At 36.8% G+C, this 72,089-nt stretch overlaps 1 protein-coding gene across 3 annotated transcripts; it reads right to left on the reverse strand.

Annotated features, from left to right (window-relative positions):
- Positions 1 to 11,055: 11,055 nt before the first annotated feature.
- Positions 11,056 to 38,317, reverse strand: CYCJ18 (cyclin J18). Of its 3 annotated transcripts, none has more exons than XM_039037360.2 (9): positions 38,160 to 38,317; positions 37,894 to 37,970; positions 36,729 to 36,831; positions 36,552 to 36,650; positions 36,451 to 36,468; positions 36,305 to 36,375; positions 36,067 to 36,193; positions 35,933 to 35,993; positions 11,056 to 11,391 (listed from the first exon to the last, which is right to left on the reverse strand). In XM_039037360.2, the coding sequence occupies exons 1-9, from the start codon at positions 38,223 to 38,225 to the stop codon at positions 11,318 to 11,320; spliced, it is 696 nt and encodes a 231-aa protein (XP_038893288.1). In that variant the 5' UTR covers positions 38,226 to 38,317; the 3' UTR covers positions 11,056 to 11,317. The 3 variants fall into 3 exon arrangements, with proteins under 3 accessions (XP_038893288.1, XP_038893287.1, XP_038893289.1); XM_039037359.2 differs by having other exon boundaries at positions 11,056 to 11,396; XM_039037361.2 differs by lacking the exon at positions 11,056 to 11,391 and adding an exon at positions 24,647 to 25,072.
- Positions 38,318 to 72,089: the final 33,772 nt, after the last annotated feature.

The following is a 72,089-nucleotide window of genomic DNA, read 5'->3' on the forward strand; positions in this document are numbered from 1 at the left end:
ATGTGATCTTGAATCGTTTATATAAAGATATGTGAGTGGGGGCATCCTATGCAATGAGTTTGCATAAGACTGAAACATGAAATAGTCACTTTTTACATTCTAAATGCCATTTTATGTATAAAATTGACTATTTTGTTAATTGATGACCTAGGTAACTTAATCTTAATCTTGAGCTAACTATGAACTCCTGTTCACTCGGAATTATCCTTAGATCTGCATAGGTGAGAGCAGCTCATCATCGCTGGCCCAATAAGCCTCCCATTTCAAGGGTAAGATCAGGTGGATAGCTGGGAACATAGGGTGCAAGATGAAATTCACTCCTACCCGTTATATGGATAGTAGATAGGTTGTTCCCTTTAGTACTGAATCCAGGTCTTGAAAAAGGGGCCCCACCCTCTCCTTGGCTCGAGAGGGGTTCGGTTTATAGTTTGGATCTTAAACCAATTGTTCATTAGAGGATCAGTGGAACTTAAGGAACAAGATGTAGTCTTGGGGGTAAAACGGTTTTTATGACCCAGCCGAGATTACGAACAACCTGTGAAGGATTAGCTTACTAATTATGGTTATATCAGATGGACAGAAATATATCTACAATGAGGGGAGTGCAACTACGGAACTTTAGTGGAATGACTCGTTAGTTAACAAATGTTGATTAATTAGGTTAAAGAGTTTTACCGGTTAATCTCGATTGTTGGAGCCCATGATCTGTAGGTCTATTAGGTTCCCTACTAGCTTATATGGAATAAACTTAGAATAGTATGATAGAATAATTCGAATTGTTCGAATTAGGTGAAGAGAGAGAAACCGACAAGTATATGTGATATAGTAGTCGATTTTCAGTTTAGAGATACAGCTTTAATATTTAAATGTGATTTAAATATCAAGAATATGAATACGCTTATATTCGAAAGCTCAGAAATAATGAAAATGGTCAAAGATGTAAAAAGTCAAAGAGTTGACTTTTGACTTTGAAAAGTAAAACTTTGACCAACCTTATATTCAAATGTGATTTGAATTTCAAGAAAATGAATGCGGATTCATGTTTGGGAGGTCAAAATTAGTCAACACAAAAAAAATCATAAAAAGTCAAAATGTTGACTTTTTGGTCAAAGTTTGACTTTGACCAAATAACTATTTTGTCCTTTGACTAAAGTTAGTGGGAAAATCCAAATTTTTATTGGATAATTCCACTAACAAAATAGTGGGCTAGGTGTTGGCTAATAGTGGAAACATTAAGCCCACTTAGATAGTGGATTCTAGGTGTTGGGTTTTTATGGATTTGTTTCATGCAAATGTTGCATGGTTTTTTTCTATAAAATAAGCTTTCAATTATGGATTAAAGACTTTTGCCATTTTTTTGCAAAATATTAGTTTTCAAAATTGGGCTGAAAAATTAAAAACCCAACCCAAAAAATCTCCATCTTTTTTTCATCTCTTTCTCTCTCTCGGTTTTCTTCATTCATCAGGTTCCACAACCCGGTTTTGAGTCTAGAGGATAGTAGGTCAACTCTACTGGTGGTCCGAAAGAGTTTGGGTCGAGATTTAGCGAGGAAATGTGATTTTCGAGAGCTTCAAAGGTAAGTTAATTTACTGTTTCTCCTTCAAATTGCATGCTAATTTCCTTTTAATTGAAAGCAATTAGAGTGTAATTAGGTCATTTTTTCGCTGCATATGTCTCATGTTCCATCATATGAGTAGAATATCATCAACATATAGAATCAGAAAAGCAACAGTTTTGTTGATAATATTTTTGTAAACACAAGGTTCCTCAACATTCTGTTTAAAACCATAAGATTTGATCGCAGTGTCAAATGTCATATTCCAGAATCGAGATGCTTGTTTTAACCTATAAACTGATCTATTAAGCTTGCAAACTTTTTGCTCATAATTATAAAAGACAACAATGGACAAGAGTATTCTAATAGACTTGATCATAGCAACTGAAGAGAAGGTTTCTTCATAGCCTACCCCCTCTCTTTGTTGGGGTTGATGCCCTAAATCTCGTAGGATCCAGTAGTTTGTAAACATGTATATGAACAAATATTTGTGATGAAATAATATGAGATATTTTCTTCACTACAGTCTTTGATATATGAGATATTTTGTTGCATTAACCACAAACAAAAAAACTAAGATCCCTGGTTATCATTGTAATTTAAGCATGTATGTGATGACATACATGTGGATCGTGCTTTAAGTGATAACCTAAATGGTCTGTAGTATATGGATAAAGGAGGGAAACCTTATCTTGTTGATGCCACGAGTGTGGCCCACTTTGTAGATATTACAAGTATTGTAAAGTGCTACAAATAGTATGATCCTGACCATTCATGTATTAGACATGCAAGTGGGGATGCTCTATACAAAAGAGTTTGTATAAGATCGGACCACGAAATGTTTAGTCTCGTTATATAACGCCGTTCATGATAGAGACTTTCATTTCACTAGTATAACCATAGGTAACATGACCTTAATCTTGAGTGAGTTGAGAATTCCTGCAATGAGGGCGGTCCTTTGATTTGTATGGATGCGAGTGGCCAGATAGCCGACTCAAACCTACCATTTTGGGATTCGTCTGATTGGGGAGTTGGGAACTCAGCTACACAAGATGGAATTCACTCATTCCCCGATTTAGAGGTAAATAGATAAATTGCTCCCTTAAGGGCTGATTCTGGGACTTGAACAATGTGGCTCCATACCTTCTCTTGGCTCGAGAAGGATGTACTCATAGTAGGACTGTGATGTATTGTTCATTAGAAGAATTAGTGATACTTAAGAAATTAAATGTAATTACAGGAGCAAAACGGTAAATTGACCAAACTGTACTTATGAGCGATTTGTGAAGAGTCATCATACTGTTGATTGGTTATATCCAATGGGCACAGAAATATATCTGTAGTTATGAATATATTGATTATATTTGTAATTAAATCAATTATAGGATAATTGGTTACGTTTTTTCTCCTATAACCAACTTAATGAGAAGTTGTGATAAGTTATTGTAACTAATGGTTAAAATAAAAATCGTTTTCATTTTTACATAAAAGCGATGATTAAGCGGTTAAGAATCATGCGATCAAAAGCATTAGCTATACGCGCTTAAGAGCATACACGATCGTGTAACAAGTTGAACATGATTAACATATATGCTCTAGCTTAATGGGGAGTGTAGAGTGCTAATATTAGGGTAATCTTGCTATGTAAATATCTTTAATTTAGTGTCCTTTATTGTCTTTTTTATATTTCCTATTTAGGTCACTCTTGTATATGTGTATATATATCTCTTTAATGAATGGAATAAATGATTCTAATTCTATCAAACTAAAGAGTTTCACAATAGCAAATAAACATTGAAGCAGATTTCCATTTTTTCTTTTCCAAATTTACCCTTACTAATGTATCAACATGTTTAATAGTATATCTGATGTATTTTATATCTACCATATCAGTCATCTAATACACTTTATATTTGGTATATCAACTGACTAATCTACCAAACATAAAGGATATAAGTTAAACAATTGATATATCATAATTACCACTAATTTATTGTATTTATCAATCAACAAGTGCTTGTATACTTGCTATTATTTGTGGACTTTGACTGATATACCAAATATAAAGTATATAAGTTATACATGAAATTTACAGTTTAAATAAATTTTGAATGAGTGTTGATATACTATTGATACTCTATAAAATACTTAAAAGGAATTTAGATCATGAGTGATATACCATCGATACATTAAAAAGATACATGAAATAAATTTATAATTAACTACTAATTTACCATAGATGCATCCATGTCATAGTTTAAATAAAATTTAAATGAGTGTTGGTAAACTATCGAGACACCAACTACTTAATATTGCATTTTGAGCTCATTATGATATACTATTGATACATTAATGATTTACATGCAATTCATTTAGAATTAATACTAATATTCAATTGAAATGTTAATATTACACTTTTAAGTATATCATTCTAAATGATATACTTCATATTTGGTATATAAACAATATCATTGATATGTTTTTTTTCCTCTCTAAATCAGGAATATCAATCGATTAATATACAAAATATGAAATATTTGTTATACAAATGATATATCAAATTAAATATAATTTATACCATTAAAATCATATGGCGAATTTGAAAATAAAACATATTAACTAATATAATTTATATTTGTTATATCATTTGACAAAATTAATGCATTTAACATATACCATTAACATGAAAATTAACTAATTGAATGAAAATAATTATACATCAAAACAAAACAAAAACAAAAAATAGTATTTACCACAATCGAGCAAATAACGTCAACAAAATTATATCGAAATCAATAAAGTCGTGATATATCAGCTGTAAATGATATTCTTTAAATAAAATATATCAATTGATTGGTATAATAAATATAAAGTATCTAAGTTGATTGACATACCAAAATATAAATTATATCAGATACTCGTATTTAGAGAGAGCCTAATTTTCATTTAGAGGAAGTCTCACGCTTAGGGAGAGTCTAAGTCTATCCGTGTCACTGTACTTGTCTTTATTTATCAATGAGTACAACGTTGTAATCGTGTGACTTTATATTAATAAAACTATCTTTTTTGGACACACTACCCTCAAGACGTAAGCGTATGTCGTTAAATTGGATTACCAAACCTTGTGTTTTGTCTCTTAAAGTTTTTCTTTGAGCTTGATTGATTATCTTTATAATAGTTGCAACATTGCATGTAACAAGTTTACATATAATCCTTATTTTCAAAACAAAGAAGTAATTGCATTATGTTTGTCTTCACCTATGCCTACATTTCTACAATACTCATGAGGGGAGATTTTTACTCCATATACAATGTTTGAGTTCGAGCAAGTTCAATGTGACCCATCTTTATTTCATATAACATGCTGTCAAAACAATAAATAGTACGACAATTGCCCTTCAGACCATCATTTCATTGTTGCTGGGGCTGACCAAAAACAGGAAGACAAATCCAAATGGACATATACATTGTTTCGCCCAACTCATGATAACAATCAACAATCGTTGGTTTCAATGCGGTCGCAAGGAAAGGGCACAAGGAAAAATCGAAAATGGCTTAACCCAATTGTTGGATTGGGTTGGATTGAAACGAATTAGCTTTGACAATTTCAATTTGAGAATTAAAAAAACCGAAACTTTTCAGTCGAGTTTGAGTTTGGCGAATGGAGAAGGAAATTAAACCGAACCGAACGATAATAAATATAAAATAAAGTGCAGATATTGAATCAAATGGCATGGTTGGTGTAGTTAGCATTGAAGTGAACCTGGGATACCCTACAACTTAGTTTGAGCCGTGGGTAGAGATGTCCATGGGCTGGGTGGGGTCGGGGTTGTCATTCCCCATTCCCATTCCCGCTCCCCATTTCATTCCCCATCTCCATAAAATTCCTCACGGGAATTCCCCACGGGGAATTCGCGGGAATCGGGTTCTCCGCAGAGAAATTTTTCCCGTTACCTTTAATTTTTTTTTTTTTTTTTGTAAAAAGTCAATTAATTTAAATAACTAATATGAGCAGATTGTAATTAAATAATTAACTTTATCACTAAATTGATTATTATGGTTACTTTTATATGACAAATTGAATTTAAAGATAAATTACTCAAATTTTGATCTAAAAAAGCTAATTAAATTGTTTTAGTAGAAAGAAATAAGTATAAATAAAATTATTCATATATATAATCTAAATTTAAATATTCAATTTAAACATATTCATTATCTTTCGCAATAAATAATCAAATTTGAAATTTAAATGTATTATTTATATAATAATAATAACAACATAACATTAGATAACTATACTAAATAAATATGAAGAAGCTAACTATGGTAGGAACGGTGAACGGGGCGAGGAGGGGAATGTATTCCCCGTCCTCGTCCCCGTCCCCGTTTAGCTCACGGGGAATTTTTTTCCCACTTCCTCCCCCATTCCCTGCCTAATCAGGGAATCCCCATCCCGTTCGAGGCAGGTACCCGCAAGGCCTTGTCTTCGTGGGGCAATTGGACATCTTTAATTGGAAACATGTTTGGTGGAAAATGATAACGATACCTGAAAATTTGATTTAGGAGCCACTAACCACGTTTATACGCCTTTGCAGAAACTAGTTCCTGGAGACAATTGGTTGCGGGAGAGATGACTCTATAGGTTGGAAGAGGAGAGGTTGTCATGATGGTTGTAGTTGGAAGTTTGAAGTTTTTTTTTAATCAAAGTTTATGTTGTTAGACAATGTTTACTTTGTTCATAATTTCAAAAAGACATCTCTAGACGTGGGGAATGCAAAATTTTATTTTAAATTTGGAAAGCATGATATGCCATACGAGATTTAACGTGGCCCACCTATTGTTCTCGTGTTGCAGTTAGTCAAGTGATGAACTGTTAAGACAAAACCAACCAAACCGTCAGTTGGTCGGTCGAGCAGTTCGGGTTAGTTTCTACCTATTTCTTAATGAATTTGGTGGCCCACCAATAAATTTGGTGCAAAGTGTTGATAGTCGAACCGAACCAATTTCACCCATACTGTGGAGAATGCTTTTAAAAGTGACAACGATCAATGTCGGTAGTGGAAAACCAACCTCCAACTGTGATGCCCTCTTGCAGTCGAATCGATTTTGGTCTTCCTTTGCCCTCTACCACCAATGAGCACAATTATCAGTACCTTCTATGCAACTTAGCACGACCAAGACGAAGATCTCAAATTAACCCAAATGTAGCTTTGCATCCAATCGCCAAATGAGGCTTTTTCAGTATGTACATACAAAATGGCCACCGGGTTAGTAATTACCAAAGATTTCTACATCTTGGCAAAATGAAGTCTTCAATGAATTGCTACCCTTTTAGTCATTGGGTTTTCAAAAATAGATTTAAATGGTCACTCACGTTGACATCGTTATGATATAATTTTTTTTTTAAATATTTTTAATGTTGATTAAACATTTGAAATAAAGAAATAATAATAAAACAATTTCTCATCTTTTCATGGGAGATTCAATTGAATCTACCCTCTTTCCTCCACCTCTCTTTCTTGGGCATTCTACACCTACCATTTTCCATTTCTATTTCGGCTGCGTGGCAATCTATCTCTCATGGCAAATTCATCACTTTGACAATACTTCTTAGATCATCTGTTGATTCAAAAGGTTAAATTAATGGATGAAAGTAAATTTAATTATATATCATTTAACCCAACCCAACTCATGGGAGGAGAAGATGTCGATAACAAAATCTCAGAGATCTTTCCACGATAGCAGAAATGTCGTTTGCCAACCGTCATCGTCATGTAGCAGCAATGATCAGAAGACCCACGAGTACATCCGCGTTAAGAATTTTTTTTATCTGGGAGATCTATTATTGTTATTAAGGGTTATCGATGAGAAATTGTAGTTTAGACTATTTAACATCGAAGTTGTCAAGATGGGGTTTTCTAATTAAGCCAAATAACTGATGAAATTTGTTTCGAATTCAAGTTTATTTCGCAGGTTCCTCTTCAATTTCGATTTTGGGGTTTTTGTTTTGCAGGTTTGTTTCATTTCATTTTAACTCATTTTTGTTTTAAACTGATTTGTTATTTTTACTATGAAGATCATATGTTGATAATGGAAGGTGTTTGATTTAATGCTCATGTGAAAAGGTTGTGGCCATTTTGTACTTGCTGGAAACATACGATCTTTAATATCTTAATGGAAGTTTCTTTTCGTGGGCGTCTTCTCCAACCAAATTTAGACGTTAAATCAACATTAAAAATATTTTTTAAAAAATATATTCCAACGGTGTCAAGTGAAATTCAAACACAATTTAAATCTATTTCTATTTCTCAAAATTCAAGGTGTAACAGGGTTCATTTCGATAATTTAAAGACTATATCTATGAAGTACAGATATAGATACGGCTATACGATACAGATACGATCGGATATGACGATTCGTCAATTTTTAAAATTAAGATACTAATACATCTAAGGATGCATTATTTTTTTATATATATTTTTAATATATATATTTCTAAAAAACGAGGATACTTGATACGTTGAAGATACATTTTCTTTTTCTTTAAAAGAATATAGGATATAGATAAATTTAACATACAAGTTAATAACAATAGTACAAAATAGAATACAAACACTGAAATACAATACAAAAAAGCAACATCTAAGATGTTGAAGTACAATAGTTAATAAAATGCAATAGAAAAGTGACTTATATTGCAAAGAAGAAGAAGAAGATTAGAAGGAGAAGTATGAAGATGAACGAAGAACTTCTTCATTGAATTGTTGAAGATATCCAAATGATTTATATTTTGGACTTTGTGGGATCTCAAATGTAAAGATAGAGATTAGATGATTCTAGTGTAGGGTTTGGTCCGTTATTTTTTTTTTCTTTTAGTTTTGGATTCGAGTAGTGAACTTTTTAAATAGGTTATCTAGTTTTAGATTGGGAAAGATAGATGAGATGTTTGTCTTTTTTTCTTTAAAAAAATAGTACGCATAGAAATATATACATCAAATCGCGTGTTAAATACGTATCTGAAAGTATTGGTATCCAATATACAGATTCTTTGCCTCATATAAAATATCTGTTCTTCATAAGATTAGATGAACCAATCACTGACAATGCAAGCACCAAAAAGGTTATTTTTCCCAAGGTTTTATTTGTGAAAGGTAAAAAAAGAATGTGCTATTTCTGCCAATTACACTGCTATAACTATCAAATAAAATAAGATCAAAAGATTATCCCCTTAAATCTATTTAAATAATATAGATGTATGTTATTTGAGGCAAAGTTATATTTATATACTGTATTAATTTATGTTTGGTAGTCAGATTAATTAATATATTTTATTTTAAAGTCATTTTAACAAAATTACTGAGGTATTATTTCTTAGTTTGCTTCTTTTTCTTTAATCATTAAGTTACTGTATTTAAAATAACAAAATAACAAAATATTTTTAATTTTGAATTGTTTTCAAATATAGAAAAATGAACTAAGATATTTACAAATATAGCAAAATATCTCTATTTATCCGTAATAGATACTGATAGACAACTGATAGACAAGTAGCATTTATCACTGATAGGCTCTGATAGATATCTATCGGTAATAGATTGTGACATTTTATTATATTTAAAAATATTTTCAACAGTTTTGTCATTTAAAACAATTTTTTTTTTAAAAAAATTGTTTTGAATTTAGCTGCATTAAAACAACAATAATAAATACCAAGAATGACAAATTATCAATCTAAAACAAATTTAAATTAATCTAAAACCTATTTATTTAAAAAGAGTTATTTCACAAATCCAAAATCCGTAAACCAACTCTGGAAAACTAGGCCTTAGAAGAAATTTTGTGGGGGAGATTCCCGGCCAATCACTCTAGTAAAAAAAAACACTTGATAATCAATTCTAAATGCTTTTAAATTTTACTAAAATAAATTTTAACATTTGCCAAACATCCATTTTTCGAAAGAAAGATAAGATTTTAGCTATGTGAAAATCACTCTCAAATATACTCTAAATTATATGTTCAGATTAAACTTTCAAAATTATTTCATAGATCTATAAATGTTAAATAATATTTGATTGGTCTTTATACTTTAAAAAGTATTTAATAAATCCATGAATGGTTAATTTTGTGCCTTGTCAATTCTTGAAAAACATATCTTCTTTACAAGAAACAAATTTTTAGTACAATAGATGAGTATGATGATTAGAATCTTCGACCTCATAGGAAGGAGCATATATCAATTCCTGTTAAGTTATGTTATTGTTCGCTCCTATATAAGAAATTTATTAGTCGAAAAATTAAAAGCTCAATGGCTTATTAGACATAAAGGGGCTGTTTCGGACAAGAACTATACTAAGATTATAATAATCACCTTTTACTACAATAAATACTATTTTATAGTTCCCAATTAGTTACAATTAACACTATTTCAAAACTCTCATTTACTAGTTTTACTATTTTACATTCATTGGTGTTTTTTATTTGCTACAGTATTTACTATTTCATTCTCAAACTAAAATAGTTTACACCTCAAACACATATTATTTTAACCAAAACTAAAATAATCTACACCCCAAACATAAATTATTATAACTCAACTATAATAACCTAGGACTATAATAACTAATTTCTTGCCCTAAACATCCCCAAAGTATTAAACTCTTTTTAAAAATTAAAAAATTTATTGGACACAACATTAAAAGTTTAGGAACTCATTAGACAAGTTTAAGGATCAAACTTGTAATTTAACCAAGAAAATGAATAAAAAGTAACTTTTTATAGTACAATCTTTCCACTACAGTAAGGATTATTTAAGATATTTTCATCAAACCATCACTTCAAAGTGTAGTGGAAAGATTGTACTACAATAAGGACTATTTATAAGGTTTTATCAAACCATAAGGATAAAGTCTAACTTTCAAAATCGTATGGATTAAACTCTAATTTTTTTCAAATACCAAATTTATAATTTAACCTAATTATTAGGATAAAAAGGGACAAATATAAAATTTCGTCAAAAGCTTTACGACTTAAATCATATGTTATGTTTTTGTTAAAAGAAAATTCATTATTCACCTTGGTATGCTGATACTATTTCTATACTTTGTATGAATTTTGATGAAAAATCAAAGTAGTTATGATACCACTGTTGAGAAAATGAAATCGATGAAAAATATATAAATGTTGTGGAAACAAATCAATATCTCAATGTTTGTTAAACAAAGAGAAGAAAAAACGAAAATGAGAGTGAAATTCAAACTTCCTATTGAAGTAGATACACAAATGTTGTATAAGAACTGTGATACAACAAATATGATACTAAAATTGTGACACAAAATATGGTACACAAAATTTTAATACATAAAATATTGATACTCAATACATGGTAGCTCAAACCCTTATATAGGACAAGGATATGAACTTAATTAATACTACTAACTTATAATTTAAAACAATATTAAAAATAGAAACTCACAAAAAAAAAAAAAGAAAAACTTAAAAATAACAAACAACTTAAATCTTAGATCTAACATTTACTTAGACATCTGAAAATAAATATAACAATAAATTTAAGAAATTTAAAACTTGAAATTTAATGAAAAAAACCTCAAATCTCAAAAACTTTGAAAGCCACAATGCAGTTAGTTTAGTTCCTCCCTAGCAGAAACTTCTACAAACAAGCCAAAAAATGGCACGAAGAACAACAGAACTTACATTTCATGATGAGCTGCTCTCTTATCAAGCCTTTGATGTTTCTCTATCAATCAGTCTCTAAAACGTGAAGTAGAATGTCTCTGACTTGATGTACAATATCGTCTTCTTTGAATGGTGTTACAAACTGGACTGATTATACGAGTTCATTGAATTACGAATTAGTTTCTATAATTCTGTAATGTACCTCCTAGATAAGAATATTAATATTGGAGTATTAAGGGTTATAAGGGTGTTAGATAGAGAGTTAGTTACTAAATCTTGTTACAAATGAGTAAGTGAAGGTAGGCATTTTGTGGAGTGATCTAAGGCTTGAGTTAGCATACTCGAGAGGGAGGTTTCAAGTGCCTTCATACTTGGTTTATCTTGTAGTTATTTGATTCCAATTAGAAAGCATCCTAACAATTTCATGGCACTTCACTGCTCATAACACAACTTAAGCACTTCACTCAACAACATACAACAACGGAGTAAATTAAACTACCAGTAGGTCATGTATTTCATTATATCTGGTCATCACTAATTCGCTATTTAGATTCTCCGATCTAAGAGAAAGGAAGAAGATGATGATAGATTCACTAGTAAGATTCTTAGATCTAAGAAAAAGGAAGAAGGTGATGACTGATGGTTGAAGGAATCAAATTCTTCAGCAAAAACATGTGAACGCGTATGCCAGTAAAATTCATTTTGGAAAAGTGTGAAAAACAGAGAAAATCATAATATACAAGATAAACATACAATAAACATGTTTCTGAATGCAGAGATGATAAGACTTACCTTGAAGACTTTCTTCATCAATTTCTTCTTCGCAATCTCACAAACAGCCACCAATGCCCAATACAGTCACAAATAGGACACTATCACTTGGGCTTCTTTACTATCCTCCGGACAAGAATTAAGATGGTGGGATGCATTTTGAAAGGGAAGAGTATAGAGAAATTCTTTTATGTAAAAAAATTTAAAAGAAAATTCTTTTTGGTACAGAGAATTTAAAGAGAAGAATTGCCCAAAGAAATTTTCTTTTAGCACACTCTTTGCCAAATTCTCAATAACAAGATATTAAGGGAGCGATGTTGGAGGGAAAGTTACCACTCCCCACCACTAACACCGTGGGAGTTATTCTCATTTATTTGATTTACATATATATCTAATCAAATTTAATATTTAATTATATCAATAATATTAATTAATTAATAATTAAATATCGAATATTTAATTTTATTTGAATCATAATCAAATTATATTGTCTCACATAACCAAATGTTTTAATATAAATCTCATTGACATTAATTTTTTTAAATCTATAGTTTTATAAGAATCTCATTCATAAAATTAATATTTGAATCTTATTCAAATATTTATATCTCTCATATAATAAAGTATAACTTTAAATCTTATTCTAAATTAATTTTATATTATAATGTATCTATATACATTATATTAATTGTATCTAATATAATTAATTCCCTTATTTAATTTAAACAATTCAAATTAATCTAAAATTAAACTATTCTTATTTTACCCTTAGCAAGCTAGCAAGAAACTTAATGGATCTACAGATTATAAGCTCCAATAATATGAGATTAATTAAATAAACTCTGTAATTAAATTAATAACATTTATTAACTGCAAGTCACCCCAATAAAAACCTATAACTTCTTTGCACTGTAGATATATTTCTGTATCCACTGATATAAGCAATCAACATTGCTCGTAGTTACAACTCGATCACATTACCGTTTTATCCATATAATTATATCTAATTCCTTAGGTGCAACTAATAAACAAACAGTTTATAGTCCAACGATGAACTAATCCCTCTCATAGTGAGAGAGTGAGGTTTCAATGTTCAAGACCCTGAATCAACCGTTAAGGGATCAATTTGTGTACTTACTAAAGACAGGACGAAGTGAATTCCATCTTGTGTAACTCAAAATGGTAGACATATTGAGTCGCAAATCTGACCATTCTCATCCATACATATCAAAGGGTTGTCTTTATAGACAGAAGTTCATAGTTCACTTAGGATTAAGATCGAGTCACTTATGGTCATCCTATGAAATGCTAATCTCTTCAATTAACAGTGTTATGAAGAGAGACTAATTCTTTCACGGTTCGATCTTATATAAACTAGGCAAGCATCGAGTAAACATTAAGTAAGCATTGAGTAAAAACCATGCATGATCAAGGAAAGGATCATGCATCGAGTATGTGTGAGCGAGGAAAGGATCAGGCATTGAGTATCATCGAGTAATTTCCAAAATATCATTGAGTAAAGGCCATTATGCATCGAGTAAAGGCCATCGTGCATAGCGTAAAGGCTATTGTGCATCGAGTAAGGGCCAGACGCAAACGAGGAAGCGCTTGGTTGTGTGCAAGGATGGACGTAAGGCGCTAAACGCAGGGGCGCTGGGCGTGCGTTGAGGCGTTGACTGATGGGCTAGGCAATGTCAAAGACAATGCGATGAGGCTAGAAGCTATGTGATGAGGCTGTGAGTTATGTAATGAGGCTGGGAGTTATGCGATAAGACTAAGTTGATGCGTGTAAAAGGCCTTAGGCAAAGGGCTTGTGCAAGTGTTGTCACGCATAGGCTTATCTAAGGTGAGCCTTGTTATGCGTTAATAAGTTCCTACTAAGTGTTGATGGAAGCTAACTATGCATTGATTTGGGCATGGAAGGGTGAGGGCATGCGGCAAAGCTTGTCCATGTGCCTAAGAAGTTGAGGTTAGTTGATCACATTAGGAGGGCAAACCAAGGCCTATGTGTTGGTACCATGCGATGGCTAGGACATTTGAGGTTAAAAAGGGCTTCACGGGCGCTTGTGGCAAGAGTAGCTTAGGCGTGGAGTTGGCATTGGTGGTGGCATGCGATGAAGAGGATGCGATGGCCATGGTACTAGTTGAAACGCATGCACCAAGGGTAAGCCATACGTGAGAGTGAGCGGCCAAGAAAAGGCTTGCATTGGACTTAAGATTAGCATGGCGTAAAGAGAGCCAAGCGATGGTTAAGCCATGCGATCAAGTGGGCATGCGACCATTTGGTAAGGCTATGCATTGACAAGAGGAGACTTAGAGAGTAAGGTTGAGTTAGCAACTCATCCGGACATGTGGCTAAACCAAGTAAAGTTTGAGTTTAACCTAGGAGGAGGTGGTTGCATATTAGGACATGCAAGAATGACCTATGCGTTGGACAAAATAGGGGGAAGACAACTTAAATTCATGTAAGCAGGAGGTGAAAAGTGTTAAGTGTTGGACATTGCATGGAGATGACAACTTAGATTTTCATGCAATACAAGTGTCAAGTGTTTGGGAGCTTGAGGATGATGAGGATGGTCTCCTAAAGGCCTATATATAGCACCCCAAGGCTTCATTTCAGTTCATGACACAAATTCCATTCAAAGAAAGTTAGGAAGAGTGATTGAGGTCAAGTTTGGAGAAGGCCTTACGTTGATCATGAAGAGCATGCATTGACAGCAAGACCATGTGTTGATAAAAAGATAGAAGGTGCAGGTGCTGTCTGGGCATTGAGGGCATACTCTAACACCAAGTTCAAACGAGGAGTTCTCCCGAACTACTCGTGAAAATCAGGTGATTCTTGAGCCAAAATCTCATAAATTGAGTGTAGTTTATATAAGAGGGGGGCTATAAGAAAATTCTAAGACAAAGGCTGTCAAAATTGAAGGAAACTAAGAGGTGTTCACAGAATCGGGGACAGTCGGGCAAGGTGGAGGAATCTTGAGATTCTGAGCTCTTGCGGTGGAGTTTGAAGCTCAAATTTTAAGGTAAGTAATTAAGATATTCCTAAACATATTTGTAGAAGGAAGTGTCTCAAAATAAGGTCTGGAATAATGAGTAATTTGAGCTTTAAATGAATTTGGAAATTAGGGTTCAAAGAGGAAACCAAGGGAAACCAGGAACTTGGAAAGAGAGAGGATTCCGGCAAAACACTATGAGTGACTTTAAATGCTTTAAATGTTTTACAAAAGTTTCATGAATGATTTAGAAAATCCATGTTTACTGAAAACTTTTCATGTTAACTAGTTTTTAATAAGTTTTCCTAAGTAATGCATATCTCTAATATTATGAACATATGATGATGTATGAAGCTACCAAGTATATTTAAGCTATGCACTTTAAGGATCAAGAGTATGCATCAATAAGAGATGCCTTAAGAGAGCTAAGTTTTAGTAAAGGGGGGAATGTTTCCTTAAGATGTTGGAATAGCTTAGTACTGAAGGACCAGAGATGAAGTTGCTAGAGTTAGGTTCTAGATATAAGTCTTGACGCAATGTTCCCTTAGGAAGTATAGGTAGCTGAGTACTGAAGGACCAGAGATGAAGGTACTAGAACTAGTTTTGTACTGAAGGACTAGATGTGAAGGTACAGGAGACGAGTCTAGATATGAGTCTTGATGATAGGATCTGGTCTACATGCACGTAGGACAAGAAGGACTAGGTGAGGTGATGGACAAAGGTGACACACCTTAACCTAGGTTAGCATGAGGTAAGGTGATGGACAAAGGTGTCACACCTTAATCTGGGTTAGTATGAGGAAGACTAGGTAGAGGGTAGTGGACAAACGCGAAACACTTTAACCTAAAATAGTAAGGAGAGTTAGACAAGAGGGTTCATTCTCTCAACTAAATAGTAAAGCAGTTAAGTACAATAGAGAGCAGACAAGAGGGATCACTCTTAGATAGGAGTATAAGAAATGGAAGTTGCAAAAAGGTCACTCTCAACTAAGGAATAGTCTAGTCATGTACAGATATGGTTTGATATGTTATAATGTTTAATGTGAATGCTGTTTAATTAAGTTTCTGCTTCCAGTTAAAGCTTTCAATTCTATTATCAGTTTTATGGAATACTTATGTTTTACAAGTTAGTCACTCACTGGGCTTCTAGCTCATGAATTTTTCAAAATGTTTTCCCCTTAGGTAGCGAAAGAAAGGAGTTCCAGGGTGCTGTTATGGTCAAGGTCTGCCACGCCACAGCCACAGCCACATTTTCGAATTTAAGTTGTTATTGTAAATATTTGTAGTTAAGTTTAGAGATTGTATAAATGTTATACTATTTGTAATAAAATAAGTTTAGCCAAAAAGTTGTTGTTTATTTATTTGACTTAAAGTTTAGTACGCGAAAAAAGTTCAAATGAGCAGTAGGCATTACAAAAGGGTGGTATCTGTCGTCCTCACGTCTCCTTCCGAGTTCGAGAGGTAGGCTCGGGAGGGGACATGACATGAAGGATAGAGATGAAAGATCCCGAAGAGGCGCGTTACGCTTCTTGGAAGGCATTGTAAGGTGCGCGCCTTCTTCATGCAGCTCGTTTTTCCAAGGCGAGGCACCATCGTTGCACTTATGCCTAGGCGCGCGCCCAAGTGCACCTTTCAAAACACTACTCACAACTAAAGTATTTGGGGATCACTTAGAGAGTCTGGGCCTAAGGGACATGTATCAGTAATAACCTTAATCCTGAGTGAGTTATGAATTGTTGTCTATGAGGGCAGTCCTTTGATCTGTATGGGTGAGGTCAAATTCACCGACTCAATATGTCTGCCATTTTGGAAATTTGTCCAAGTAGAGAGTTGAGAACATAACTACACAAAATGGAATTCACTCATTCTCGTCTTTAGGGTAAGCAGATTTATTTCTCCCTTAAGGGTTGACTTCAGTTCTTGAATAATGAGGTCTCATTCTCTCACTGGCCCGATGGATTAGTTTATAGTTAGACTATAAATTGTTAGAGGGATCAATGAAACTTTAGGAGTTAGATGTAATTATAGGGAGAAAGGGTAATTTGACCCAGTTGTAATTATGAGCAACCCTTATTGTTGATTAGTTATATCAGTGGACACAGAAATATATCTACCATGCGAAGAGTGCAGTTGGATCTTTAGTGGAATGACCTACAATTAATGAATATTGATTAATTTAATTAAAGAGTTTAATTAATTAATCTCATATCATTGAAGTTTCTAATATGTAGGTCCAGTCTCCTGACTAGCTTGCTAAGGGTAAAACTGAAATTATTTAACTTTGGATTACTTTGAATTGTTCAAATTAAATAAAGGAATTAATTCTATTAGATACAATTAACATAATGTATATAGATACATGATAATATAAAGTTAATTTAGAATAAGATTCAAAACTATACTTTATTATATGGGAGAAATAAATATTTGAATAAGATTTAAATGTTAATTATATGAATATAAAACTATAGATTAAAAAAAATTAATACGAATGAGATTCATATTAAAATTTAGGTTATGTGTGAGAATATTATTTGAATATGATTCAAATGAAATTAAATATTTGACATTTAATTATTAGTTATTATTATTATTGATTTAATTACATATTAAATTGGATTTTATATATATTTAAATCAAATAAAAAGAGAATAACTCTCAAAGGAAGTTATTCTACGAGGGGAGTGGTAACTCCCTCTCCAACCAACTCACTATCTTAATATTTTGTTATTGAGAATTTGGCGGAGAGTGTGTTAAAAGAAAATTACAAATTCTCTCTACCAAAAAGAATTCACTTAAAGATTTTACAGAAAAGAATTTCTCTGTAATACTCTTCTCTTCCAAAAAGGATCCCATCATCCTAATTATTATTCGGAGAATAGCAAGGAAACCGGTGTCCTATATATGACTGTACGGGGCATTTGTTGCTCTACATGAGATTGCGAAGAAGAAATTGTGGAAGAAAGTCTTCAAGGATAAGTCTTCTCATCTCTACATTTAAAAGCATGTTTATCATGTATATTATGAATCTCTGTTTTTCATATTTTTTCAAAATGAATTTCATTGACACATGCGTTCACGTACTTTTACTGAAGAATTCAATTCCTACTATGTTAGTCATAATTTGGAGCACATAAGTTATAACATTCAACACTGAATTGAAATATGGAACAAAGAAAGTTAGAAGTGGTTCAGACAAGTCGGACATCTTGAATTTCAAACTCATGCAGAAGAGAGGCATCAATCAAAGTTCATCTTAGATATACAATGAGATGGGAATTATATTTCCTTCCTTCAATTCTTAGAAAAAGGGACATTTTAGTGGATTTTTTAGCCTTTCGCCCTTTTTATACCTTTTACTAGCTATATCAGTATGCAAACTATATGGAACATTGAAAAGAAGGAAAACGCAAAAACATTGTGCGTGAATATGAAACGACTTAAATGTTTAATGTTTAGGTAAATAATATTGAGTTATTATTGTTGAAAGTAGGATTTTTAACCTAGGAGCATTTAAGTAATTGTCTTCATCCCTAGGGTTTTCTACTGTCTATTTATTCGCTATGTTCCCTTGTATTCAGTGTATCAATTCAATAATAAGAAAAAGATCTATATCGTGGTTTTTCTCCCTGTTCTAGGGTTTCCACGTAAGTTGTGTGTTGTTCTTGTTTTTCTCCTTTTCTCTTTTATATTTCATCATGGTATCAGAGCATGGCAACGAAACCCTAGCCGTCATCGACGAGAATCAACCGCAGACTTCTTCAGCAGCCTCTATAGGAACCGACGGAGCTCCAAACGTTGACATCAAAGCAGCTATTCAAGCGGCTGTGAAGGAATACCTCCAAGTCGCCCTACCACAGCTAATTCCAGCTGCCACTGCCCTCCAGCCGCCGTCGATGGAGGAACGATTCAGCCCAGCCGAGGTGTTCCAGCTGCTACGCGAGGGAGAGCTGACCGCTTCAGTCTAGATCGGAGCTGCGTTCAACGATCAGAGAAGGGCGATCACACCCAGCTGAGTTGGTGGATCACTGTAGATGGGAGCGCCGTTCGACAGCTAAGGACTTCTAATGGCGCCGAGCCGCGCCGGTGGGTTATTGTCGAGTCTCTCTTCTGTGCCGTTCGCGCCGCTCGTGCCAATCGCACCCAGCCCGATCGATCCAGTCCCAATCCTCGTGCGCCAAGCCGAGCCGACGATCATCTGCAGCCTCCGTTCGTAATCAACCCAGTCGACAGCTCGAGTCCAGCCCTCACGGCTGGTTCTGTTCCTGTCCAGCCGTCAATAGCTGCGTCCTTTTCAGCTGTGCCCAATCATGGTGGCTCGGCCCAATGTCTTGATGACGTTCAACGACGGTTGGCGTACCTCTAACAACAAATTTTAGACTTGGAAACAGCTCTTGGCATGAACCCTCAACCAGTCAACACGGAGAATCCGGTAAATTCGTTCTCTATTGTGCCCAATGCAACTTATTTATCTGGTTCAATGGGAAATTCTACAGGATTCCTCGTGGAAAAAAAATTAAATGGCAAAAATTATTTCTCCTGGTCCAAATCAGTCAGAATGGACTTAGAGGGACGACACAAATTTGGGTACTTGACAGGAGAGATTCCGAAGCCTATCCCGAATAATCCTTAAGAACGGATCTGGAAAAAGGAAGATTCATTATTACGTTCTATTCTCAATAATAGTATGGAACCACAGATTGGCAGACTATTATTGTATGCTGCAACTACCAAAGATATCTGGGAGACGACACGAGATCTGTATTCAAAGCGATAGAATGCATCTCGGCTATACACACTACACAAGTAGGTCCATGAGTGCAAACAAGGGACCATGGATGTCACATCCTATTTTAATAAACTGTCATTGTTTTGACAAGAGATGAACCTATGTCGAGAGATTGTCTGGAATTGTGCGCAAGATGGGGCTCAATACCTAAAACTTGAAGAAGCCGACCGCGTGCATGTTTTCTTGGTAGGATTGAACTCTAAATTTGATAATGTTCGAAGTCGCATATTGGGCCAACGACCTACCCCCTCTCTTAGAGAAGTTTGCTCGAGATACAACCGGATGAGGATAGGTCGTATGCTATGAATAACCCTGTTACTGTTACAACTGATGTAGTGACTTTTGTTACAAAGTCGCCGAGTGCCGATGGTGATAAAAATCCCCTCTTGTTTATGAGCATTGTAAGAAGCCATGACATACAAAGGATCGTGCTGGAAGTTGCATGGGAGACCCTCGAACAGCTGGCGGCGACAGTCTCATGACAAATCAAACACTAGTCGTGATCTCGTAAGTGACTTAGTTAATGAAAATACACAACATCAATCCTTAGCTAACAATAAGAACAATTTGAGTGTGGTTGGGGTGAGTGCTATTACACAATTAGGTACATTTCCCTCCTTTGGCCTTATTAGCATTAATGGCAAGAAACCCTGGATTGTAGATTCAAGGGCCATAGATCATCTTACCAGTTATTCAGATCTGTTTATTTCATACTGCCCGAGTGCAAGGAATGAATGTATTAGAATTGCAGACGGATCCTTTGCCCCGGTTGTAGGGAAAGGTCATACCTCCCCGTTTAACGGTTTAATACTGCGTGATACTCTGCATGTGCCTAAGATCTCATATAACCTTTTATATGTCAGTAAAATTACGAGGGATCTGAATTGCAATGCAATTTTCTCACCAGACTTTGTTTTGTTTTAGGATCTAAAATCGAGGATGACGATTGGCACTGCCTGACACATAGGGGGCTCTACTTCCTTTCTGACGACACTTATTCTAGGGATGATCATAGAACTGGTTTTATATCTTAAAATTTTTCTACTTCCGAGGATGACTTTATGTTATGACATTCTCATTTAGGACATCCAAAATTTCAATATATGAAGTATTTGTTTCCCCATTTATTTCGCAATGTTAGTATAGCCTCTTTAAATTGTGATGTGTGTATTCGAGCCAAACAAAGTCGTGTTCCTTTTCATTCTCAGCCTTATAAGCCTTCTAGTCTTTCACCCTAATTCATAGTGATGTCTGGGGCCCTTCACCAACTACCACCTCCACTGGAAAACATTGGTTCGTCACCTTTATAGACGACCACACTCGTCTTACTTGGGTCTTCTTACTCATTGATAAGTCTATGGTGTCATCCGTCTTCCAACAATTCTATACAACTGTTGAAACTCAGTTCAATGCAAAGATTGGAATTTTGAGGAGTGATAATGGGCGAGAGTTCTTTAACACCTCTATCCGAGACTTCCTTGTGTCTAAGGGGATTGTCCACCAAAGCTTGTGTGCCTGTATCTCCCAACAAAATGGAGTAGCCGAGCGTAAAAATCGTCATCTGGTGGAAATCGCCCAGTCCTTAATGTTGTCTGCCACTCTTCCTTCCTACATTTGGGGGGATACCATTCTTATTGTTGCCCACCTCATTAACCACATGCCCTCTTGTGTCCTTAACTTTCATAATCCCTTGGACCTATTCAAAGAATCTTATTCGACCATTCGCTTAATCTCTGATGTTCCCCTCCAGGTTTTCGGCTGCGTTGCTTTTGTTCATTCCCATGGCCCAAATCGCACAAAATTCACTCTACGTGCTCAGAAACATGTCTTGGTTGGGTATCCCCTCCACCAACATGGGTATAAGTGCTACCATCCGTCTTCTCGTAAGTATTTCGTCTCCCTGGACATTACCTTCCTCGAAGATAAACCTTTCTTTCCCGTTAGTCCTCTTCAGGGGGAGAGCTTGAATGAAGAGACTAACTGGTCCTCCTATACTATTCCCTTAGAATCATATAGACTTCCTTTTCAAGTTCCCCATTCAAGAATGCATTTTTAACATCTAACTGGTGAAGCGGCCAATCTTTATTCACAGCAATAGACAACAACACCTGAATAGTATTGAGCCCCATCTTGCACACAATTCCAGACACTCTCTCGACATAGGTCCATCTCTTGCCAAAACAATGACAGTTTATTAAAATAGGATGTGACATCCATGGTCACTTGTTTACATTCATGGACCTGCTTGTGTAGTGTGTAGAGCCAAAATGCATTTTGTCGCTTTGAGTATAGATCTTGTGCCACCTCCCAGATATCTTTGGCAGTTGCAGCATACAGTAACAGTTTGCCAATCTGTGGTTCCATACTATTAATGAGAACTGAACGTAATAGCAAATCCTCCCCTTTCCAAATCTGTTCTTGAGGATCGCCTGGGATAGACTTCGGAATCTTTCATGTTAAGTACCCAAATTTGTGTCGTCCCTCTAAGGACATTCTAATCGATTGGGACCAGGAGAAATAATTTTGGCCATTTAATTTTTCTCCCACGAGGAATCCTGCAGAATTTTCCATTGAGCCAGATAAATAAGTTGCATTGGGAAAAATAGAAAACGAATTTACCGGATTCTCCATGTTGACTGGTTGAGGGTTCATGCCAAGAGTCGTTTCCAAGTCTAAAATTTGCTGTTGGAGGTATGCCAACCGTCGTCGAACGTCATCAGGGCATTGGGCCAAGCCGCCATGATTGGGCGCGGTTGAAAAGGATGCAGCTATTGATGGCTGGACAGGAACAGACGCAGTCGTGAGGGCTTGACTCGAGCTGCCGGCTAGGTTGATCACGAATGGAGGCTGCAGGTGATTGTCAGCTTGACTCGGCGCACGAGGAGGTAGTGACTGGATCGATCGAGCTGGGTACAATCGGCATGAGCGGTGTGGAAGAGAGACTTGGCAGCAACCAACCGGCGAGGCTCAACGCGATCGGAAGTCCCTGGCTATCGAACGACGCTCCCGTTTGTAGTGATCCACCGGCTCGGATGGGTGCGATCGCCTTTCTCTGATTGTCGAACGCGGCTCCGGTTTGGACTGAAGCGGCCGACTCTCCCTCGCGTAGTGGCTAGAACACCTCAACTGGGTTGAATCGTTCCTCCATCGATGGCGGCTGGAGGGCAGCAGCGGCTGGAATTAGCTGTGGTAGGGCGGCTTGGAGGTATTCCTTCACATCTGCTTGAATAGCTGCTTTGATGTCAATGCTTGGAGCTCCGTCGATTGCAATAGAGGCTGTTGAAAAAGTCTGTGGTTGATTCTCGTCGATGATGCCTAGGGTTTCATCACCATGCTCTGATACCATGATGAAATATAGAAGAGAAAAGGAGAAAATTGAGAATATACAGTTTACGTGGAAACCCTAGAACAGGGAGAAAAACCACGATATAGATCTTTTTCTTATTATTGAATTAATACACTGAATTCAAGGGAGCAGAGCGAATAAATTGACAGTAGGAAGCCCTAGAGATGAAGACAATTACTTAACTAACTAGTCCTCCTATGCTGTTCCCTTAGAATCAGCCCTTATTCCTCCTCCCAGCTCTGAAAATGTCTGTCCGATCCTTCCTACCAATTAGATTCCGTGGATAACCTACTATAGAAAGAATCTTAGAAAGGAAGTAGTGCCACCTGTTGAACCGCCGACTCCGGTCCATGAGTCAGACCTTGCATCAGGTCCAGGTACGTGTATTCCTGAAACTAATGATGTTGATATGTGTACGGAGATTGACAAATGCAAAGAGGATAAGGATGAAGGAAGTGGCAATATCGAAAATGTGACAGATGAGGAGACAATTGAGAATGATAGTAGTATGAAAAATATGCCAGCAAATGGTAATGATACTAGAACAGTTGGTGATGATGTGGAGGATATCGCTGAAATCCCTGATATGCAGATGACCAATCATGGTGTGAAACCTAGAGAATTGGAAAATCATGATGCGTCTTTCGACCTTCCTATAGCCCTAAGATAGGTACTCGTTCATGCACGAAGTATTCTATGCACAGCTACATGACATACAGTAATCTGTCACCCGGGTTTAAAGCTCTCACTACCAGCTTGGACACTGTCATGGTCCCGAGCAACATACGTGTAGCAATGGAGAGTCCTAAATGAAGATCTGCTGTTATGGAAGAAATGAGGGCTCTTGAGAAAAATGAAACTTAGGAACATGTGGTTTTGCCTGAAGGACATAGGACGGTTGGATGCAAATGGGTGTTCACCGTAAAGTACAAGTCAGATGGGACGATTGACCGGTATAAGGCCAGACTTGTTGCTAAAGGCTTCACTCAGACCTTCGGAGTAGATTACTCTGAAACGTTCTCTCCCATGGCCAAGCTCAACACTATTCGGGTGTTGTTGTCTATTGCTGTGAATAAAGATTGGTCGCTTCACCGGTTAGATGTCAAGAATGCATTCTTAAATGGGGAACTTGAAGAGGAAGTCTATATGAGTCCCCCCCGGGTTCGAGAGTCGGTTCAAACACAGGGTATGCAGACTGAGGAAGTCTTTATACGGGTTGAAACAATCTCGAAGAGCCTGGTTTGACAGATTCACCACATTTGTTAAAGCACAGGGATATAAACAAGTGCACTCAGATCACACACTGTTTACGAAAAAGTCAGGCTCAGTGAAGATTTCAGTCCTCATAGTGTACGTTGACGATATTGTTCTGTCTGGAGACAATGAAGTTGAAATTACGAGGCTTAAAACAAAAATGGCCAAAGAGTTTGAGATTAAAGACCTCGGTAAGCTGAGATACTTCCTTGGAATGGAAGTGGCCCGATCAAAAGAAAGTATTTCAATGTCGCAACAGAAATATACACTGAACTTACTCAAAGAAACTGGCGTGACTGGTTGTAAACCAGTTGACACACCCGTGGAGTATAATGTAAAGCTCGGTGATACAAATAACAAAATTCTTGTTAACAAGGAAAGGTATCAACGATTAGTTGGGAAGTTAATCTACTTATCCCACACAAGACCCGATATTTCATATGCAATGAGTGTTGTAAGTCAGTTTATGCAGGCTCCCTATGAGGAACATATGACTGTTGTTGAACGTATCCTTCGGTACTTGAAGGAGACTCCTGGTAAGGGCCTGATGTTCAGAAAGTCCAATAAAAGGTCTATCGAAGCGTATACCGACTCTGACTGGGCAGCTCTGTTGTTGATAGAAAGTCGACATCTGGGTACTGCACCTTCGTCTAGGGTAATCTAGTCACCTGGCAAAGTAAGAAATAAGGGGTTATTGCCAGGAGTAGCGCTGAGGCTGAATATAGGGCCATGAGCTTAAGGATTTGTGAAGAAATCTGGCTGAAGAAAGTGTTGTCTGATCTTCACCAAGATAGTGAGTCTTAAATGAAATTGTTTTGTGATAATAAAGCAGCAATAACTATCGCAAACAATCCAGTCCAACATGACAGAACCAAACATATAGAAATTGACAAACACTTCATCAAAGAGAGACTGGATAGTGGAAGCATTTGCATTACCTATATTCCTTCAAATCAACAAGTGATAGATGTGCTCACCAAGGGGTTACTTAGACCAAGTTTTTATTATTGTATCAGCAAGTTAGGCCTTAATGATATTTATGCCCCAACTTGAAGGGGAGTGTTGAAAGTAAGATTTTTAACCTAGGGGCATTTAAGTAATTGTCTTCATCCCTAAGGCTCCTTACTGTCTATTTATTCGCTCTGTTCCCTTGTATTCAGTTTATCAATTCAATAATAAGAAAAAGATCTATATCATGGTTTTTCTCCCTATTCTAGGGTTTCCACGTAAGCTGTGTGTTGTTCTTTATCATGGTTGTATTCAGTGTATCAATTTAATAATAAGAAAAAGATCTATATCATGGTTTTTCTCCCTGTTCTAGGGTTTCCACGTAAGCTGTGTGTCGTTCTCGTTTTTCTCCTTTTATCTTCTATATTTCATCAATTATTCTAATTTTTTTAGTGGACTGTGCATTTCAGTGAAGTATATAAATGTCACAGAGTAAAAACTCACTATACTTTCCTTTCACTCCCTCGTAGTCAACCTACTCTTTACTTGGGACACTCAAGACAATACTAAAGAATGCAATGCACTTGGACAAAACACAACAAAAATGGCCAAGGGGGGAGTTCCTCAATTTTAATTTTTCCTTTTCTTTCAAAACTTACCAGACAAGAAAAATGTTGCGTGAGCCTTCCGCAAGTTAAAGCTACACTTTTTATAGTACAATCTTTCCACCTATGTCCCCCACTTCTAGGATGGTTAGAGAGATGCAATGGTCCACTAAACCTATTTTTAGTAAACCATAACTTCCATCCCTAATTTTAGCCTCAAATATTTCATGCACTTCAAATTTTCGATTTTTAGGAATTTTCCCTATTCTCCCAATTCTTTAGGCTACTTTTTTTTAGGCTAGTTGATTTAGGGAGTAAGGCTACTTGCTCTCTACCCCCAAAATGCCTCCACTAAAGTTTTACATCTTCTTCTACTAACACTGTGCTCATTGAGCTTCTAAATATCGTGGAGTGGTCATGAGTGCCCATTTGTGCTCATGTTTCCTCATGCACTACATGCTATCTGTGGTTGAGCTCAGTTGAACTGGTAGTGTGCTCTAAAGAGGAAGAGTTAGCCTAAATAAGAGCTACACGAATAGATGATTATTTAAGGAGAGACTCAATGGTACTTGACTCAAGGGGAGGATGGTTGGAGAGTGTGACCAAAGTCTCATATTGGCTAAAGAAGGGGAAGATCATTAGATATATAACTATACAAGTGAGGACAACTATCTCTATTCGCGTGAGGCCTTTTCAGTGATTCAAAAAGCAAAATCATGAGGGTTTATACCTAAAGTGGACAATATCATATACCAATGTAGAGATACAATGAGGGTTTTTGTCTATAACAAGTGGTATTAAACATAGGTTGGCTTAATAGTAGGTAGCTAGGTTTCCCAAATCCTATGTTTAGGAAATGAACAACTGGGCAGAGTGCCAAACTTTGCAATTCGGAATAAGACCTACCACATTCTTTTGATGTAATTATGGAAATTGGTACCAAAGGGAGACGAATGGGACCATCAGGATCTAGGTGGTGCCATTACTTGCAAAAGGGCTTGGTAGATGACCAAGATGGTTTAAGAAGTTAGTCACATCACTTCTAAAACTTTGTTGGTGACTCATGTCTCCTACAATGTTGCTCCTAAAGATCATCAATCGAGAGACAAAGAAGCCTTCATGGAAGCATTCTAAGCGCTCAAGGCTGGGACTACCAAAACGCGATTCTTCAATGAAGTGGCCTATTTCTTGAGAGGATAGTGAAGTTTTGAAAGTAACGTATCTTAAATTGAAGGGTGGGACATTTGATTCAAGAAATGTGTTAGGCCTCATCCCCTCATAATTTATCAATATAAGAGAAGAGGCAAAAAGAACTTATCCAAGGAGGCAACTTAGTTATTTGGAGTAAGGGACCTCAATGAAAATGTTGAGTTGGAACCAAAGAGAATTTATCGTGTGGTTTGCAAAGTAGTATAAGAGTTGAGTCATATTTTGATATTTTTTTTTTATGCTTTTTGGTTTTCAAGTTCCTTCTCGAGAGTGTGAGGAAGAATTGTATTTCCTTGAGGCAAACTATCATTTACATTTCAATGAAATTGTGAGGAAAAATCTATTAGACCCTCGATTATTAAAATATATAAGAGAAGGGGTAGAAGAGAAATTACACCAAAGATTACAAATGAGGAAGGGAATAATCATGAAAGGGAAATAACCGTATGGAAAGAAGGAGGGAAAAATCAAGAAAAAGAGAAATAACCGTATGGAGAGAGGGAGGGACCACTGAGGTGTTATAAAACCCAATTAAGGAAGAAGGAAGGGGCCGAACCTATTTTGGGGAAAAGCTAAAGTAGCTTTTGGAAAGGAGAGATCGGCAACCCTCTCGAATTGGCTGGATTTCTGTTATTTTGTTTTATTTTTTTTAACTCCTTGAATCACTGTAAGGAGATTTCCTATTGTACTTTTTTGTTTTTGTCAGTGTTCTGGCCTTATTGGTTATTTCTTATATTAATACTACTATATTAGAGCTCGAGACTCTGTTCTTTGTCCTGGTTGTTGGGTTTGTTGAGTGCAGGAATTAGATACCTAACAAATTGGTATCAGAGCCCTAAAATCCTGGGACGAACAAGGAAAATGACACAGAAAAAATAGAGAAGAGGATGGAGGCGAACGAGAAAAGAAATCACTAGCATGAAGGATATGGTTTTGGGCCTTTGTAAAAGTATAGAAAACTTACCGAGGAGGTGAGGGAGAACGACTTGATCTGGAGGGGTAGTGAGTCTAGTGTTACTGATGGATCTAGGCTCAAGATGAAGGGAAAATGGATGAAGTTGATTCAAGTCAGAGTCAGGGAGCGGGAGGATAGGACAAGAGAAAATACAAACGTCAAGAGATGTCAGTTTTCGCAGGGGAAAATCTCGAATCCTGAGTGCATAGAGCAAAACACTATTTTGAAATACATGAATTGAGTAATGCTGAGAAGGTGAAGGTGGTGGTCGTCAGCTTTGCTCCCATACGAGGTCGACTGGTTTAAGTGGAGCCACAATCGTCGATCGATATCGACATGGGATGAGTTAAAGAAAAGGATGTTCAAGCATTTTCATCCGACGGCCGAAGGAAGTTTGGGAGCAAGGCTGCTCCGAATCAAACAAAAGGGAAGTTATGTAGACCATATGAAGAAATTTGTGACATACTCAGCGCCGTTACCAAAGATGGCGGAGAGCGTGCTTACGGATGCATTTTTTAATGGACTTGAGCCATCTCTGTAGGCCAAGGTCAAAAGTAGACACCTGGTGGGCCTGGATGAGTGTATGAAGGAAGCCCAGTTAGTCAACAATTGAAACTTGGCACTAAAGTTGGCATTGAGCGATTTAGGAATTATTGGGCCTTCAAAAGGCGAAGCCCAAGCCCAAAGTGCGAATAGATCAAATAATCATACAACCAAACCAAACCCTAAAGGATCAGATATGGGATCGACGAGACATGTATCAATTTCGATCAAGGAAAATTTTGTGAAGAAGGAACCACCAGTAAAATGATTGTTGGACAGTGTGTGAACGGCTGGAGAAGGGATTATGTTTCCGGTGCAATGATAAGTATTCGCAAGGCCACGTTGTAAGGTCAGGGATAATCGAGAACTAATGTCATTCATCACGAACGAAGACGAGGAGGGCAAAGAAAACGAAACAAAAAAAATCGAAGCAGAGGAAACACCAGAACTAGATTCGATTAAGATTGTGGAAGATGCAAAAATTTCCTTACGTTCAATGATAGGGTTTCTCAAGAGAGGAACGATGAAATTGAAGGGAACGATAAAGGGAAAAGAAGTTGTTGTATTGATCAATTGTGGTGCAACCCACATTTTTGTCAATCAAATATTGATAGACGAACTGAAGCTTACAACAACAACCACTGCAAAATATGGCATTACTATAGGCAATGGGAAAAATATCTAAGAAATTAGAGAAGAGCTAACAAGTTGCTGGCAACCGAGGAAACAATGGCATTGTTGTCCAAGAGCATTGAGAGACTGAACATCCAAGTAGAACAACAACAATGAACCTTTGATGATATACGAAAGGTTTTGGCCACACTGCCCATGGAAATAGCAAAACACGATCTTTGAATTCCACAGTGGTTGAGGACTCGAGTCGAAAGATGAAATCAGGGGACTAATCAAGCGGTCTGCACCAAATAGAGGAAGAAACCAACAAGACCAAGCTTAAAAAGAAGTTTTAAGATGAAGGAGGTGACTAGAGTAAATTTAAGAAATTGGAGATGTTGGTTTTTAGAGGTGTGGATTCAAATTCTTGGCTTGAATTGAGGGAACTGAGATTACTTGTTGTGCATGTGTCCGATGAAGAATTGGAGTTGCACAAAGAAGTTGAAATAAGAGAAGAGACGCTGGAATTGAATATGTTGACATTGGATGAAGAAACATCGCCGATTGCCGAACTTTTTGTGAATTCGGTTGTGGGATTGACAAACCCTCAAACAATGAAGATTAAAGGGGAGGTCAAAGGAGAATCGGTGGTGGTATTAGTTGACTGTGGAGCTACCCATAACTTCATATTAGAAGGATTAGCGAATCGTCTGTAGTTGGAAATCACGGAAACAAAAAATTACGGAGTAGTTTTGGGGTTGGGAACCGCAGTGCGGGGTAAGGGAGTATGCAAGAATGTGGAAATGAGGTTGGGTGATTGGAAGGTGAATGATAGCTTCCTGCTGCTAGAGTTTGTTGATTTGATTTTGGGGATGCAGTGGTTACATTCTTTGGGGAAAACAAAGGTTGATTGGCGGAATCTCACAATGGCATTTGCTCATGAGGGTCGAAAGATTACTTTGCAGGGGGATCCAAGTCTGACGAAGGCAAGAATCAGTTTGAAATGTATGGTGAAAACCTAGGAGGCTAAAGATCAAGGATTATTAGTTGAATGTAGAATGATAAGTGGAGATGAGTCTACGACAGAGCATGGGGGAAGCGAGGAAGCCAACTCAATACCAGAATCTCTTTCAATCCTGTTAAACAAGTTTCAGGACATATTTGAATGGCCAGAGGAGTTGCCCTCTCATCGGAGTATAGAGCATCATATTCACTTGAAGGAAGGAACCAGTCCACTAAATATTCATCCATACAGATATGCATAGCATCAGAAGGCTGAGATGGAGAAATTGGTCGAAGAAATGTTAGATTCGGACATCATTAGATCAAGCACCAACCCCTACTCTAGCCCTGTGTGGATTACCGTGCTCTCAACACTGCCACCATTCCAGACAAATTTCCAATTCTTGTGGTGGAAGAACTTTTTGACGAATTAAATGGAGCTGCTCTCTTCTCTAAGTTGGATTTGAAGTCAGACTATCATCAAATAAGGACGAATCCGCAGGATGTTGAGAAGACTGCCTTCCGGACACATGAAGGCCATTATGAATTTTTTGTAATGCCTTTCGATTTAACTAATGCACCTTCCATATTTCAAGCACTGATGAATAATATATTCAGGCCTTACTTACGCCATTTTGTGTTAGTATTCTTTGATGATATACTTGTGTATAGTAGAAATCTAGGAGAGCATTTGCAGCATCTAGAAGTGGTATTATCAGTATTAAGGGAACATGAACTTTATGCTAATAAGAAGAAGTGTCAGTTTGCAAAAGATAGAGTGGAATATTTAGGGCATATCATTTCAAAGCAAGGGGTGGAGGTCAATCCGGAGAAGGTGAGGGCAATGTTGGAGTGGCCGATGCCTAAAACAATGAAGGAGGTGTGGGGGTTCTTGGGATTGTCTGGCTATTACCGAAGGTTCGTACAAAACTATGGCAGTATAGCGGCTACTTTGACACATATTGTGAAAGGAGGAACTTTTCAATGGATAGAGGATGCTCAGTATGCTTTTGAGAAGCTTAAAACTACTATGATAACACTACCCATGTTAGTTACCTGATTTCAGCATACCCTTTGAGGTAGAGACCGATGCTTCGAGGTATGGCATAGGTGCGGTGCTAGTGTAGTAGAGATGACAGGTAGCTTTTTACAACCATACTCTATCATTGAGAGACCATGCGAAACAGGTATATGAGAGGGAGTTGTTAACCGTTGTCATGGTCGTGCAGAGATGGGACCTTATTTGTTAGGAAGACGATTTGTCATCAAAACGGATCAGAAAGCATTGAAGTTTTTACTTGAACAGAGGACGATATAGCCGCAACATCAAAAATGGGTAGCTAAATTGCTTGGTTATGATTTTGAAGTAGTCTATCGTCTCGGATTAGAGAATGGGGTCGTGGATGCACTATCCAGAGTGAAGATGGAGGCTCATTTGGCCCAGTTATCGGCCCCTACTTTAATTGATAGGGCTGTAATTCAGAAGGAAGTAGAGCAAGATGATCGGTTACAAAGAATTAAAGGCCGAGTACTGAGGAAGGAGGATAGAGTACAAAATTTTTCTCTCCATCAGAGCGTGCTGAAGTATAAAGGGAGGTTAGTACTTTCCAATACCTCGTCTTTGATACCTACAATCTTGCATACATATCATGACTCTGTGTTTGGTGGCCACTTGGGATTCCTGAGGACATACAAGAGAATATCTGGAGAGCTGTATTGGGAAGGAATGAAGAGAGCTATTAAGAAGTATGTGGAAAAATGTGTGGTTTGCCAGAAGAATAAATTGATGAACTTGTCACCAGCAGGGTTATTAATGCCACTCCCTATTCCTGATGTTGTATGGGCTGACATATCGATGGATTTCATTGAAGGATTACCTTAGGCCAAGGGGTATGATGTGATTTTAGTGGTAGTCGATAGATTGAGCAAGTATGCTCATTTCTTGCCTTCAAAACATCCTCTGAACGTTGATGTTGTAGCAAATGTATTTTGTAGAGAAGTAATAAAGATGCACGGGGTGTCGAAGTCAATTGTCTCGGACCGAGACAAGGTGTTTGTGAGTCACTTCTGATAGGAGTTGTTCCGGCTGTCGGGTACTAAGCTCTATCGCAGCACAACATATCATCCTCAGTCGTCAGACAGAAGTGGTAAACCGTAGTGTGGAAATGTATTTTGAGGTGCTTCTGTGGGGAGTGTCCTGAAGAATGGATTAACTAGTTGCATTGGGCGGAATACTGATATAATACTACGTATAATGCTTCCACTGGCTTTTCCCCTTTTCAGATTGTGTATAGACGTCAACCCCCAGTGTTGATTTACTATGGGGATGATTGCACTGTGAATGCGACTTTGGACCAACAAATGCGAGACCGGGATGCTGCACTGAGAGTACGTAAGGAGTATTTGAGGGTGGCTCAAGAGAAAAAGAAGAAGTTTGCAGATAGGAAATGACGGGATATAGAATTTCAAGTTGGGGATTGGGTATGGCTGAAGTTGTGTCCCTATCGCCAAATTTCAGTTCGGCAAAAGCGGTATGTGAAATTATCTCCCAAGTATTATGTCACACCCAAGTATTATGGGCCATATCAGGTGATTGACATGGTGGGATTAGTAGCTTACAAGTTAGAGCTTCCATCAACAGTGTTGATCCATCTAGTTTTTCATGTGTCGCAACTCAAAAAGGTGGTTGGATAGCCAGAGGGAAAATCATCTGTCGATCCTTTAGTCAATGAAAATCATACTTGGCTACCTGAACCAAAGGTTGTATGGAGTTCTCGACCAGGGTTGTCACATCGAGGACGTGAAGTTTTGGTGAAGTGGAAAGGACTGCCAGAGCATAAGGCAACTTGGGAGGTATTGGATGATTTCCATAATCAATTTCCAGAATTTTACCTTGAGGACAAGGTAAAGGTGGAGGGGTAATGATAGGCCTCCAATTATACTGCAATATCAAAGAAGAAAGAATAGAGAAAATTGGCGATTGAGTCGGTTAAGGAGGTTAGGGACCACAGCTAAACTACTTTCAATTCTGTTGAGGGAAGTTGGGGTTTAAAAGAAGAAAGAAACGAAAAGAGAAGGCATAGAAGATTGAATATCTTGAGTAAGGGAAGTGAGCTCTCGAGGGTGGGAGTTCGAGAAAGTCTATCGTGTAGAATCAGTCGAGGAGTGCCGCTCATCGCCTACTTCATCTACTAGGTGATCGTGTAGAAGAGCTTTAGCGATCATGTAGTGTTGTTAAGCGATCGCGTAGTGTATATAAGCGATCGTATAGCGTTAGTAAGTGATCATGTAGAGTTTGTAAGCAATCGTGTAGTGAATGTAAATGATCGTTTAGTGTTTGTAAGCGATCGCGTAGCAATAGTAAGCGATCGTATAGTTGTTGAATTGACACTCATCGTTTAATAAAGAGCAAGTTCATCGTTTAGTAGTTATGTTGTGCGATTGTGTCAACTCACTTAATCGATAAATATCTTTTAAAAGATCAGTTTCCTATCACTTTTTTGCGACGATAAGTATTCCCAAATCCGTAAACTCACTAATTCTAAGAAATTAACTGTATTTGTGATTAGTTTTTAGGAAGTAGGGCTAGACTGGTATTGGTCTAAAAGAGGAAAGGGAATCATTTAAGGATTTGAAAATGAAGCTACTTGAGCAATTCCAATTGCCTCGCAAGGCACCGTGTGTGGTCAGCTCTTGAAAATAAAACATGAGACCACCATTGAAGCTTATCGAAACTTGTTTGACAAGTTAGTGGAGCCTTTATCGCATTTAACCAATGAGGTTCTGGAGAAATACCTTCGTGAACAGGTTGGATCCTATAATTATATATGAGGTGGAAATGTTGGGAGCCTGTTGGGCTAGCAAGCATCTGAATAGCCCAGGGGGAAGAAGACTGTGAGTTGACTTGGGCTGAGGCCAGTCACGAAGCCAGAATGGAGGTAAAGCCCAAGTACTTAGCCCTAAATAAAAAGGATAGCACAAAGCAAACAGAGACTATTCTGATGCACACAATCACTTTGAGAGAGGCAACTGTGCTAAGGGCCAAATGGGATGGTTTGATGTGACAATTGACGAATGTTGAGTTCCAATCGCAAAAGGAAAAAAGGGTGTTTTTGGTGCGAAGAAACATATACAGTGGGTCATCGGTGTAAGGCAAAGGAGTCGAGAGAACTCGAACATTGAATGTTTATGGTCATACTAACATCGAATTCTTCTTAGATATTGATTGGGCAGGATCTAAGGAAGAATAAAGATCGACCTCAAGATATTTATATTTTGTATTTGTTGGTGGTATGGTATTTTGGTTTCTTAAAAGAGTAAGAAGCAAAAATGTGGTATCAAGTTCAAGTGTTGAATCAGGATATAAAGCAATGACAGTCTATTGTGAACTTGTTTGGATATATCAACTTCGTATTGAATTCGAAATTGATATCACAACACCAACCAAATTATAGTGTGATAATCAAGGACCCTTCACTTGCATCTAATACAATATTTTATGAGAGGACTAAACACAACCATTTTGTACATGAGAAAATTTAGCAAGGATTGACATCCATCGACTATGTGAAGACCGGAGAACAGTTAGGAGATATCTTCATAAAAGTGTTGAACTTAGCACATATTGATTATCTCTATAACGAATTGGGAGTGGTTAACATGTATGCTCTAACTTGAAGGGTAGTATTATAATGCTAATATTAGTATTACTATATCATTGTAAATATCCTTGTCATATTGTCCTTTCCTGTCTTTTAACCTTCTCTTACTTAGGTTACTCTAGTATACTTGTATATACATAAATCTTCGGTGAATGGAATAATATAATTTTGATTCTCTTAAACCTTAGTGTATACCGTTTGTTAAACCCTTAGTCTTGAGGCATGTGGCTAGGCTTGGCGACCCTTGCATGAGCCAATGGCACGATGTGTGAGACGACACACTAGAGAACAAAGACAAGGCCAAGCGGTGAAAAAAATGTATAGAGGAGACGCATACCTTAGGGGAACGCAGATGGGTGGCCAACATCCTCACGACCAGAAAGATGACACAGCAAGCATACACTAGCAAGCGTGAGTGAATGCGCAACACCCAGGGGTCAAACGTTGGTTATGTTTGGGGCATGCATCTAGGTGGAATTTGGTTGAGTGCTGGTGGAATAGGAACTCTAATGAAAGCACTTGGAGTGGGGAGCAAGATTCCAAGTCAAAACATCCCTCAAGGATAGGAAGAAGACTTGGGCAAAGAATAAAATGGGCAAAGTCAAAAGACTTGGTGCTCAAATTTCAGGAAGTAGGTTTACTAAATGTAGATAGTCTGACCTTGTATTCACCAACCTCCCTAGAAATCTGGAGATTTTAGCGGAGAGATTGTCGTACGAAATGGGAGAGCTCCAACTTGTATAAGCATCTCACTCACACAATAGTTCTCTTGTGTAGTGAGCTGTCAGAGGAAAGGAAAATTTTGGTGAATCCTACTGTTGGCTAATTGTGTGGTTGTTTGTTCGTTGTGCTTGCATTCTTCTGAGAGTAGTCTTAAGGAACTTGGGCATAAGTAGACGGACAAAGGTGCGAGTAAAAGCTATTTTTGTTTTTACTTTCAAAGTTCTATCCATGCTTAACAAAAAGGGGAGATGAATTGTAAATGCAACTTACCCCAGGGAATAACTGGAAATTCCCATTCTTGAACTGGAACAGTGATGAGATATGAAGCAACCTACACACATGAGGGGGAGAGGGAGTTAATGAATAATTAGAAACGTTCTGATTTCATTCCTAAAAATACGTACCAAGATGGCAGCAGCTAAAGAATAAGGAGAACTGTAAAACACAGATGTCTCCTCTTTTTCATATAGTAGATCCATTACGTCCATGCATGCTTCCCAGTTCACAAGCTCCCCAACTTTTGCTACTTTCCTGAATTTAGTACCAGGAAGATAAAAACTAAAAAGAAGCCAAGAACAATCCGATGGCAATTATCCAAGACTAAATGACAGTCGATTTGGGAGAGTTAGCAAAAAATCTTACTTCAATTGAATAAGAAGTTCCTCAAGAAATATAAAAGTGATATTCGCAGTACCAATCTCGAACTTCAATATCTATAGAAGATAAACATATATCATCTGGACCCAACTAGAATGAGGTAAGAAACATCTTTGGATCATGAGCAATACCTGCATGAATAGGACCTCCTACAGAACTTTCATCATCAGTAGGTAGGGATATGACTGCAAGAGAAAGAAATTCTAAAACCACTATGGAAACAGCAACTTACTGCATCCAATAAATCCCGTGTCATGAAGTGTTGTTCTTTAATCATCTTATCCCCAAAAGACTTCAGAAGTTTTATAGAAAGAGGATGAGAAGTGTGCAACTGCAAAAAAATTAGTATAGTTGTATTCATGAAAAAGTAAGGCACTAATCTTCAGAAGGAGGAGAAAGAAGAACCAACTTTGCTAGATATCCATAAGGAAGCAAGTGCAAATAACTGCAAATTGCTTTCTGTGATTGGTTGCAGAAGCCAATATCTTGAGTCATTGCTGCAGGTGGTGAATCTTTTGAAGCAAATAGCAATGCTTAAAAGGTGAGTATGACTTTTGGATGGCAACTCTAACCAATCAAAAGTACTTAAATCTTCCCAGCATTTCGTTAGAAAATCAAAGGTGATCTTGAGAAGTCTAAAATGCTAAAAAGTACTAAAAAGTGCTTTCAGAAGAAGCAGTTAGTGCATATTTATGAATGATTTTTTTTTTTTCATTTTTTAAAATGGAAACAAAAAATTTCATAGATATGAAGTGCTCCAAAATACAAGATCTCCAAATAGAAGACAAACACAACAACTGAAGACCACAGGCCAAAAAGAAACTAAGGGAGATAGTCCCTTAAGAAACTAAGAGACAAACTGAACCAAGACAAATCAGGCCAAACATAGAGAAACATCAAACCAAAAAACTAACAAGAATGAACCGCAAAAGATAAAAAACCTCTAAAAAAAGGTTTGGGAGTGATTTTTTTTAACGGTGAAAATCACTTTTTCATGTTTAAAATTACTCCAAAACACACTTTTAATCACTTAAAATCAATTCAATGTTTAATTTTACACTTTTAATCACTTTCTTCATACTACTAAAATTCATTTTGAATAATTTAAAGCATGTTTTGAGTGATATTGAAAATGACAAAAATGATTTTAACTATTTTAGAATTACTCGCCTTGAATTAGTATACTTCCAAACATGCTTAGAAAAGCAACAAAACACTATTTTTCAAACTCCTAATAGAGATGGAAAATTTTCATTAGACAAATGCTAGGTAAAATTATCACTAGATAAGCAGCAATCTTCTCAAAAGCAAAGCCAGAGGCGTTCAAAGAAATATATAATTTCTCCAAATTGTTAATCAGGAAATGATAACAATTCCAAACCTAATTCAAACAACAGTAACATTCATAACATTAAACCAACGACACTAGTAGAATCGAACAATAGTGCTCCGTTCGATGATGCCCTTCACATTCCTATAACCATATTATGCACGCATTAAACTAGATACTACTTATTCATCTAAATGGTTCCAAAAATCGAATGCGTCAAGAACTAGAAAGTGCTAAAAATTACCCAGAAAGCGATCGGTAGAATCTATCAGCGAAAAGCGACAACGCAGAATATTTGACGATTGGAGCCACTTCAAGATCCTTGTAAGAAAATAGATTCAAAGCAGAAACAAAAGTAAGTAAAATTAGAACTAGAAATTGGGGAAAAAAGTTTCCAAAAAATTGGAATCTGAAATTTGCTGTACTTCAGCGTTGTATTATGCGAACTTAAAATAAAATTTAAGAAGAAAACAAAGAAGAAAAGATTGTTGAGAGTGAAGGAAGATTCACATGAGCAGATTGAATTAGGAATTTCACGACGCGAATTCTGAGAATCGGTAACTTTCCACTCTCCATCGCTGCCCTGCTTCTTCCCACCAATCTTTTGCTAGTTGCATATGCATGCCAACGTTTACGATGTTACTATCACGATTTGGCATTTTGTGTGTTTTTTTTTATCTTTTTGTTTTTGTGCCTTTCTTTATTTTGAAAAAAAATTCCCTTTTTAGTTCCGAATTTTAAAAAATATATACGTTTCATCTCTGAATTTCTAAAATATATCTTTTCAATCTCGAGTTTTCTTAAAATAAGTTCAGTTGGTCTTTAAATTTTTAAAATATACTTTTTTAATTTTTAAAATTTTAAAAATAGATTTAAAAGATCTATATTGTAATTTCCTTATTAATATTTCAAATTAAAAAGTTAATTTCTTAAAAATTACCTCTTCTCTCTAAAATGATTTTTTAGAAATATTTTTATAATTCAAAATTTCATATAATTATAAAGAAATGAAAATAAAATATAGTTCAGAGACCTTTTAAACATATTCTTAAAAAATTGAGAACTAAAAAGATATATTTTGAAAACTCAGGGATCAAATGTATCTATTCTTAAAAATTCAAGAACGAAAAAGATACGTTTGAAAATTCAATTACTAAATATACATATTCTTCAAAATTTGAAAACTAAAAAAATAATTTATCCTCCATGGGACATTTTAGCTAACAAACACATTAATAAATTTAGAATATGCAATTGCATAATTGCTAAAGTGCATCACAAACTCATGGATGCATATATAATAAAACATTTAAATGATACTAATGCCAATAAATGTAGGTGTTTTCTATTATATACAAGAACCCTAGAGGACATAGATTGTGCTTGGAGCAAACTAACAAACAATCCAAGGGCAGATAAAATATAACAAATGCTAATTTTTTCACATCTATCCCAAAACTCAAAGACGCAAAACTTAGTGTAGGGATGAATTTCATGATTTATATATAAAAATGCATGTAAAATCATACTAATATTCAATAAATCTGAGTGTTTCTTAATATTTCTAAAAAAACATGAGACATAGATAAACATTTATGGACTGTTTGGGATGTTGAGTTGAGATAGGACATGTTCATATGTCTGTGAAATTTATGTGGAGTTCATGTGTAAGGTTGAGTTGATATGTTTGAGTATCTAATGCAGTTTTTTTAACTCTAAATAATATGTTTATGATTACTATTTTTGTTTTGAAACTTTTTTATTCAATAATTCTATCCATCTTTGTTTAATAAAATATGGACAATGAACAACAATTAACCCATTACATTTCTTGTAAAAATATGGTTAAATAAAATGAAAAATTAAAGTGGAATATGGGAAAGTGTATATGCATAAATGTAAGTGTAGCCTACTAAAAACTATATGTAACCAAAAACGCTAATAATCCAATGGGTAAATAAAAATTTAAGCCCCGTTTGATTACCATTTTATTTTTTGATTTTATTTTATTATTATTTTTTAAATTAAGCTCATGGGCACTACTTCCACTTTCAAATTTGTTTCCTTCTCACTGATGGTTTAAAAATCTAAGACAAATTTTGAGAACTAAAAGAATAGTTTTCAAAAAGTTATTTTTGCTTTTAAAATTTTGCTAAGAATTCAATAGAAAAATACAAATCATTATAAGAAATGTGGATAAAACAGACTTAATTTTCAAAAACAAAAATAAAAAACAAAATGTTACCAAACATGACCTTAGTTTTTTGTTTTTGAAAATTAGGTCTATTTCATCTACATTTCTTACAAAGTTGTATCTTTCTTAATTACAATGGTTGAATTCTTATCCAAATTCTAAAAATAAAAACAATTTTTTGGAAGTTAGTTTTTTGACTTTTCAAAAATTAGCTTTGTTTTTTAAAACCATCCGTGAAAAGTAGATAATAAAAGAAGAAATTTTGTGGTGAAAATAGTATCTATAGGCTTAATTTTAAAAAACAAAATGGTTACGAAACAAGTCTTAATAATAGCTAATTTTTCCGGATATCCCTAAACTCACAAACTCACAAACTCACAACTTAATAAGGTGATCAATTTATCATTACATATATATGCACAAATATAAGTAAAACTAATGTTCAATAAATATGGACCCTATGGGAGCTAAATTGTGCCATAAACGTCTAAAGTAAAGTATGAAGGACCGTAGAAGATTCATACCCTATTCACTTTCAATATCAAAATAATGATGATTTTACATGCAAATATTAAAGCTTTTTTGAGGAATCTTTTAAAATTATCTTAATTTAAGAAGATTAGGCTGTAAATACAAATATATACATGTGGTAAAATTAGGAAACCAAAATACACAAAACATAATCTAAACAAAAAAATTTAAAGAAATAAAAAAAAATAAATAAAAAATAAAACTACCAAATCTATCTCTTTTCTTAATTTGAAAATATAACAAATTTCAAAAAACAAAATAGATGCATAATCAAAAAAACTAAAAAAGATATCATGTGTAACAGAAAATCTTCAACTTCCTCCCATACCACAGATGACTTGTGTAATTGACATGCATTAAAAAAAAAAAAAAATAAATAAAAAAAATAAAAAAAAGCCTACTTTTGCAATATTATTGATAGCCTAGACAATTCTTGTGAAATTATTTCTCCCTTTTTTCTTATTATCACAAGGGTATACAAAGCCCTAATATAAATAAAATACAGATTTATGAAATAAGGAAATATTGACAGAGAAGGAAAGAATCATACAGAATAATTACAGCAAATAAAACCAAATAAAATAAAATATTTGCATAAATCAACACTCCTCCTTAAGCTAGATTTATAATGTCTTCCATTATCAGCTTGCTAATCGATTTGTCGAATTGTAATTCTAGAAGCCCCTTTGTCAGAACATCAGCAATTTGTTCTATGTAAGAAGATAGGTAATGCATATCACTCTAGTATCAATCTTCTCCTTTATAAAATGTTTATCAACCTCTATGTATTTTATCCTATCATGTAGGACTAGATTGTCTGCTATGGAGATAGCGGCCTTATTGTCACAGTAAACCCGTATAGGCTTACCTGGATAAATTTCAATTATTCCAATAATCTTTTTATCCACATACCTTTATAAATGCCATGTGCTAAAGCCTTGAATTTTGCTTCAGCACTACTCCTGGCTACCACATTTTGTTTTTTGCTCCTAACAAAGGAACAATAGCCAGAAGTCAATCTCCTATCTGTGGTACTACCTGCCCAATTAGTGTCAATGTAAATTTTCACATGTAAATGACCATTCTTCTTAAATAGTATCCCTTTTTCTTTGAGTCCCTTTTCAATATCTTAGAATTTTGTAGACAACTTCAAAGTGGGTTGGCCCTGGAGCATGCATGAACTAGCTCACCATACTAACAGCAAAAGCAGTATTTGGACAAGTATGAGATAGATAAATAAGTCTTCCCACGAGTCTTTAATATTTCTCCTTGTCTTTTATCTTTGTATCATTTGCAGCTTGCAATTTTAAGTTTGGTTCAATAGGAGTTTCTATTGTACGACAACTAAGTAAGCCCGTCTCTTCAAGTAATTAATGACATATTTTCTTTGATTAACGAGGATATCTTGTTTTGACCTAACAAATTCCATCCCTAAGAGGTATTTCAAGGTTCTCGGGTCTTTAATTTGGAATTCATTAACTAGTTTGCCCTTCAAGTTGTCCATCTTAGCTTCATCATTACCTGTGAGGATGATATCATCAACATAGACTATTAAAACAACCATCTTATCATGATGACTAGTATGTTTGTAGAAAATGGTGTGATATGCTTGATTCTGACAAAACCCATGATCTGTCACTGCTTTCTCAAAATGTCCAAACCACGCTCTAGGAGATTGCTTAAGATCATAGAGGGATTTCTTTAACTTGCACACTTTGTTGGTTCCAAAGGTTGGCTTCAAAACCTAGTGGTAAGTTCATAAATACTTTCTCTTCAAACTCACCATTAAGGAAGACATTTTTTTTACATCAAGCTGATAAAGATGCCAATCAAAATTGACTGCGATAGATAACAACACTCTAATAGATTTGATTTTTGCAACAGGGAAAAATGTTTCATGATAATCAATCCCATAGGCTTGTGTAAAGCCTTTAGCAACCATCCTCACATTGTATCTTTCAACGCTCCCATCAGCTCTGCACTTTATAGTGAACACTCATTTACATTCTACTATTTTCTTGTCTTTTGGATGCTTCCCACGTGCCATTTTCTTCTAAAGTACTCACCTCTTCCATAACTGCTAAGTTCCAATTTGGATCATTCAAGGTTTCTTGTACATTCGTTGGCACAAATAGATTTGTTATCCTAGAGGTGAAAGCTCTATAATCATTAGACAATCTATGATAAAAGAGGTAGTTTGCAATAGGGTATTTAGTACACCAACGAATATATTTCCTATGGGCTATCAGAATATCAAGATCAGACAAGGGATTTTGAGAAGATGAGAAAATGAGAATAGAAGGAGGATTACCTAAATTTTCAGCGTATACGTCAAGGCATTTGAGTGGGTTCATGCCACATACCTCGTTGATCTTGATTATTTTGATTTAATGCCCTTCTAGTATAAATCTTAAAGTTCAGGATGTCGATCAGTGAGATCTTTTCAAAATATTTCTCCCCCTGAAGTTGAATTTCCCATGTTTGGCATTACGAGAGTATGACTTTTGGGATAGATGACAGAAAGAAGTGGAGATTTATCCCAAAAATTATCTTCAAAGTTGGATATCTCCCCTTGAAGAGGATTTTTATCCAAAAACATCACTTCCATACTTTCAATGTATTTCCTAGTGAGAGGGTAAAAACACTCATATCCCTTTTTATCATAGGTGTATCCAAGAAAAATACACTTAAGAGCTTTAGGATCAAGTTTAGACCGAGAAAAACTGGGGATTACATTGAAAGGTGTTTTAAAATTGATTTAAAGGTGTTTTAAAATCCAAGATTTTAGAAGATATTCGATTTATAAGGTAGGCAGCCATGATAACTGCATCACCCGACAAATACTAAGGAACATGTATATAAAACATAATAACATGAGCAATATCAAGTAAATGCCTATTTTTCCGTTCAACAATACCATTTAATTGGGGAGTATCACGATAGGTGGACTGATGAGAAATACCCTTTTCCGAAATTCATTGAAGTATTCAGTCCCATTATCAAAGTGTAGAATGCTTAGTTCAGTTTGAAATTGATTCTTTATAAACAAGTAAACCCACGTTAATCGAGTGTGATCATCAATAATGTAACAAACCAACATTTTTCGCCATGAGCCAAAACTTTTGACGAACCCCAAACATCACTAGGGATTAAGTAAAACAGTTTAGAGGCCTTGTAAGGTGTTGGTAAATATGGGATCCAATGATTTTCAGCAAAGATGCAAGTTTCACATTGAAAATTTGAACAATCAATCCCTTTAAATAAGTTTAGGAACAAAAACTTCAAATAAAAAAAAACTGGATGTCCTAGTCTAAAATTCCATAACATAATTGATTCTTGAACAAAGGGAGAACTAACACAACTTAAGCTCTAAACTTTTTTGTCAATAGTCAGAGAGTCATCAAAGTAGTAAAGATCATCAAGTAGACTAGCACGTCCAATCATCTCCCCTCAAGTCCTAATCCTGACACCAATAGTGAGTTGTAGAGAAAATGATATGACAGTTAGTGTCTTTAGAAAATTTACTCACAAATAATAAATTACAGGCTAATTTAGGGACATGGAGCATAGAGTGTAATGTAATTTTTTTTGTCAAATAAATAGTTTCTTTTCTTGCAATAGAATTGAAACTACCATCTACAAGTCGAATTTTCTCAGTGCTATATAGAGGAGAATATGAATAAAAAAAGGTGAGATGTATTATTCATATGATCTGAGGCTCCAAAATCTATGATCCAAGGAGATGAACTAAGACAAGAAAAATCTCGACAGTTGCTTGTTTGTGCCAAGGAAGTACTAGGATTACTCGATGGCGAATTGATCTTTAATAGCTTCAAGAGTTGATCAACTTGCTCTTTACTAAATGGATTGGAGTTGGCACTATTAGCAACGGGAGGTGGGGATTGATTGTTACCTTTGTCACCTGGCTTGTTGTTCTTCCAGTTTGTAGGCTTTCCATGGATTTTGCAATAGGTCTAAGTATAGTGGGGTTTGTTACAATGATCACACCATACTCGGGGTTTGTTTGGTGGCAAGGAAGCCTTATTGGTAGTGGCTTCAATCATCATATTAGATGTTTCATCAGAGTCTGTGCTTTTTTTGCTCAACATAACACTTCCACGACTTTCCTCCCTGCAAACCTCAGAAAAAGCTTCATTGATGGAGAAGAGAGATTTTCTACTAGTAACTCTACTTCTACCTCATCGAATTCATCAATGACGCTAGTGAGAAATTTGTAAACATGACCGTCCTCCACTACCTTCTTGTAGTGTACTTGATCCTTAGTCGATTTTCGTTCATAATTTTTAAAAATATCTAAGTCTTGCCAAATTCTTGTCGGTTTGTGAAAATACTGTGTAATCATATCTCCTCCTTGTCGGATATCACCTATCTCGAGATTCAACTCGAGTACTCATAATTGATTGTCAAGGTCTGAAACATTTGGTTGACATTGTCTCATAAGTCCTTTGCGGTAGAATAACATATGTAATTGGAACATATATCCACATTCACGAAATTGACCAAACCGCATCATGACCGTGGAATTTTCAGCATCCCAAGTAGCAAACAACGAATCTGTCTTAGTTGGTGCCTTTTTTTACCACTAAGATATCCAATCTTCTTTTGTTCACGAATATACATCTGAACGCTTAGGGACCAACTAAGAAAGTTGTCTCCATTAAGTCGAACTGTGGTGATTTGGACATTTGGAAGTTGGCGATGGTCAGAAACTTTGGCCATCGATGATTTTCTTCGGACATGTTGTATGCTGTTGGATCTTAACAACACCACTAACCAAAAAAAGAGGAAAAAACAAATAATAACTCACAAATATAGCAACCTCACCAGAAGAAAGCAAGGATTTTCACGAATGGGAAGACAAAATCTGAGAGAATGTGGGCAGAAAACCTATTGACGATGTCTAAAGAGACAAGGAAGTCGTTTGGTGGCACCGACTAGTAGATCTGAGATAAAAACGTGGGAAAAAACACCTCCACTCGCGTAAATCTGAGGTTGTAGGCAAAATTGGTGGAAAACAGGCGAGAACGCACGAATCGGTGAATAGTCAAGACTGATGATCACAAGTTGGCGATGAGGAAAACGCGCAGATCGGCAGTGGCGGCGGCTGGGTACAAAAGCTGCGTCGACAGATGAGGTTGGGTACGACGGTGGCGACGGCGACATTGCTAAAATTAGGGTTAGGGTTTTTTTGTTTGATGCTCTGATACGTGTGAGAATATTTTATCCCCTTCTCTTATTATTACAACGGTACAAAACCCTAATTTAAATAGAATATAGATTTAATGAAATAACACAAATATTGACAGAGAAGGAAAGAATCTTACAGAATAATTCAGCAAATAAAATAAAATAAAATAAAATATTTGTATAAATCTTGGATATTTTAGGTATTTCTTATCATTTTTCTAAAAATTATGGGAGTATTTCAACCCCAATTTATCTTAGGTGGAGTGAGCTATCATATTCCACCTAATATTTGGATCTTTCATTATAATAATTGAAGCTTTAGATTATTATTATTCTCATTTAGCTACAATAAAATTAAGATTCAGAGTTCAATCATACACAAATCTTAAAGTTTAAATACTAAAATTAAACCTTTTGTTTTATTTATTTTCAACTAGTGTCTAGTATTTATATTAGGTTTAAATTCGATGGCAGATTTTTATATTACTTGCACCAAAAGGTTTCTTATCATTTCATAAAGGTTAAGAAACACTATAAATTATGTGAGTACACAATTAACAATTTAGTTTTCGAACATTATATTGTAACAATTTAGTACATGTATTTTTAAATTTGTAATAATTCAATTCTTATACTTAGTAATTATTCGAACATTATATTGCAACAATAAATTTAGTACATATATTTTTAAATTTGTAATAATACAATCCTTACACTTAGTAATTATTCGAAGAGATTTTCAAAAAAAGAAATCGATTCATTGAACGAACTTGTATTTGTATTGATCTATAGTATAAGTAAGTATAATCTCTAACATATTTTTCTTTGATGCTTTCTCTCAAACGTTAAATGAAGTTTAAACTCTTAAGTTCTCAATTTTTAGGAAATGGTAAACTAGAGAACGATCAAAACTTTAGTTTTCTGGAATTGAAGGAAGTTTTAGTCTTCCAAGTCTTCAATCTTTAGAAGATTGTATTCTTGAGATCGACTAGAGTTTCAAAGTCGTCTAAATTTTTGTGAAAAAAATTTTTAGTCTTCCAAGTCTTTAATCTTCATAAGGTTATACTCTTGAAGTCAATTAGAGCTTCAGAGTCTTGAAGGCTTCAGAGCTTCAATTTTCAAGTTTCCAGAACTTCAACATTTCCTAGTCAAGTTTTCCAACATCCCAAAATGAAGGGTTGAGGCCTTTATCTATAGAGAGGTTTTCAATGAGTCTTACATTCACTTGGGCCTAATTGCGTTTGGACTTGAACTAAAGTTGTACTTGGACCTAGTCTTCTCTTTGGCCCAAATTTTCACCATAGGCTTGAACTAGGTTGGACTTTAGACTTGAGCAACTTTCAATAATCGACTTGATCTAATTTATGATTAAGGCCCAATCAAACCTCTAGCTTAATTTATTGATCATGTTTTAGACTTAAACATCGTTAAATTTGATCAACCTATCATTGTTATTAGATGGGTACAAAAGAGACATGTGACAATTTTTGTTTGTCATTTATTAGTCTGGCCCCATTAATAAATCGGCTTTTGCTGTGATGGTAGAATTTGGATGGCCAAAATTTCTTCAACAAATGTCCCTTTTCGAAATTTATGCACAAGATGAAAATTTGAAAGTATTGCAATTTGAGCAATAATTTAAGCGTTAACGATGAATATATGCATTTGGTTCATAAAATGACTTTTTACTTTGTATATATTTTCATACTTTCATTTTGGCCTAAGATACCCAAATTGTCTCAAATGTTTGTATATATGCAAATTTATATGTTTCAAGGATTGTATGGTATTTTGTTGTAGTCAAATCTAGAATTGGCAGTATCTATTCTGACTAAAGCTTATTTGTGAGAAGGCACATTTTTGTGATTTGACATTCTTTCACATAACTTCACACTTTAGTAGTTTCTACTATTTTGGTTGGTTGCTAAACAACATTTCTGTTGTTTTGGCCAATTGTTAATCGACATTTTTGCTGATGTTACTGACAGATAACTAATTTTGATAGTGTTAGACATGGGTAACCATTTTTGCTAGGCTACTTCAATTATACATTTTTCCTTCTTTGCATTTGAAAGTTTTGAATTACTAAAAGTTGTAGAGTATTGACCGACTAAAAGCTTGAAGTATTGAAAGATTTGTGTTTTAAAAAGCACAAACTTTCTATTTTTAATGGTGCTGAAATTTTGTTCGAATGTTTTAGTTTTCTTGAAAGACTATTTGAAAGTATTGATAGACTTTGACTGAAAGATTAAAAACTGAAAAACTATTTATCCAAAAGGTTAAATTTTCTCCAGCAATGGATTAAAAAAGGAAACAATATTTTGTTGATTGAACTTCTATGGTTCAATATGTTTTGTTTTGAAGAAAATGTATTATGAACTTATTGTGAAAGTTGCTTACTGAGCTTTTTTATACTCGTCTTTGTTTTTTGGATGAAAGTAAAAGTAATAGTTCTGACACTCTATCAAAAAATTAGCATTCTAGCTTATACAAAAAATTTGTTCATGGCTTAGGAGTATAGGCTTCTACTGAATCTTTGATAGCTTTAGTTGTTCATAGTTGTTATTTTTATAACTTATTGTAATTTTTCAAATACTGATTAAGTATATGTTTGGATGATGAATTATAGCTTGTGGTTATGAGCCTTAGAGTTTCAGTTTAGTGAGGCTTTCTTTTTCTGTGTTATGGTAATATTTTTCACATTTTTGTTATAATAGTTGTATTTGAAAATGTGGACTGTTACACATGGACCAAATCAAAATTCATGGTTCTTAATATTGTTGAGCTAAATAAATTTAATACGCATTCGTTTGGATGTTTGAACTGAACCACCCTACTACGAGTTGGTAATTCGGTTTGGTTATAACCATTGTTGTCATCCTCCCCATTTGGAGAGCAAACACAAAAACGCTGTAAAAAAAACCTAAATATTTTGATGTAGCAAAATGATGACGATGTGGAGAGAAAAAGGAGAAGTTGATAAGAATAAAATTGACACAATTATTAACAAAACAAAGTGGAGAGAAAATCAACCCATGTATTGAAAGAATGAAGAAGTTAGAGAGAAAATCAAAACAAATGCAAACAATACTTACGAGTTGATGATTGATGAGAGTGAGATACATCAGACCCTGACAAGAGAAGGGAATATCCATGGGTAAAAAGATGAACAAGTTAGAGAGAGATGAGGCAATGCTTATGGCTGGGCTAGGAGAAGAGAAGAGAAGAGTATATGATGCTTCTTCAGTCAGGGTTTGTTTTAAAAAATAACAATAAAAAAAAATCTAAATGACCAATATTAGCTGATTTGATGGGATGATGGTGTTAGCCTGTTGAGAATGGGCTTGGTCTAATGGGTTTGGATATTAGCATAAGATTTAAATAATATATATATATGTACGTACATATATGTGTGTGTATATATATGTTAGGAAGAATTTTTCTAACATAGAATTGCCTTCTAGAGTATAGAGTATAAAGGAGCTCTCTAAGTTTTTGATGGCCTTGAGGCCTAAGTTCGAGAATGTTGGATCCTCAATTCAACATCTAGTTACTCCATCAGACATTGAGAGAGCTGTTTTTGATGTGAGATCCAAGGGGACTCGACTTGAGCCCTAAAACTAGGTTGGGTACATGGGGTCGATCTTGATTTTATTACTCAGGGTGCTTTAGATCAAGTTCTTGCAACTAAACATGCTTTGGGACATCGACCCTATGATTATAAGGTCTAGAATTTTGGTTCTTTCCAAAATTTTTTATCTCTCAAGGCGTACATTCAAATAGAATGTGAAACTTTGGTTTCGTAGTTATGTTTGAATTGGTTTATATCAGATTTTTAAGGTTTTGAACTTTGAACTAAATCAAACCAGTTGGTTCAATTATTGAATCGAGGAACTAATTTTTATTAAAAAAAAATGAACTAAACTATTTGGTTTAGTTTGGTCCGATTTTTCGATTTGTCAGTTTGCACTGGTTTTTGCATAAACTAATCGTCACCTCAACATATATAAGCATGATCCTGAAAAGGTTTGAACAATCTTAGTGTTCAATTGATGTCCCAACACATAAAAGATGACTCTAGAAAGATCTAAACAATCTTAATGTTCTATTGTAGCCTTGACACATATAAGGATGATCCTCGAATGGTGTGAACAATCTTAGTTGTTCTATTCCCTCCTCGACATATATAAGGATGACATTATAAAGGTCTGAATAGTTTTATTGTTCTATTGTCACCCTGACACATATAAAGATGATCACAGAGATGTGTGAACAATCTTAGGGTTCTATTACCGCCTTGACACATATAAAAATGAACCTAAAAATTTCTAAAAAACCCTAAGGTTCTATTGTCACCCCAAAAAATATAAGGATGACCCTAGAAAGGTCTGAACAATCATAGTCTTCAATTTCAGCCACAATGCATATACGAATGGCCTTGGAAAGGTTTAAACAATCTTAGTGTTTTATTGCCACCTCAACACATATAGAGATGACCTGGAAAAGGTCCAAAAAATCTCAAGGTTCTTTTATCGCCTCGACACATATAGAGATGACTCCATAAAGGTATGAACAAACCTAGTGTTTTATTGTCTCCCAAACACATATAAAGATGACCCTAGAAAGGTCTACACTGTAAACCTCGAACCCTCTTTTTCTACTTAAGCACTACTAATTAATGTGTTAAGTGACTTATGATGGTGTTATGCTTGTAGGGGAAAGGCTTGAAAAGGAAGGAATGAAGAAAAAATGTTTTAAGTGTTAAGTTTAAAGCTTTCGGGTGTTAAGTGTAATTAAGCATGGTTAGAAGAAAGGAAATTTGGATAAGTGTTGATGCCAAGATGCATTGAAGGCTTGATGACCAAGAATGTGTGCGGTAGCCATATGCATTTTTGTAGGTTAGAATGGGCACAAAACTTGCATTGAAGCAAGGAGTAGGCACTGGCTAAGTGATGGTCGAGGATAAGACCGTGCGTGAGTAAGAACTATGCGCTGGCCAAGCTTTGTGTTGAGGTTAGAAGGCATGGACGTGTGTGGCATTGGGAAAGGTTGCCTTAGGTGCTGTGGCATTGTGTGCATGCGATGGCCGGGCGAAGGCTTGCGTGCAAGTGAGGCCATGCAATGGCTGCAAGACTATGCGATGGCATGAGAAGGCGATGAAGCACGCGTTGGTCGAGTATGGTGCATGTGTCTGGGTGAGCCTTGCATTGGTGAGTGTTTGAAGGATGAGCCATGCGTTAGTGATTAATGAAAGCCTTCAGCTTTCACCGACCTGAGCGGGCCAGCTATTGAGGTTAGGGAAATTAAATCCATTTAATGGGCTAGCTAGCACCTAAAGTTTGAGTTGGGGCATGTAGCTTCTACTATAAAAGAAATTTTCACTTCAGGCTTTCGATTTAGCCATTTTGCTCGTGCAAAATAAGAGTTTCCATAGTTCATTTGAAGGTTGATGAATTTTGTTGATGCTCTTGAGTTGCCAGAAGGAAACTCCTAAGAAATCGAGTGGAAATCTCGAGTGACTGTGAGCAAGGTGTGAAGATTGAAGGTTTCTAGACTGACCAAGAATATGAAGCTAAAATTTTAAGGTAAGCAAGTTAAGACATTTCTAATCAAGTTTGTAGAAGGAAATTTTCCAAAATGTGGTCTAAAAAAAGAGTTATTCGTGCTCAAAGTTGAATATGGAAGTTATGGTTGAATAAGCAGGCAGCTCGACTAGCCAGGTGAAGGCGCTAGTGGACACGTGCGCAAGACAAGGTTAGGCACCAGGTGTTATGCCAGGTGTGCTTGCAAGGGTCGCACAAGGTTGTCAGCGCAAGGCTTGTGCGAAGAGGCGAACATAGTTGCGTTGGTGCATAGGCAAGGCACGCAACACATATGCATGTGAAGTTTGGCGCAAGGGGTGAGCACTTGCTGCCATATCACCTAACCATTTAACCTAAGGTATTTCTTAAGTATGCCATGCATTAGTAGCCATGTGTTGAGGGAAAGATTGACACTCACGGTTAAATGCTAAGCTTGGTCTTATGTGTTAGGCTCATTAGGAAGTCATTAGCATTGACTAAAAGTGTTTATCATTTTTACAGGACATACGCAAATAGAAAAGGCTTATCAACCATAGGGAAGACACCTAAGGTTGTGAGTGACAAGATCAAGTGTTTTTCAAATGCTTTAGTAAACGCATGTCTTGTTTTAAAGATTAGTTTCATACTTGCTTTCATTTCTAAGTATGATTAAGATAGTTTTCCAAGCAAACTAGCTTCCAAAGAAGTTTCAACAAATGCTTAGTTTAGATGTGTTTATGAAAACATGATTTAAGTACTTCTATTCTTTATGTTCATAAGGCATGCGTTGATAATTTCCATGTTATATGATGAATATGATTTCAGCATATGATTTAAGGTACTTATATTTTCAAAGTATGCTTATTTCAAAGAATGAGTTTTATGATGATGATGATGAACCCAACACTGAAGGACTTTAAGAAGGTATCTAGATCCTAGTACCTAAGGTATGACGGTATTTAGTTATTACCACGTGCAAGTAGGTAGAGCTAATGTTGGTTGTGTTGAGATTACTCTGTACCAACTTGAAGGATCTTTTATCTAAGAGTTCCATGAGTGCGTTCAGATCGCTCCAATCTCACTGTGACCGAAATATAACATTATACATTCAACACATACAATTATGCAGATATGCTCTAACTAACGGCATGCTACTAACAACAAATAATATAAAGGGACAAAGTTCCATACCAGTTGAAGACAATCTTCAATCTTCGGAACTCCAATGCAGCGAAACCCTCAAAGTGATCTACCAACGCCCGACGGAAACGTCGACTGCAGCAGCACGATCAACGTGAACTCACGATCGCAACGGGGACCACACCACCACTAATGAGCCCCGGGTATTCTCGGAGTGAAAACCCAAAGGGTGGACTTTGGTGAATTTGGCAGAGGACGAAGGAAATACGAATCGTGTAGGCGATAAGCAAGTGGGAGGGAAAACAATGCTATCGCATAGCATAGCATAAGTGCTTATCGTCTAGAGGAGCTACACGATCATGTAGGATTTACTGAACGATCGTTTAGGAAAAGGTGTACGATCGTTTAGTTAAATTGGTACACTATACGATCGTTTAGAGAAGCTATCTGATCATGTAAGCGAGAGTGTGCGATCGATTAGTGCGAGGTAGACGATTGTTTAAGCAGAGAAGAGCTATCGTATAGTCTCTCGAGCGATCGTTTTACAAAACCCCAGCGCGCTTTCGAATTCTCTTGAGCGAATGACGGACTATCGATTGAATGATTCAAAAATGAAAACATTTTTCATTTTAACCCATCGGTTACCATAACTGATGTTGCCCATTAACCCATGTCCGAACGTGAAAATTGGCATAATTATCTTATAATTAACCAAATAATTAATTAATAAATGTAATCATTTATATCCTATAGTTTGATATCATATATCTACTATAGTATTTTCTCCTCTACTTGATATAAATCATATTTATATCTAATTTCCTCCAAAATAATATATCTCATACATTTGCCAATTATATCATTTATAATTAACCAGTCTAATTATATCGTATATAATCGAACTTCCTCTTGTCAATTTGAACATTTTAAATTAACCCAAATACTGGTTCTCGACTTTATCCAAGCTACCCAGGGGACCTAATGGACCTGTGGCTCGAAGCTCCAATGGTACGTGAATAGCTGACTAAACTCTTTAGCCACGAGATCTACCATCCGTTAACTATCAGGCATTCCACTAAAGACCAACAGCTGAACTCTTCTTACCACAGATATATTTCTGTGTCCATCGGATATAACCAATCATGAGTATGAAAACCCTTCACAGATGCTCATAAGTACAGTTGGGCCAATTACTGTTACGCCCCGGTAGTTACATCTCACTCCTTAAGTACCGCTAATTCTTCTAATGAACAATAAAACATAGTCCAACTACGTGTGAACACCTCTCAGGCCAAGAGAAGGTGTGTGGCGCCACATCGTTCAAGCCCCGAAATTAGCCCTTAAGGGAGCTATCTATCTACTTACCCCTACCTCTGGGAAGGAGTGAATTCCATCTTGTGTAGCTGAGTTCTCAGCTCCCAAATCAGACGAATCCTCAAAATGGTAGGTTTGAATCAGCGACTTGGCCACTTGCACCCATACAAATCAAAGAACCGCCCTCAATGGCAGAAGTTCCCAACTCACTCGAGATTGAGGTCATGTTACCTATAGTCATCCTAGTGAAGTGAAATCTTTGTCATGAACGGTGTTATATAACGAGACATTGACACTTCGTGGTTAGGTCTTATACAAACTCTTTGTATAGGACGCCCCCGCTCGCATGTCCCTCACGAATGATCAGGATCAGACCATCTATGATAAGTCACAACACTTGTGACCATTCCACAAAGCGGGCCACATCCGTAGCGTTACCAGGATAAGGTTTCCTTCCTATATCCACATACTACAGACCATTTTGGTTATCACTCAAGACATGATCCACTTGTATGTCACCACATACATGCTTGAGTCACATATAGATAACCAAGGATTTTATGTTTATTGGTTTGTGATAAAGCAAATAAAACAAACAAATGAGAGAAAATTCAAGATGTGAAGTAAATATCATATATTAACAACACAAGCGTTTGTACAAACTGTTTACAAACTACCAAACACGAGACTTTAGGGCATCAACCCCAACAATCTCCCACTTGTCCTAAAGCGAAGTAGGGTGTACAAAAAATTAGTACAAAACAATAAACTAGGGCATAAAAACCCAGTACAAGAAAATCTCCCACTTGCCCTAGTCCAACCGCAGGTTATCCTATAGACCCATGCTCCGTAAGTGAACCTCAAACACTGTAGCCGTAAGAGCCTTCGTAAATTGCTCAGCAACATTAAAATGGCTTGGGTTAGACTTATTCATCTCATCTCTTCAACCTCTTGAGGTGTCTTAGGACTCCATGCCTGAACGGCAGTAGGCCCCTCCTGGAGTCGTGCATCGAGTACTTGAACAACATCTTGTCAATGTACGATGCCTGAAACAGTGCTAGCACTTTGTTCTTACGATTCTGAAAGATTTGTATACCTAGAACAAAATGAGCCTCTCTCAAATATTTCATTTGGAATTGGGTCTCATAAACTTGTTGACTTGAAATTTTGATCTTTATGTCACACAATGCATGGAATTATGCGATGATTCTAAATAAGCACATGGACAGTGATGAATAAGGGAAGTGGAATGTGGATGATGTGTTATGCTTATTCAGACTTTATATGATACTACTTCTAGATGTATGCGTTATTAACAGAATGCTTGTAGTAGCTATGCGTTGTCACAAGTTTCCTTGCGTTGGAACCAAGTATAATTCCACCGCAAGTTTCTTGGAATGATCCGAGGTCGAACATAGGGATTGCGTAGTTAATGCGTTACATTCGTGATATATGCGACTGGAGGTTTTTCAATTAATAAAAGATTGTGTTTATACAGGTATTTAAAGTTGCGGTAAAGTAAAATCATGCGGTAAAGTAAAATTACGTTAATGAAATAAAATGCGATAAAAGTAAACCTAAACTATTGTGATACATGATACAGGATACTAATACATGATACTGAGTTTGAGACTGACTGTGAAGATTATAAAAAGGGTCATGTTTTGCGGTGGCAAGTCTTTATGTATGAAACAGAAATAGAAAAGGTAATTAATATAAACAACGCAAGTTATTAGTTGCGTTAAAGATATAAATACGGTTCTGCTTTCCCTTGGCGTATACCTCTCGGTGATCGACCGTATTCCCACATCTCTATGGTGAAACAGGGATAGATGCAATGAACGCAAGGTTGCTTCCATCTCTGGAAGTACTTCTTTCTTTAGTTAACGCATTCTTCTAACCTTCTCTTGATAGGCAGAATGGCATCTTCACTTCTGTTCTCACAGGTGAAGATGCCATCTAGCATGCTTTAGCTAAACATATTTATTTCCTTAGCATAGATTAATTTACTTGTTTAATTCATGCTAATTACCAATGGATTCAGAAAACATCATAGAGAAAGCGATTAATGGAGGAACGAAAATAGACAGAAAGATGGAGATGAAAATGATCATGACATTCAATACTAATATTTAGCGTCTGATACATGGTGTGAATGATAGAGATTTAAGAAATTGAATGCAGTTAATGATAAAGAGATAGAAACAAATATAGAAAAGTGCCAACGTCTTGACACAGATTTGGACGGTGGATTTGTTTGCCGGTGAATGGAGTGAATGGAAGGAAGAGCTCCCCTCTCAGGCTTGCTCATCCGATAGGTGACCTTGGTATAGAGCATCATGGCGGGGATTGAAAGGATTTTCCCTGTGACTCACCTCTCGGCTTTGTCTCTTAAATCTTCCCGGATCTTCTCTGATCAGGCTCTTCAGACCAGTCTTTCTCTCAATATACAAATATCAAAATATGCCCGTATCAAGTATATTTTCCAATAGAATTTCATAGGCTATTTATAGGCTTAGCTTTGACTCTCTGACTTGTGGACCCCACTTATCGTTATGGAAATTCTGGAAATGGTGGAATGAATATTTATTCTGTTAGGCGATCAATCCCGTCAGAAATACACAACGGTCAGTTGTACACGTGTTTGAATCCTCCGCAATTGCGTTGCTCTTTTGCATCTTCGATCGTTTGCCAGCATGCGGTGTTATTTTTATTACTGCATGCAGTTGAAGTTGCGTTAATCGCTTAGCTCTTGATCGATTGTCGCATGTGACATCATGGCGTTGATCGTCTATTCATAACTGAATGATGGCCGCAATGCGACGTAGATGCGTTAATCTTTTCTCTTGAGCCATGAATGCATATGGTGACTTGATTTCCTGCAAGGCAGAATGGGAACATCCTTTTCTACCATCGCAATGGTGTTAGTGGGTGTATTGGCGACAATTTATAATTCTTGTATTTCTTAGCTAATTTCTCTACAATTGACGCAACTTTCCTCTCTTTTAACCGCAATATCTAAATAAAACAGTATAAATAACTTGTATTTCTACAAGTTATTAGTCGCTAGCCAGTTCTTAACTGCAGACAATAGACCTACATCATTCCCAATGAGTAGGATATCTTCTATGTACAACACTAAGAAGACTACTGAAGCGTTGATGATCTTCTTGTAGACACAAATTTATCAACGTCGCCATCCCGGTCAATATCCTCCATTGCCTTCTTATAAGACAATGGATCCTCAATGTCGCCATCTGCTACCATAGCAAGGATTTCCATGAAACCCAGATAGCGAATGGGTGGTTTTGCTACCCTCCCACTACGTCAAAGTTCCCTCAACTCTTGAGGTGGAACCGACCTACTAGATGAACTCTCATCAACAACTCTTGCTGATGTAGCAGGCTCTTCAACAACTCTTGTTGAAGTTTCAGTAGTTTCATTGGAAAGCTCACACAACACGACTTTGTTTCGTGGACTATGCATCGTTATATGATCCTCCTCCAGGAAAGTAGTGTTTGTTGAAACAAACACCCTATTTTCCATCAGATCATAAAAATAACCCCCTCGTGTACCTTTGTGGTAGCCTACAAAGAGGCATAACCTCGACCGTGGTTCCAACTTCTTGGGATTAGCCTCAAGCACATGTGCAGGGCAACCCCAAATGTAGAAGTGACGTAAATTAGCTTTACGCCCGTTCTACAACTCCAGAGGTGTTCTTGTAACACTCTTGGAGGGAACACAGTTGAGTATGTAAACTGCAGTCTCCACTGCGAAACCCCAAAATGAGTCCTGTAAGGAAGCATAACTCATCAATGAGCGAACCATGTCTAACAAGGTCCTATTTCTCCTCTCCACTACACCATTCTGCTGAGGTGTACCCGACGCTGAGAGTTGGGAATCGATTCCATGTTCTATCAAATAGTCCTGAAATACCGAGTCCAAAAACTCTCCACCTTGAACCGATCAAAGTGTTTTAATCTATCTATCTAATGTATTTTCAACTTCAACCTTGAACTCTTTGAACTTTTCAAAGGATTCAGACTTCATTGCATAAGATAAACATACCCATACCTTGAGTAATTATCAGTAAAACCGATAAAATTCTCATAGCCACCTCGGGCTTGCACATTCATAGGACTACAAAGGTCAAAATGTACTAACTCAAGAGGCTCCTTGGCTCTATAACTTTTTTCAGTAAAAGGTCGTTTAGTCATTTTACCCTCAAGGCAAGATTCGCACATAGGTAAAGAATTTTCTTCTAACTCACATAGAAGTCCATTCTTCACCAATCTCTTAATCTTATTGAGATTGATGTGCCCTAAACATAGATGCCAAAGTTGGGCATTTTCTTTTGGAGAAATTTGTCAACGTTTTGATTGAGTTACGACAGTTCTGAACAATTCAGTATTATAGAGGGAATTAATGGCTAACAGCTTTAGCACATATAAATTCGATTCCAAATTTTCTGTGTAAATAAAAACACCATCTTTATGAATAAACGCTTTATCCACATTAAACGAGATAGTATATTTACATTGAAATAAACACTTTACAGAAATAAGATTCCTCTTTAGTTGAGGAACAATATATACATCATTTAAAACAAGAAACCTATTCTGTAAAGCTAACTGGAGTCTTCCCACTGCCACAGCTGAGGCGACGTGCCTGGTGCCTTCTCGCATCATCATCTCATCAGCCTCCAACTGTCGCCAATATCTAATCCCCTAAAAAGAAGAATAAATATGGTTAGTAGCGCCCGAATAAATTATCCAAGTAGAATCATCATTCTCCACTAAACAAGTTTCAAGCATAAGTAAATCACATTTATCTTTATCGGCCTTGGCCTTAGCCTTGGCTGCTTTCTTCTCTTTCAGATACCGAGGACAGTTCCTCTTCCAGTGTTCATCTTGGTTACAGTGGAAACACGTTCCCTTAGCAACTTGTAGACACCTACTTAGAGCGACAGGCGGTGGGTTAGCAGGTGCCTTCCCTTTTCCCTTACCACCCTTCTTCTTACCCTTTTTAGAGTTAGAAGCAGAAGGTGCAGACTTCGTTCTTGAGGTTGAACCTCTATGGAATAACTTGGAGAATGAAGCAACATTTGCCTCACCCTTCTGCCTCTCCTTACTTTTCAGTAAATATTGGTATGTCTGCAACTCGTTGAGGAGAGTTGTAAGGTTATATTTCACTTTATTAAGAATCACATAACTAACAAAGTGCAGGAAGCTCTCTGGCAAAGAATGCAGGATTATGCTAACCTGGCTGCCCTCATCGATGGTGGACCCATTCAACTCTACCACATTAAAGTGGACCATCATGTTTAGCACATGTTCACAAATAGAGGTGCCTTCTTGCATTTTGCATTTGAATATGTATTTAAGAGCCTCATGCATAAGCTGTTCAGACGGTTGTCCAAACATCCCCCGTAGGGACTCCATGATCTCACGCACTGAGACCATAGGCTCATGTTTATTGGCCAAGACATCAGAAAGACTTACCAAGATAGGCCTTCTCATTCACTCTTGTCCATTGCTCGTATGCCTTCCGAACATTTCGAGCGGCATTAGAAGCTGGAATAGAAGGACAAGCCTATGTGAGAGAGAACATGAGATCCTTGATGATTAGGATCGTCGTGATCATATGTTTCCATGTTGCGAAATTATCGCCAGTAAGTTTTTTGGCGCTTAACAACGACAACATGGTTGTTGCCATTTTTAAAATGTTGCTGAAAATACGACCAAAACTTTATTAGATTTTGGTAAACCATATTTAAACCAATCAGTTTTGCAAAACTTTTTCAAGTACCCTAAGTTATAGACTTCTATTTTGCAATGATGCCCCAGTGAGGCAGGACAAACGCCATTGGTGGGGTGATCAGTTGCCTCTTCGCTGGAATGAGACATTTTCAACCATTAGGCAAAACCAACTCTTGGAACTGAACCTAACAACCACCATTTTTTGGTCCAGAATCGTTAACCTTTAACTATTCCGCGTAAGTGTAACCCCTCGTTTTCAGTGCCAGAGTCCCGCCCTAATAAGGCCACCGTAGGGAAGAAGCAGATTAGGACAAGAGACTGAGTTACATTATCCTTTTACAGGAAATCAAATAAAGAAATGCGCAAAACTGCCATCCTTTAGGGGGACACTCCCAGAGTACCTCGAGGCGATGTGCAGTAACTTTATTCAACCTAACGAGAGAGATCGAGGGATATGCTATCACATTTCCCAATCCCACTTACTATGAACACTCTCTCCATCCACCTTGATATTGACCTACCCAAACACCATCCGTTGAGGGGACACGCCAAAGGTGCCGCGAGGCCGAGAATAGATCTCACGTTTGGACTATTTAGGAGAAACGTGAAAGGTTAAGTGAAACATCTTATGCCCCAAATACCTCCCATTGAATGTTCTACCTAGGGATTCATTAACCTAAACAATCTGGCTACTGATTTTAGTCTAAGTCCTCTTTTTAAACTCTGCTCATAAACAACGTTTGTCTATGAAATATGAACAAGTTCAAGTAGTCACATTTAATCACTTTAATGGATTGTCCTTAACTTGCATGCATGCATCAAATCTATCTAATTCACCTTTCTAGGTAAATTCCCAGGTTGGGGTGTTACGTTTCCGTCAAATTAAATACCCCAGCCTAGACAAAATCCGCCTTTGACAAAAGGTCCCTTTTAGATAGATTTGCTACACTTTAATCTTTTATTAGCCAATTTAAACCTATTAAACTGATTAAAAGATTAAAGCCGTAGGGTTAATAATCGTATTAGAACCGTGATCTTAGGTCTATGTGATCCAAGTTTTAAACACTTTAAAACCATGAATTAAACCTAAGTGAGCATGTATGTCTATCTTATTACTTTTAGTTCTAATTTCTCTTTAACTTTTAAAAAGAAACAACAAAAAACATTGTGCACAACTAGGCGTTTATAACAGTTATAAAATAACCTATGTGACATGCTTCATGCAATGTCCGGTCATTACGATATATAAATTTTATATAACTCGTAACAACCAAGAGAACATGCTATCATTCACCCTTATACTATAACAATTATAATATAAAGATGATGCATGTCTATGCTTTTTATGCATGCATAAATATAACTCTTATATTATATGATGCATGAGCATGCTCTTACATAATTAAATCCTACTTCTCTATATTATAACAATTACAATAAAGAGATGATGCATGACCATTGCACAACCTAAGATGGGATTTACTATATGTGCATACCATATGACATATAATAAACATACATCGCATGTAATAACAAAGGATTAATGGACCGGGATGAGCCTTTACAAAAACTAGAATGAAAAAACCCTATCTATTTTATTTTTCATAGAGCAAACCGGTTCACAGGTGAATCAGGTCTTGAACTACTAGCAGGTCTTCATCGTGTAGCAAACGCCACAGGTAGACGACCGTTCAGCGCAAACTAGATGATAGAAGCATAAGTAAACGATCGCCTAGATGACGACGAGGCTGCGAAGCCTGATCGTCTATGCGATCTTGTAGCACGACGACAGGTAAATGATTTACCTCGCATTACTAAGCGATCGTTTAGTCAGTTACTAAGTGATGAAGCTTGCTGACCTAAACGATCGTCTAGCGCACGTGTTTTAAACGATACACGAGCATCTCATCGTCTACACGATGCGTGCAACCAGGTAAACAATTTACCTTGCGATGCTAAGCGAACGTTTAATTAGTTACTAAGCGATGAAGCTTGTTGACCTAACAATCATCTAGCCCACACGCGTTAAGCGATACTCAGCGATCGCATACCCGATCGTCAACACGATATAATCAACTCTTGATCGTATACCCCATCGTTTAACCAATGCGTTCAACAGTGATCGCTTACTCCTTCATCTTTATGATGTGATCAACCCTAGATCGCCTCCTTCTTCAAAGAACCGCAACACTTGCCCAGATCGCTTACCACTCTTATACAATGCCTGCACAGATCTGCTTCTTCGCCGAATGACTCAAACTTCAAACAAACTTTGAATACAGACTCGATATCGATTATTACTGCCCAAAAACGCAGGGACCTTTACAAACAACCACAAATGTAAAAGGATCTAAATCAAACTGAGGCTAATCATCCCGAAAACATCCATTAATATAGCACATCCACAACAGATTTAACAATTAAACAACATAGAAATGCACCCACCATGAATGTATATTTCATTTCGTTGCAACAAATGAAATTGGAGTATCAGAAACTGGCTCTGATACCAATTGAAGGATCTCATATCTAAAATTTCCATGAGTGCGTTTAGATCGCTCCGATCGCACCGTGACTAAAATATAACATTATACATTCAACACATACAGTTATGCAAATAAACTCTAATTAATGGCATGCTACTAACGACAAATAACATAAAGGGACAGAGTTCCATACCAGTTGAAGACAATCTTCAATCTTCGGAACTTCAATGTAGTGGAACCCTCCAAGTGATCTACCAATGCTCGACGAAAATGTCGATTGTAGCAACACGATCAATGCGAACTCACACCGCAACGGGGACAACACCACCACTAATGAGCCCCGGGTATTCTCGGAGTGAAAACCCAAAGGCTGGGCTTTGGTGAATTTGGCAGAGGATGGAGGAAATACAAATCGTGTAGGCGATAAGCAAGTGGGAGGGAAAACAATGCTATCGCATAGCATAAGTGCTTATCATCTAGAGAAGCTACACGATCGTGTAGGATTTACTGAATGATCGTTTAGAAAAAGGTGTACGATTGTTGAGTTAAATCGGCACACTATACGATCGTTTAGAGAAGCTATCTGATCATGTAAGCGAGAGTGTGCGATCGTTTAGCGGGAGGTAGACGATCATTTAGGTGAAGAAAAGCTATCGTATAGTCTCTCGAGCGATCGTTTTGCAAAACACCAGCGCGCTTTCGAATTCTTTTGAGCGAATGACAGACTATCGATTGAACAATTAAAAAATGAAAACATTTTTCATTTTAACCCATCGGTTACCATAACCGATGTTGCCCACTAACCCACGTCCGAACGTGAAAATTGGCATAATTATCTTATAGTTAACCAACTCATTAATTAATAAATATAATCATATTATATTTATATCCTATAGTTTGATATCATATATCTACTATAATATTTTCTCCTCTACTTGATATAAATCATATTTATATCGAATTTCCTCCAAAATAATGTATCTCATACATTTGCCAATTATATCATATATAATTAACCAGTCCAATTATATCATATATAATCGAACTTCCTCTTGTCAATTTGAACATTTCAAATTAACCCAAATACTGGTTCTCGACTTTATCCAAGCTACCCAGGGGACCTAATGGACCTGTGGCTCGAAGCTCCAACGGTATGTGAATAGCTGACTAAGCTCTTTAGCCACGAGATCCACCATCCGTTAACTATCAGGCATTGCTGAGCGATTCGTCATCTTCTTGTTCAAAATTTGTTATTAATTTTCTTCTCCTAGTATTCTCGGTTGGTGGGAAATACTTCTTCATAAACTTTTTCACCACCTGTTCCCATTTTCTTGCCTAATCACACAAGGAAAATGGGAACAGAGTGAGTTGAACTTCCTTGGTTGAGATATTCAGGAACACAAAGTGTTGCAGATTTCTATGAAGCTCCAGAAGTGAGCGTGCGGGTCTTCACCACGCCTTCCTCCAAACTGCCCAGCAACCTGGATCATCTGCAACATTACCGGTGTCATTTCAAACCTTGATCTATCTAATGCTGGCCTCATGATTCCTGGAGAGAAATCATAGTGGTTAGGCGACGCATAGTTCTGGATGGGTTTATTGCGGTCATTCGCCAGAAGGATGGGGTTGGCCATAATATTGTTCGCGTTAGCGGCTTTTACTTTCGATTGCTCCGCTATTCTTGGTGTTCTCTCTTATTGTTGTTGGTAGTCTCTTAATCTTCTTCTGAATGTCCTCTCAATCTCCGGGTCGTAATTCGCCAAAGATTGAGAGTTTGTAAAGAAATCAGAAAAATTATCGTTAGCACACTATTTTTCCGAAATCCCTGGCAACGACGCCAAAAACTTGATGCGTTATTTTATGAAGTGAAATTGTGGATGAAATGTGATGGTAAAAAATGCGTTGAGTACTCAAGTTTCCTCAGTGGAATCCAAGTGTAAACTCCACTAAGTTTCCTGGTAAGTCCAGGGTTGAACTTTGGGACTTGTGAAAACAGGTTGCGTTGATAATTTTTAGAAAACTTTGTGGTAACCGGATAATTCAATAGTTGTTGAGGTTGTTGTTTGCGGTGATGAAAAATAAATAAATGCGGTGGATTTGAGAAAAATTGGATTGCATGATAGATGCAATGAGTATGCAGGTGAATGGGTTGAGAAAGCCTTCAGCTAGCGTTACTTGGGAATGCATCAGATTATGCGATCATGCTACAACCATGCACAACAAGTCATTTTCCAATGCAAATGCGATGCTTCTAAGTCTAGGACGCATGTGTTGAATGCAAAAGTGTCCATAGAGCTTATTCCTATGTCTCTACTTTTATCCTATGCGATGATGCAAGATGCATAAAGGCAAGGTGACTGCACACAATCATATCCTATTTCTAGGATGCATGCGATGCATTGATAGCAAACAGTGCTTATTCCTAAGCTTATATCTCTTGGTTATGCATTCTAATCTGACTCTCCCGAGCCTTGATTCTAACATGACTTTCCCAAGCCTAGATCCTGTCCTTAGACTACCCTCCCGAGTATCTCTAATGGACGAATGAAGCATACATAATACAAGATAATCGCATAGAATAAAGATTCCCAGTTGTGCTAGCTAAATGCTTCTCAACCCATTCAACAGATTTAGCTACTCATGCGTACATAACAAAGAGTGAACAGATATAGAGAAGTAAGTTCCATTTTTATAAATGAGTTGAGTACAAAATAACAATGGAAGATAAAGGTAGAGAGCCTGGTAGCAATTCCTTGCTAACCGAGGCTTTTACACTGTCAATCTCTATTCGGTTCAAAAGATATTCCTTCTTCCACAGGCGTCGACCCTCTCTCTGTCCTTGAAGCTTCCGGCACTTTCCCAAGCTTACCGGAACGATAAGTCGGCACAACCTTCTTCTTTCGCGTCCGCCTTAAAGTAAAAGAAAATCTAAGAACAAGGCTACACTATGAATAGAACTGTGAACTCGTAAGATGATTAACCCCTTTTCTGAAGGATGCCTCTGTATTTATAGAGATTTGGGGTGAAGGCGGCTTCTCTTTTATGAATTCTCGAATGGGATGACTTTAATTCCCCGACTGATACGCCGAATATTTGTCACCGAAAAGCTGAATGTACTTATGTTTGTTAGTGGCTGTAAGCTTAATTCGGATTCGACCGTCATCAGCTTTCTGTCCCATTGCGATTAATTGTGCCTTTCACCTAGATGTGCCCATCAAGTTGCGCTGACCAGGTTGTGGCAATTCTTCTTGAGCAAATTTTTGCAAACACAATCACCGTAAAGCCTTGCTGTAATGCTGCGCTCGACCAATGATTTCCTATGATCGCAATTTCCGCCTTGTGTCAACGCATATTCTGCATAAAAACACAAAAATCAATTGTTTCTATGCGATGAACGCATGTGACCGCAATATTATGAATTTGATGCTTTTTGGATGCAATTTAACATGTTTTATCAACGCAAGCCAACATTGTTTAAGAACTTAGTACTATGATAACGTGCATTTCTGCCCATTATCATGTAGCGCAACATCGTTCAAGCCCCGAAATTAGCCCTTAAGGGAGCTATCTATCTACTTACCCCTGCCTCGAGGAAGGAGTGAATTCCATCTTGTGTAGCTGAGTTCCCAGCTCCCAAATCAGACAAATCCAAAATGGTAGGTTTGAATCGATGACCTGGCCACTCGCACCCATATAAATCAAAGGACTACTTTCAATGGCAGAAGTTCCCAACTCACTCAGAATTGAGGTCATGTTACCTATAGTCATCCTAGTAATGTGAAGTCTCTGTCATGAACGGTGTTATATAACGAGACGTTGACACTTTGTGGTCAGGTCTTATACAAACTCTTTGTGTAGGATGCCTCTGCTCGCATGTCTTCAACATGAATGATCAGAATCAGATCATCTGTGACAAGTCACAACACTTATGACCATTCCACAAAACGAACCGCATCCGTAGCGTTACCAGGATAAGGTTTCCCTCATTTATCTATATACTACAGACCATTTTAGTTATCACTCAAGACATGATCCACTTGTATGTCACCACGTACATGCTTGAGTCACAAAGAGATAACCAGGAATTTTATGTTTATTGGTTTGTAATAAAGCAAATAAAACAAACAAATGAGCAAAAATTCAAGATGTGAAGTAAATATCATATATTAACAACATAAACGTTTGTAAAAACTGTTTACAAACTACAAGACTTGAGACTTTAGGGCATCAACCCCAACACAACTAAGGTTTTTTATAACGGGCAGAAATGCACGTTATCATAGTGCTAAGTTCTTAAAAAATGTTGGCTTGCGTTGATAAAACATGTTAAATTGCATCCAAAAAGCATCAAATTCATAATATTGCGGTCGCATGCGTTATTCGCATAGAAATAGTTGATTTTTATGTTTTTATGCAGAATATGCGTTGATGCAAGGCGGGAAATGTGATCATAGGAAATCATTGGTCGAGCGCAACATTACCGCAAGGCTTTGTGGTGATTGTGTTCGCAAACATTTGCTCAAAAAGGATTGCTACAACTTGGTTAGTGTAACTTGTTGGGCGCATCTGGGTGAAAGGCACAATTAATCACGATGGGACAGAAATCTGATGACGGTCGAATCCGAATTAAGCTGACAGCCGCTAACGATAACAAGTACATTCAGATTTTCGGTGACAAATATTCAGCGCATCAGTCAAGGAATTAAAGCCATCCTATCTAAGCAATCATAAGAGAGAAGCTGCCTTCACCCCGAAGCTCTATAAATTCCAGAGGCATCTTTCAGAAAAGGGGTTCAGCTGTTTTACGAGTTCACAGTTCTATTGATAGTTTAGCCTTGTTCTTAGATTTTCTTTCATTTTAAAGCGGACGCGAGAGAAGAAGGTTGTGCTGACAGATCGTTCCAGTAAGCTTGGGAGAGCGCCGGAAGCTTCAAGGACAGAGAGAGGGCCGACGCCTACGGAAGCAGGAATATCTTTTGAACCGAATAGAGATTTACAGTGTAAAAGCCTTGATAAGTAAGGAATGTCTACCAAGCTCTCTACCTTTATCTTTCATTATTATTTTGACTCAACTCATTTATACAAATGGAATTTACTTCTCTATATCTGTTCACTCTCTGTTATTTATGCATGAGTAGCTAAATCTGTTGAATGGGTTGAGAAGCCTTTAGCTAGCACAATTGGGAATCTTCATTCTATGCGATTATCTTGTGTTATGTATGCTTCATTTGTCCATTAGAGATACTCAGGAGGGTAGTCTAAGGACAGGATCTAGGCTTGGGAAGGTCAGGTCAGAATATAGGCTCGGGATAGTCAGATTAGAATGCATAATCAAGAGATAAGAGCTTAAGAATAAGCACTGTTTGCTATCAACGCATCGCATGCTTCCTAGAGATAGGATATGATTGTGTGCGGTCACCTTGCCTTTATGCACTCTACATCATTGCATAGGACAAGAGTAGAGACTTAGGAATAAGCTCTATGGACACTTTTGCATTCAACACATGCGTCCTAGACTTAGGAGTATTGCATTTGCATGGGAAAATGACTTGTTGTGCATGGTTGTAGCATGATCACATAGTCTGACGCATTCCCAAGTAATGCTAGCTGATGACTTTCTCAACCCGTTCATTTGTATACTCATTGTATCTATCACGCAATCCGACTTTTCTTAAATCCGCCGCATTTATTTATTTGTCATCACCGGAAACAACAACCTCAATAACTACTTATTTATTTGGTTACTGCAAAGTTTTTCGAAAAATTACCGTCGCAACTGTTTTAACAAGTCCCCGAGTTCGACCTGGACTTACCATGAAACTTAGTGGAGTTTACACTTGGATTCCACTGAGGAAACTTGAGTGCTCAATGCATTTTTCACCATCGCATTTCATCCACAATTTCACTTCATAAAATAACGCACCAAGTTTTTGGCGCCGTTGCTGGGGACTTCGGCAAAATAGTGTGCTAACGGTAATTTTTCTAATTTTTTTGCAGACTCTCAATCTCTAGAGAATTACAATCCGAAGATTAAGAGGACATTCCGAAGAAGATTAAGAGACCGCCAACAACAAGAGAGAATACCAAGAATGGTGGAACAACCGGAAGTAAGGGTCGCAAACGCGAACAATATAATGACCAACCCCATCCTTCTGGCGAATGACCGCAATAGACCCATTCGAGACTATGCGTCACCTAACCTCTAAGATTTCTCTCCAGGAATCATGAGGCTGACATTAAATGGATCAGGGTTTGAAATGAAGCCAGTAGTGTTGCAGATGATCTAGGTTGTTGGACAGTTTGGAAGAAGGCGTGGCGAAGACCCGCATGCTTACCTCGAGTGCTTCATAGAAATCTGCAACACTTTTATGTTCCCAAATATCTCAACCGAGGAGGTTCGACTCACTCTGTTCCCATTTTCCTTGTGTGATCAGGCAAGAAAATGGGCATATTCTCTCGAACTGGAAGAGATAACTTCATGGGAACAAGTCGTCGAGAAGTTTATGAAGAAATATTTCCCACCACCTGAAAATGCTCGACGAAAGAAATTAATAACAAATTTTGAACAAGAAGATGATGAATCACTCAGCGATGCCTGGGTGTGGTTCAAGCAACTGGTAAGAGATTGTCCACACAATGGCTTATTAGACTGCTTACAAATGGAGATCTTTTACCAAGGACTGAATCCCTCTTCGTAGATCGCTGCCAATGCGGCAGCCACTGGTGGTCTGCTCGACAAAACATATGAGGAGGCAAAGAGTATACTTGATTGTATTTCCAAAAATCACGAGGATTGGAGGGAAAACGATCAAAGATTAAGAATTAAAGATAATGACACAAACAACGGGGCTATCGCATCCCTGCACAATCAAATGACTGCGATGATGAGTTTGATACAAGGCATCGTAATTAATAATACGGGAGCGAAGAAAGGGCAGGTCAGCGTAATTGCTCAAACAATAGTAAGTTGTGTCATTTGTAGATATGCTCACTCGATGGAAGAATGCCTAACAAACCAGCAGTCGGTTGCTTCATGAGAAATAATCCCTATTCCGATACATATAACCTCAGGTGGCAAAACCACCCAAATTTTGCGTGGAAAAATCAACAACAAAGCTTTCAACCTGTGGCACAAAAAGGAGGGCCACCCGAATTTTTCCACCAACAAACGGTCTAGCGCATAGCCAAGTTAGCAGTTCGCAACCACCGCAATCCTCATCCTTAAAGAGCTTGTTGAAGCAATACATTGAGAAAAAACGAATCAGTGCTTCAGAATCAAACTACATCCATTAGAAACCTCGAAAATCAAATGGGACAAATTGCAGATGAGATAAAAAATAGACCGCAAGGAGCATTGCCGAGCTCAACTGAGATCCCTCACAATGCTGGGGATATCGGGAAGAGCAGTCTCCTTGCTAAGCGACAACATGGCTGTGGAAGTAGGGGAGGAGCCCATTGCAAATGCAGTGACAACCGAAGACCCGTTGACCTATAGTCCGAAAAAGCCTGAGAAAATAGACCCTGAAGTTGCGTCCACCCTTAAGCCTCTAGATCTTAAGACAGAAGAAGTCCAACCACCAGCAGCTCCGCAAAGATTGAAAGAGGAACAAAATAATGAAGAAAAGAGCGCAATAGTGGCCGCAACGCAAAATGTTATGATCCCACCGAAAATGGGCGACCCAGGAATCTTTACGATACCATGTTCCATCGGAGGGGTCTACAGTGGCCAAGCACAATGCGATCTTGGGGCAAGTATAAACATAATGCCGCTATCAATATTCAAACAATTGAATGCTGGCACAACCACGCCCACAAAGGAAACTCTCTTACTCGCAAATAGATCTCGAATACATCCTGAAGGAGAGTTGAAAAATGCCGCAATTTCAATTGATAAATTCATCCTACCGACAGACTTCCTCATTTTGGATTATAAAGCGGACGAAGACGCACCCATCATATTGAGACGACCATTCCTTTTGACCGGTTGCGCTCAAATTAATGTGCACAAGGGAGAGATTGTATTGAACATTAATGGGGAAAAGCTCCGGATTAAGGCAGTCAAGCTTCTAGAGGACACAGAAAAGAGGGAAAAGTCACCATGGACATGAAAAGACTAGCTTGAAATAAGCAATCCATGAGTTATTAAGCGAATCAACCTCATCAGGGATACAATTCTTTTGAATATCCTTTTCCTGCATCAAATACTTCATGAACTTTTATCATCTCGTTATTTATTATCTCAATTACCTTTTTGTTACCAGCATCGTTCTTAGTCTATAAAAAAGAAAAAAAAAGAGCGATTGTGCTGAACGATTGCGGTAAAAGAATTTTGTTTTGTTTAAAATTATTTGACCCTCTCATTGTTTTTAGTGCAACGATCGAGGAAAACGATTGCAGAGGCGCTACACGATGATGCAACTTATCTTATTCCGTCACTGCAATCCAAAGAAGAATGTTCGCCACAAAGAAGGATGCATCAATACACAATGCGGACGACAACGCAAATTTGGGGGGTTGTATTCTTTTTTCATTTTTTTTTCAAATTTCGCACTATCGCATCGCATTTTAGTTTTAAAAGTTTTATCACGACATCTTCTTTGATTACCGCAATCATTTAATATTGATAAATTTAGTGAGTTATCACATGCTGTCTCTTTGATAAATTTTAAAACTAATATTGATAAATTTTAGTTTTAAAAGTTTTATCACGACATCCTCTTCTATTTCTTTCGTATACACTAGGGTCAACTTAACTTTAAGATAGTCACCTCATGAAATATTTCTAGAGTTAGTGGTTTTCTAGCTTTGTTTCAAACTCTCTTTACGAAGCTTTCTAAGAACATCACATGACTTATTTCAATCTTTTGGTAATGAGGACATTGCCGCATTTTAAATTTTGGAGTGAGGTATTTATTTTTGACCTTGCTTTTTTCTAAAAAAAAACAGGAGAAAAATTTTGAGAATAAAAAATCCACTGTCAACGCAATGGGGAAACCCATGTTGATAAGAGTTAAGTTGTGAAGGGCACTTACCCGTAGTTGGATGTCCACATGACACACGTGGGGGCAAGCCAAAATGAAAGTAAGTCGCCAGGATCAACGCATAAATAAATGACTGCAACTTCGCAGCCAAGTAGGTATGAGTTTAGTCTGAGAAAGAGCGCATTGCTCGTAGTTGGATATCCGCATGACACACGTGGGGGCAAGCCAAAACGAAGGCAAGACACTTGGGTCAGCACAAGGTCTGAAGAAAAAAAAAATAATAATGTCAAAAACATGCAAGGATAAAAATCATTTAACACCCCGGTGGAAAATTTTTCTTTTTGAAATAAATCATGCGATGTTCCGAAATTTAGTAAAGTCCTTTTGAAGATTAAGCTTGCAGTCCCTAGGTCTTAGAAATATTTTAAGAGGATACTTGAACAAGACTTAAGGAAATTTTGGTATATAGGATTTGAACGAAGTATCCTTGAGAAATCTAGGAAAAGAACATTGCGGTCGACTTGCTAAAGGAAATATTTAGCTTATGCTTGAGGATAAGCATTGTTTAAATTTGCGGGTGTGATAACGGGCAGAAATGCACCTTATCATAGTGCTAAGTTCTTAAACAATGTTGGTTTGCGTTGATAAAACATGTTAAAGTGCGTCCAAAAAGCATCAAATTCATAATATTGTGGTCACATGAATTCATCGCATAGAAACAGTTGATTTTTGTGTTTTTATGCAAAATATGCATTGACGCAAGGCGGAAATTGCGATCATAGGAAATCATTGGTCGAGCGCAGCATTACCGCAAGGCTTTGCGGTGATTGTGTTTGCAAACATTTGCTCAAGAAGGATTGCCACAACCTGGTCAACGTAACTTGTTGGGCGCATCTGGGTGAAAGGCACAATTAATCGCGATGGGATAGAAAGCTAATGACGGTTGAATCCGAATTAAGCTGACAGCCGCTAACGATAACAAGTACATTCAGCTTTTCAGTGACAAATATTCGGCGCATCCGTCAGGAAATTAAAGCCATCCCATCTGAGCAATCATAAGGGAGAAGCCGCCTTCACCCCGAAGCTCTATAAATACTAGAGGCATCCTTCAGAAAAGGGGTCAGCTGTTTTACTAGTTCACAGTTCTGTTGATAGTTTAGCCTTGTTATTAGATTTTCTTTCATTTTAAGGCGGACGCGAAAGAAGAAGGTTGTGCCGACAGATCGTTCTGGTAATCTTGGGAGAGTGTCGGAAGCTTCAAGGACA

This window comes from Benincasa hispida, chromosome 7 (genome assembly GCF_027475165.1).
Source record: "Benincasa hispida cultivar pf3 chromosome 7, pf3_genome.v1.1, whole genome shotgun sequence".
Taxonomy (NCBI): domain Eukaryota; kingdom Viridiplantae; phylum Streptophyta; class Magnoliopsida; order Cucurbitales; family Cucurbitaceae; genus Benincasa; species Benincasa hispida.

Excerpts from the sequence above, each read along its gene's own strand:
- CYCJ18 (XM_039037359.2), bottom strand. The coding sequence starts at position 38,225 with ATGGAGAGTGGAAAGTTACCGATTCTCAGAATTCGCGTCGTGAAATTC. Across the intron at positions 36,832-37,893 it reads TTCTACCGATCGCTTTCTGG|ATTCACCACCTGCAGCAATG; the intron begins GTAATTTTTAGC and ends TTGCTTCAAAAG. Across the intron at positions 36,194-36,304 it reads GAACTTCTTATTCAATTGAA|GAAAGTAGCAAAAGTTGGGG; the intron begins GTAAGATTTTTT and ends TACTAAATTCAG.